This window comes from Homarus americanus, unplaced genomic scaffold (assembly GCF_018991925.1).
Source record: "Homarus americanus isolate GMGI-L3 unplaced genomic scaffold, GMGI_Hamer_2.0 scaffold367, whole genome shotgun sequence".
In the NCBI taxonomy this organism is placed as follows: Eukaryota; Metazoa; Arthropoda; class Malacostraca; order Decapoda; family Nephropidae; genus Homarus; species Homarus americanus.
The window spans coordinates 6,512,845-6,569,718 of record NW_024743709.1 but is presented as its reverse complement, the minus strand read 5'-3'; the positions used below and the strand labels follow the sequence as shown (position 1 = coordinate 6,569,718).

Sequence of the window (56,874 nt, the reverse complement as noted above, 5' to 3'; positions counted from 1 at the left end):
CTCGACCTGATAACAACATCTCAGGCTAATACAGAATATCTCACAACCTCAACTCACAACTCTTCATAAACAACATACTTTTGGTTTATATTTACATCAAACCCAGTAAAACAATAATATAAACCACACATAAAACCTTTACTCTAAAACGTCAACCAAAACAAATGAGAAGCGCCTGGCGTCCCTTTCCATCTTGCTAATATCACGTTTTAGACTACGCTTGACGTAAGATCGCTCGCCTATAGTGACACTGTTCCCTGTAGCTAAGATTCGTATAGTAAAGTTAAATTAACATTGAATTAATATTGATGGTAAATTAGACATCTTTCAACGAGAGAGAGAGAGAGAGTAATCCGCCATAATACCCGCGAAAACTTTCTTGTAAAAAATGAAGGGCAAAGTCATGCAATTTCGGCACATTAAGGAGAGACTTTGTTGACTTGAGTTGAAGGTTAATATTGAGCCTCCAGTCTTATATGTTCCCTCGGAGGACTGCATGATGAGGACGTGGCGTGTGCATGACTCTGGGTATATATATTCTGACTTTCTCTGCATGACTCTGGGTATAATTCTGTGTGACTGCAGGTATAACCTCTCTCTCTGTGTGCATGACTGAGGGTGTCTGTGTGTGTGTGTGTGCATGGTTGCTCTCCCCTGCGTCTCTCTAATATACAGTACATACATGACTCAGAAATACAGACATACACATACAAGAGAGGTACTGAGTATGTAACAATGAAGGTACAGTAATTCTCTTCAAGTTATTAAAGAAAGTGGTATGAAAGTGGCTAATTCTAATTCACATACATAATTCTACAATAGCTAAAATAACCTAGAATAAGCGCTTTTAATACCACGCATAGTTATTGAAGTGTAGTAATACATTCTAGCATCAACTTTCTTAACCAATGTCGAGTTTTTCGCCATTTTCACATACAAGAAATTCCAAGCACAACACACACACACTACATCATTAACCCCCCCCCCAAAAAAAAAGTACCTCGGGCGGGGCAAAGTGGGGCAGGGCAGGGCAGGGCAGGGCAGGGTGGGGTGAAGTGAGGTGAGGCAAGAAAGCCTCGTGTGCAGTAAACTCCACACACGCCACATTTGACAGTCGCCTTTATTCACACAGTTTTATTAAAAGTTTGAGTTTGTAGGAAAATTGCTTTCATTTTATACAGCAAATAGATGTACTAGAAAAATATAGTTCCTTACCCGTGTGTGTGTGTGGAGTTTGGCTGTGTGTGTGAAACTTAAAGCAGCAATGTGTAAATGCATTCCTTATTAGTTCTAAACATTATTCATCTTCCATTTATTCACCAGCCAGGAATACATTTTTATTTTATTTTAGCTGCGTTAGTCTGCTTAATGCCCGCTAAACCTGACTAGGCCAATTGCAAGAAGCACTTGATGAAAAAAAAAAAAAAAATATTATATATATATATATTATATATATATATATATATATATATATATATATATATATATATATATATATATATATATATATATATATATATATATATATATATATATATATATATCTATCTACGATTCGTTATTGGAACGTGGTACTCTTAACTGACGGACTGAAAGACATTTCTCCCGCGCCACATCAACACCTCCTGCCAGACGTACGATCACCCTCCACTAACACACCTATGACCTGTGTTTATCTACCCTTGTTTACCATTGTCTCCTCCATCGTGTAAAGTTGTAAACTAAACAGAATACCGAATTGTATATATCAGAAGAACACATAAGATAATATTAATGTTAAGCTTAAAATGAAATCAGGTTTTATGAGGACAATTAACGATAGCGGCAGCAAGGTGTAGAGAGGAAATACATAATACGCTTATACTTTAATTAATGGAATCGTGAATATATATATATATATATATATATATATATATATATATATATATATATATATATATATATATATATATATATATATATATTATGATCAGAATAAATATGTAAAATATAAATTAATCTTTGATCGTAAGTTAGAAAGAGAATTGTGATAATAAGGGTGAAAATTGATCCCATTGGTATGGCGAAAACTTTTGCGGGGGAACACTTCAGCTGGTGAACATTTAATCTAACGAACCTTTAAACTGACGAACACTTAAATTGGCGAACAGTTTAGCTGGCGAACATCTCAGGTGAGTCTCATTAGGACTTGTGAGTTGTGATTTCTAGTTGTGAGTAATATCTTCTGTCCCTCCTTCAGGTAAGGTAGTAGGTCCTCCAGCGTGTGAGAGAATATCAGGGAAATGGTCAGAATGCTCTCAGCCGAAATGTGGAGCGGGTGTGTCTGTACGCTGGACAACAGATAACTCAGAGTGTCATCCCATGAACCAGACGCGCCTATGTCAGCTACGCCCGTGCCAGGATCGTCAGCAACAACAGTCGTTAGCCTACATCCCCCACAAGTTCTCCAGGAAGCATCACATTAGGGTAAGGTCAAGGAAGTACTGAGTGGGTGATTAATTTGTTTTCGTGTTTTGGGGTTGGTTGTCATGGTGATGATATTTGAGAAAAATAGACTTCAGATATACATTATATGCAATACAGTACTCCATTACAGTACCTCGTGGTTCCTGTACGAGTTAATAATTTAATAGATAGTTAATGTATAAAAGTCTGGCTATAGACTACTCCATTCACCTTTATTTTTAATTTAGATTTGCCTGCAGGACTAATAAAGACTTCTACAAGTAGCCTTGAATATACATAGGTTTTATATATATATATATATATATATATATATATATATATATATATATATATATATATATATATATATATATACTCACCCTATATGCGTATATATCAAAATACAATGTTCATATACCTCCTCGACGCCATGGAGTAAGAGTTTGTCCTTCTGTTTACTTGCAGCGAGGCCACACGTGCAAGGCAACACAGAGACAGGTGAAGTCAGTGCGTCTCCGTGCTGGCTGGTGCGTGAGTGAACATCGTTACAGACCAAAGCAGTGCGGTGCGTGTACTGACCGCTGCTGTACCGTCCACTCCTCTACCACCATCTCCGTCGCCTTCCTCTGTCCTCTCCACTACACCAATGACCTCTCCGCTCCTCGCCCTCGCTACCACATCCTCTCCAGACTCCTTCGCACACGCTCCCTCGCCCACACCACAACCACCACAACAACTACCACCACCCGCGTCCCAGATGTGTATGATATGATGGATGAAGGTCAACCTATTATGGATGCCGCCCTCAGCTACCACCAAAGACCACAAGAGGACAAACACCTCCACGACCCAGACAGTAACTACTACAAATACGACCATATTGGCAGCAAGAACGACCACAGCGACGAGCTCCAGTTACCACACGACAACTTGATGGTGGAAGACGACCTGGAGTACGACCGTATCAAGAGCGATAATTACGAGGTGGTGCATCATCAGGTGGAGTGGATCATGAGGTGTAAGTGTAGCCACTCCTGTGATCACCAGCAGGTCCCTCAAGCCTCAACAGTGGCGACAGGACCCCCGACGTAACACTTAGGTCACTGACACAACACCTTGGAAGAAACAATCGACGGGAACAGCTACTTTACTCTTGATCAACATCCAAGGAAGACTCCGAAAAGAATCACCGGAACGTCCAGGTAGTAATTAACTACACCTGGGGGAGGAAGACGAGGGCAGCTGCCGTCTCGTCCAGGGAAGCGCCCCACCGCCACCACCACCGCCACCACAGCTGCCCAAGACGTCGTAACTGACCATCCATCAATACATATCTCTTTATATAGTTTATTATCCACCACCACCAGCCTCACCAGCGCCCTCTGTGATAGCTGGCAAGTAATCAGTGAGACCAGGAGCGAGGCAGCATAGCAAGGTCTGGTAACACGCACACACTTAAGTATTTTGAGTTTGTGAGTCGTGTAGACAGTGAGTGGAGGAGGTGGTGTGAGGGACAGGTAGGAAGAAGCTGAGGAAGACTGTCTGTGGCGGGACTCAGTCAGTCACTCGAGACTTCATTACTCAGGAACAGCTTCACCATCAAGAGTTGTAAACCTCCCACCTCTGTCGTGAGTTGTGAGGGACTGATGGTGTCTCAAGCTGTGAGGAGGTGAGGCTGAGTAGCTTAGGGTTATGTAGTTCAACTGTACACACACACACATGCACACGTATCTTATAGTATCTATACATATACATATATTTCATGTCTGTATGTATGTACATATCTGTAATATTTACCCATTTACTCGGTACAGTAGAGGATTAAGGAGATAATATTATAGCGTGGTGGGTCACTCAGTACCAACAAGAGTAAGGAACTACCAGACAACAGAATAACCAAATATATGAGCAAAAATAACACTTCACCAAGTGCAATTGTTGGGTCCGGCGCGCGGCCTGCTGCTGCCGCCCACACACCTCACACACGCCTTGTAGCGACTGTTAATTCAGATATTTTGAAGCAGAATGTTTACCAGAATCCATTTGTCGCATATGAAAAATGCTAATCTTTATCCTTATAGCTTATACATCAGTTTTTTCCTTACTTCGTAACTTATACAAAAATGCTTCAAAATAACGAAATAACACTTTTAATTATCACCTGCCAGGTCCAGCCAATGTTTACTTCACCTTAATATTAATGCACCGACGTAAATTTATGCTCGCGAGAACTTAGAGAGAATAAGTTTATACTCGCGGAAACTTTTGTTGGGAATAGGTTTAAACTTCATAGAGAATAATTTTACGCTCGCGTTCACTTCGTGGAAATGTTAAGTTATGCCCGCAGGAACATCGTAGATAATTAGTTTGTGTTCGTGGTAGTATGGCAAGAATAAGCATGTGAACCCCCCGCTGCTGCTCCATCACCCTAAACGGCTATTGTTAAAGAAAGAACACGGACAGGAACATGCTGTTGACACAACCAAGACTAACCAAAACAACACATCGTGCTCAAAAGGTTAAATCATCGTTCTTAAATAGTTAAATCTTCTTCATCAAAAGGTTCAGTTTTTGAACTGATATAGTGGAAAGAATTATCAGTGTAGAGAGGTAAACAGTGTACTGTATGTACCTCAGTATCGGGCAGGAGGGCGACATGAATAACTACACATCACTCGAATGAAAGAAATAATAATAATAATAAAAATAATACGAATATTAGTAATAATAATACCTTTAGTAATAGAGGCAGCAATAATTACAAGTTTATTGACTGAAAACCATAAAATCCAAATCTTAAGCAATTGGGCCAGAGTGTTTGGGCAGGCTCCTACACCACCCACCTTTCTCTATATCATTGTACTGTGTTCCTGGCCTGACCGAGTGTACTGTACATAGTAAAAGTGACACCGACATATATATCTATATCTATGTATACTATTATTTAAATATAGGATGACAGAGTGCAATAATGTCATAGGTGTTGCCATATATTCGTAAATTTATAGTATATCCAAAATTGTGGTGGCTGTTTTATTGGTAAGCAAGACGTCTTCATCTGGTTGTTTATTTTATGGTGGGTTTGTTTCTTAGCGGTTTTTTCTTCTTTTTCTTAACATTCCATACGACCAGTGTTGAACTCTAGTGAATTTTGCATCCATATAAAGTTTCACCATTTTGACTTTTGTCTCATTTAGTGTAAAAAAAAGTCGAATATTAATTATCAGAAACTTTGTCAAATATGAATTAAGGGTTTCCGTATGTATACTGCCATTGTGTTGTTCAATGATGTGCCAGGGAGATTCTGATGTTCTATGGTGATACGGAGATCCTTGTGACTGGGGTAAAAGCTTTCTGGAATGCCTTCAAAGCATTTTTCCTCCTTGGGGAACTTTTAGAAGCCAAATTTTTGTGTATGACTATGCATTTGACAACTAGGAGAGGCTGCTGTCATGTGTAAACCAGACGATAATGAAACATTTTTTTCATTATCTAAAACTTATGTCTAAATTATTTGTCATTATATAATTACCAACATGTTAAACTGTCGATTGAACTCGGCCAGATATTAATTATAGTACTGTAGTTAATTTACCACTTTTTAACAGCGGTATATATCTGTCTCTTTGATTATAATAATTCAAACATCAACTAGGCTGCTGTATAGAAACTAATTAAACTTCATTCCATGTACCCTGATTTTCCAATACTGTTGGTTCAGACTCTGAGTATCACACACGTAAACATAGTGAGGAAGTCTGGGAATAGAATTTACTTTGTTGATATAATGTTTCAAGAGTGAAGCCTCAAGACTGTGGACCACCACTAAAACTTGGCTGTGCTGTTTACCCGGGGTATCTGCTTGCCTGGCCAGTTTATTGTTGTGGCTCCTTCCTCTTGAGTTGTTTATCACTTCACCAGTCATATTCACGTTATTAAACCATGCAAATAACCTGGTCATCTGAAGAACATTATAACAATTATTACATCAACTAAATTCACATCACTGAACCATGCAATTGACCTGAGTAGATGAACATAAAAAATTACATGACAACGCTTCCTATTTTATTTTTGTTAGTTAAATCAAAACTTCATTCTAGGTTTGTTCCGTAAACTGAAAAAATGATTCTAACTTCTAGAGAAAGAAATCATTTCTGCCGATTCCTTATGCAACGTTTTTTTCAAGCAAGAGAATTTTCCACCTCACTAATAGAAAAACTTTTGTTGGACAGAGACATATTAACTCTCTTGCATTGGGGGGAAAGTAATCAAAATTCTATATTAAGGTGATCGTCTCATTCTTCCAGTTCGAACAAAATTAGACACTTTATAGACGATAATAAAATGATTTAGCCTTTGATGAGATAAACTTCATAATAATAATAATAACTTCAATGGTCTATGTATAATCAAGAGAATTACTCATTATTAATTCACTTAATTATGTACAGTGACTTTTTATGTCTTTAACCTCTACCACAACAGGTAACACTATGGCAGTCCTGACTAAAGTTATTTATAATGACAAAAAAAAATTATATACTGACCGCTATACAGTATATCAGGCGTCAACATTTCTCAACTGTGATTTAAAACGAGATGACTGGTCTCTAGAGTTGTAATCAAATTAGTAATATGAACCAAGGTAAAACTGTTTTTGTAAAATGAATCGAAATTTAATGGTTAGATTTGCACAATAGAAAAATGTTAATCCATTGAAATTTTAATCTTCGGTTATCGCAGTAATGTCACGTCCGCGTTGATAGTTACAGATGATATTGTTATTATTATTATTATTATTATTATTATTATTATTATTATTATCATTATCATTATTTTATTATTATTATTATCCCTTAGCCTAAAGCAACATCAATGTATACAAGAAGCATCACAAACATTATATAAATTTCTCATTATTAGTACTCAAGCAGAGTAGGAGAGGAAGTTACCAGAGGGGAGAGATGCACGCAAGTAGTTAAGTACACTTTACACTGATATAAGTAAAACTTAAGATCACTATTAATTACTTTAGGGAAATGGCTGTACTGTAGTGACCAGCACAGGAATGTAATACACGGTGCCTAAAATGTACTGCACGCTCTCACTTATATTGTAACATTGAATTCGACGTTTAGAGAATTGTTGTGTTTCGTCTTCAACCTAAAAAATAAATCATGAGTTTATAAAGGACAATTTATAAGAAAAAATAAATAAACTATTTAATAAAACTTGGTGTCTATTAATGTATCCTTCCTTCATTAATGAGAAAGACAAATAACTAGATTTATTTAAAGAGAGATATTCAAATATGGTTGAACAAAAGCCTAATGGCCTTAAAGTATTTCCACAGAAGTTAATTGAAATGGTTCTATTATAGCCAGTGTTATATGAAAGAGTTTGCAAATGTTGTGTATCAGAAACTATATAAACAGAATTATGTTACAGAATTATTTAACCAGATACAATTATCTTTATATTTATTTCATGACTAAAATATATCCTAACCTAAAATACATTATAACGTCAACTTCAACATCAGAATTATTTTACCTAATGTTGTATTAAATATTTTATAGAGGGCAGTGTTGTATCAAAGCCTTATCTAGACAGTGTTGAATTGAGTGAAGATTTATTCCGGCCAGTGTTGAATTAAGAATTTATATAACCAGTGTTGTATTAAAATCCTTACCTGTCCATTGCTGTATTACTGATGCCGTCCTAATAGGCCCTAGCAACAGATCCGAGTGATGGAGCTGTGCTAATGTCCACAATGACCTTAAACAAGAGTAACATGCTAAACAAACACTAGCCACAGACAATATCTATAGCGCTTGTCCACATACACCATTCCTTCTAGGGAAGATCTGGCAAAAAATTCTGCGATAAACGAATTAATTATTATCCAAGGATGTTTCTATAATGATTAGGTAATTAGTTAGCTTAATGTACGAGTATTGCCTAAATCGGTTTTAATATGACGAGTACGTCAATTTTTGCTATAATTATAACAACAAAAATATTAATCCATATTTAGCTACTGTTAAGGTAGAAACATAGTGAATAAATATAGGAAGTTAAAAGCATTTTTTTTTCTACTGCCGGAAGTCATTTTGATAAAGTTTTAATTAATTGAAAGTTTAGTATAAAGGCTTACTGAGACGGGTGCAGATTCTGTAAAAATCTTAAGTCTTCCTTTTTTTATCTTCTTCGCTGGTTCATTTAATCCCGTTAATTGTGGATGCAAGAAGGCACGGGCGCAATAGAGACTTCGCGTCATTTTAAAAGTCATACAGTATTTGTCTCTTACAGTTATGGTAGCTGTTTGTATTCACTTTCTATTATAGTTAGCAAAAGAGAAACATTGCACAAACCTTTGAAAATCGGGTCATCGAGTCTCGGACAGTCTAAGATGTTGTACTTTATTAACGTTAACTCAACAGTACAATACAAGGTCTGTTTCTACACCAGACAACTCCTATGCATAAGCAGTTGAGAAGATACGTTATTCGGATTTAGTGTGTATATTTCCCGACAAGATATTGCCAGGACTTAATCCTCCACACCAGTAGCTTTGATGGTGGTGACGGGAGGGAGGGGGAAGACTATTGTATTGTATATATACAGAGGATATATATATATATATATATATATATATATATATATATATATATATATATATATATATATATATATATATATATATATATATATATATATATATATATATGTGTGTGTGTGTGTGTGTGGGTGTGTGTGTGTGTGTGAAAAGGCTTATGAAAAATCTTCTAGACAGTGAATATTCTTAAGGACAGTGTCGGAAAATTTGATTCAGTTTATCAACATTTCGCAACAGAGTAGTATGAGAACGCGGTGGTTGGAGCATGAGCACGAATATTTACATATACTGCTGAACACATGGGAGTTTGGTGAAGGAGAGACTGTACGGTGGCCTCATCAAATATTTTTACTTTATCCTCTTCGTCACTGATCGAATCTGCTCGTCAGGCACCTAAGCAGTCGGTCACGTCTCTGTTACACACTGTTGGCAAGTACCTGAAACTCTGTACTGGACATTTACTGACTCCAGAATGTATCTCATCTGTACCTGCGCCTGTGTTGGTCAAGTCTGGTCTTCAGTGAGGTCACTCGGTGCTGTCACAACGGTTTTTGACAATTTTCAGAACTTGTGTCTTAATTCTTCAGCCTGGGGCGGGCATCCACCAGATCCAGGTATGAACACTCGACTAAATAATGTCCTCGGAGAAGTTTATAGACTTTTGTTGAAGCGCCAGTGTACTTAACAAAATATATAAAAGATAAAGAAGTCTTACCTGTAAAGTAAGTTTTCGTGATACATAAAAGAAGATGTAGGAATTGTATGGGGGACTGCAGCATCATGGCCGTCTAGTTTTGATGTATATATGTGAAGACTTTGATATCAAAATGGACCAAATACCTCTCCATAACGCAATTTTCTTAATACCCCAGACTAATTATCAAAAATTAACGTTTTATTTTTATTACAAGATCTAATATATAGTAACTCAATCACCCAATCAGAGTGCATATACCTCTTACCTACAGACATGACAACAGTAATAAAAAAAAACAGTTCATTAATGAGGCACTCTAATTAGTCTACCATAATTAGGCACTATTACACCTGTTGTCTAGGTTTAGTATGACAACAGTTTATTACACCCAAATACTTGACTGTACCTTAGTTGTCACCCCTGAGTGTTGTGTTGGCAGCAGTGACATGTTGTTTATTTCACAGTTTATTCCCAACCAACGGTGAAGAAACCTTATTAAGGATTTTTATTAACAGATCCAGATAACCATTTAACGCTCACCATACCTCTCCGATGGGATAAAATATTTGGTAATTCTCAAATAGTGGAAAATGATCGTAAAATAAGAGAAAAATGGAAGAGAAGCAAGAGTATGAGGAAACCAAGACCCGCGGTGAAGGTAATAATAGTAATAATAAACTCAAACAAGAAGCAGAGGTGAGGGATGAAGTGTCTGATAATGTTCTCCATCAATCTGACAATGAGAGAGAAGATGATGAGGAGACCAGAATCACCACCACAACAAGAGAAGGAGGACAGGAATTGGTGGAGGCAGTACTGGATGTGGTGGAAACGTCATGGGTAATGGAGGAGACCAACACCACTACTACTACAGGAGCCCCAGTGGAGGTGGAGGTAGAGATAGATGACACAACAGGAGAGGAACATGCCAACCAAGACTATGTTGTGGATCTAGCTCATCATTTTGACCGAGTCTTTGCCCACACTACCTTCAACAGCTTTAAAGGTTGACTGGAGTTGATTTAGTAAAGTATTATTTATACAGTACATTCATACATATATATATATATATATACATTTACGGTGGATAACAATTATAAAGTAGTATTTATTTAGTCACAAGTTATACATTCAATCATACATATATAGTACAGTACTACGTTTGTGGACGAAATAATATTGACATGACTGAGTTTAGTAATATTTGATAACTAATGTAAAGTGTAGGGAAGAGCTACCACCTTATTACTTAAGGACTTTAACCGGATATTCTCAGATATCTTTAATACATAGAACAAATCTCATGTTAGCGAAAGGGAAAATAATACCGTAGTGTTAAAATAGGAAAGATTTAGTAATGTTTAAGGATAAGGGACCGGGTTAACCAGCTACCTAACGAAAAATATCTGTAAAAGAAAAGTTTTTTCTTACCTTGAGAATAAAATAAATTAGGTGTAGGACTAACCAGTCCTTTTCCATATATATATATATATATATATATATATATATATATATATATATACATATATATATATATACATATCTACAATTTACACAGGAACCACTTTATCTTCCACCATTTTTATAATACTCTGCAGCACATGCACACCTGAACCACTTACTGGTAGTTGCAACAATTATTACAGGCAAAACAACTTATTCCATACCTTGAGGAAATCAATATTAATAATAATGTATTGCAATTTCATAATTTTTTTTTTCAAAATTTTTCCTATAAATAACACTGTAGACTTAGAACTGTGATGTTCACTTGATGCTATCACTGTAAGACAGGTGGGGAGAAGGGTAGAAAACCAAGTAGAAATATCTGTAGTACTCTTGACCAGTTGCTTAATATACAAAGATCAAGAGAAAAAACTCAGTTAAAGTAGAATGTTATCTTAGACTTGGTTGTGAGTTAAAGAGCTAGGTTAGGTTTAACCAAGTCAGCACATTTACTGTGCATATATACAGTATTAACAAAAATGTTGGTAGCCCAGTAATATCTTGTTGAAATAAATTAGATGAAAAGATTTATAATTCAGAACACACCTAATACAGTACAGTACTGCATGTAGATCACTGAATTACTGATTACCATTGTGGTAAAATTTTGCAGTTGTGCAGTTGGGAACATGTTAATTAGTAATGTAATTGCTGTTAATGTCTATATTAATTGTCCATTTGGATATGGTAGTAATTACATATTTTTCTGACAGAATTTGAAGATTTATTCAACCAGTTCAAGAAGGAGACGGGATCAGTGTTCCGCATCAAGTCATCGTGCAGTGTTGTCTATGAGAACTCCCGCAGAAAGAAGCATTTCATTCCTGCTCGGTTCAAGTTTGTGTCTGTAAAGTACTGCTGTGTGCACTATGGCCAACCCAAGATAGCTGGCCAAGGTATTCGCACCAAACAAAGGTACAGTATACAAATAATAATGTACAGTATTGTAAATGCATCCAAACAGTACTTATGGAATTATACAAGTATACTTTGAAGTGAAAAGTTGTGGGTGACACTGTGCAATATATCGGCATGTTTGGATATCCTGGCTAAACAATTTCCTGTAATTCACCCTTGCTGCCTAGATCATGTACAGTACAGGTACTCCTTGACTTATGACCACCCGGACATACAACCGCCCAAGTCGTACCAAAAAATTTTCAAATTACGTATTTTCGAGTCCTGACGTTAGTGATTGCGCTGTGTACTGACAAAATTTTCTTTTGTAATTCACTTTAAAATGGCTGGCAAGCTTAAAAGTGAGAGTTTTGTGGTGCTGAGAAGAAAAAGAGACACCAATTTTAGATTTTCTATGTGTTATTTTTGCATTTTCGACTTACGACCTGGATTTGGGTCCCCAACCCTGTCGTAAGTCGGGGACTGCCTGTATATAAAAAATACTGTATAGTTTGGTTCTCGGATATGGGTACTACTGTACTGTATACAGTATATGAATCTATTTTCTAAATGCAACACAGAGAGACAAAATTTCTTTTATTAAAATTTTTTAAAATTCTACTTTATTCCTTTCATTTTCTTTCACAGGTTTTTCTTGTCTAAAAAACTAAACAACATATTGAGTTATTTGTACTTACAAGCTTAAGTACAATATAAAAGTTCTCCATCATATTACACCAATGAATAAAACACTTTTTTTAACAGTTCAGGACAATATATCTAATACCTACCATTTATGTCTCAATAATTGTACTCCAAATTTGATAAAAAACCAAGTAAATAAGCAGATACTGTAATATGGTAAATACCGTATGGATTTAATATTATTTTCTGAAGACAATGAAAAAAGCTCAGTGATAGGTTTCTTGGGTGTGCGGCGATGAATAAAAACCAAACAACTTTTCTTTACATGTCCCTAAGTCTATCATATGAAGAAAAAAAAAGAGAAATAAAAAGACTTGTTCATTTACTCTTTTAGCAATGTTAGTTGGGGGACTGGCTGGCATATTGGTTGAAGATATCTGAACATTGATGCTAAATTGTGTTTGATCTTACAGATACCTTCCCTGTGGATGTGAGTGTGTGTTGTCACTCTCCTACAACAGAGGAGCTCTTGTTATATCTCAAGCAAATATGCAGCACAACCACGAGGTGAGCAATGAAATGGCTCCATACTACGCCATCAACAGGCGCATCAGTAACTCTGAGCTGAGGCAGGTGACCGATGTCATAGAGTTGATATCAAGCAGTCGTGAATTACAGCAATTCTTACAAGAGCACTTCAACAGACCCATCACGCTTCAGGATGCAAAGAACATACGAGCAAGACTGAAGGCACTGCAAATGAATCAGATGACAAATTCTGGTTCTGCTGTTAGGTCACTTAAATCAGACCCCAAAACCCAGGATGTGGAAGAGGAGGATGGCTGTGATGGAAGAGATAATAATGACATTGAAATTGTCGATGAGAAGATAGGTATGGACGATGTCAATGATGTCAGCGATGAAAATATACTTCACCCGGAACAAGAGCATCACCAGCCTCCTCACCAGCATATAGAAGGACAACAACCTCTACAGCCTAAATGGAAGGAGAAAGTTATCAATGAAGTGAATGCAAAGTTAATTGACCTGATGCACAGTTGTGAGACAAATGTGTTTTGGGAACGTATATCTGTTATTAACCAAGTAATAGAATGTTGGGAGAATGGAGATAATTTTGACGTTCATTACGCATCAGAAAATGTTTACACTAGTGAAGAACAAATTATTAAAAAGGAACCAGAACTCACTCAGAGCGGATGTTGGGGTTCAGATTTGCAGCAGAGACGAGGAGCTACACGAGGGAGGCCCAGAAAAACTCCAGCAGTGAACATATCCGAATCATTAGAAAATTCTTCAGAGTCTCATATGAATTTCATGCTTCCTGTCTTAAGTGGGTCAAATATGCAGTTTTTGCCAGCCTCCCTTAATGGTGAATCTCTAAAATTAATTCTTCCTCAAAATGAAAATAAAGTAGTACAGAGTAAACCGACTGCTATCCAAAAGAGGCGTCCTGGCAGACCTAGAAAAAACCACATAAAGTTTCCTGCAAAAAGTGAAGAAGAAATGGGTAAAATGTCCTCCGCCCAAATGCCATCAGATAATCCCAGCTCATTGACTAATTATCCCTCAACCAATAGCTCGTCAAGATCCAGTGTCGGTCATGTCAATCAACCCATCATCATGTCAGTTACCAAAGAAAATACCCCAGATATGTGTGATCAAGCCATGGAGGTTGAGATAGAGATTGATGGAGATCTGGTCAATGTAAAACATGTTAAGTTAGAGCCTTTAGAATATCATGAAGTAGATGTAGCTGATAATAGTCTCCATCAGTTAGGAGAACATTCATATGTCTAGGGTCAGTAATGTAGAGGGAGTACCTGACCAGTGCAGAAATTGTCTTGTACAGCAGTTGGGAAGACAGGAGGAGTTTGTGTTTGCTTCTGACACCAGCCACCATGTACAGTAGTGGGATGTAAATATCACCTACCTGATATCGTTATTTCATATTCATTCACATTTATCAAGCCCCCCATGATATTGTCAGTATATTTTCAAACTTTCATATATAAAAAAAAATTTCTTTCCACAGCTTTATTTTTTCTTGTGGAATTTCCACTTTGTCCTTTCTATCTCTTCCTGTTCCCGGCATCTACCCAAATGTCCAATTCTAGCAGGAACTTGCTTGCTTGATTTGTTTTACTGGCCGTCAACATCTTAGGTCATCATGGCTGTAGTCTTGTTATTTTTATATTCTCGTTCTCTTCCTTTTGTTCTTTTTCTTCTTCTAGATGGTCCACATTTGATCTTCTTCCTCACAAATATGCTGTTCTTAGTTTTCTTGTTCTTCTATTTCATTGCTTTCTTCATCTTCATGTTTCTTCTTTTCTTTGTCTATATTTCTTTGTTCTCTTGTTTCTTCTTTTCTTCTTTCTTCTATTTCTTTGTTCTTCTTTTCTTCTTTCTTAACTTTAAGGATAGCCTCCTTATAGTTCAGTTTTTCTTGTATTGCAACTTGGCTATCCTTCACTCCTCCCTCCACTTGGGGCACTCCTGGTCGGAGAAGGAATGAGGACCGCTGCAGACTGCACACTTCTTCTGTGTTGCTTTAGATGAGGTCTGCTGGTGCTCGGTCGTTCCACATGTGGCGCAGACCTTACAAGCCTGGCATTTCGTTGGTCTTGGTATGTATGGTTTTATTGGAACGATGTCCTATCCGAGTAAAATCTCTTTGGGAAGTGCACCGAGGAAACCAACCACGGCAGAGGTGACATCCCTGTCAGATCTCGATAGTTTCCTCTGGACTGCGCATTCTATGATGAGTTCATTGGGCTTCATATGTTCTATATCGGTGTGGGAGATGACCCCCCACACACTGTGTTGTCCCAGAATTCAACAGTCAGCTTGACTGGCATGTCATTGATGCACGTAATGTCCTTCGGTTGTTTGCCCCCCCCCCCCCAAGTCACCGAAAGTAACCATAGGGCCACCACTCAGCTGATGATGACCTTCATAATCCCCCTCTATACCCGAAGAAGTAAAAAAACTTCTTCAGGATGAGGAGGTTCAGCTTCTCAGGAGGGGTTGAAGATGGAGGATATAACCTTGCGGTCTTAAGCTTTCCCCATGTGACTTTCGTGGCTGAGGTCTTGTCTTGGAATGAGCAGGAACAAACCATTGAATAGTATACAGTACTGTGCAATACAGTACTCAAATTTGGCAATACTGTACTCAGTGGTTTGTTCATGCTAACATCAGACATAGTCCAGTGATTGTTTTTCCAGTTATGCTCGTTCTATTCAATACTGTAAATTAAAACACACATACATTACTGTTTAGTGAAAATCCCAATGAAAACAGTTGCATTATTATGGGTCTTAACCTAAAAGACCTCTTGACTCAAGCTGCTTAGATGTCTGATCTTGTGATGCAGATATCTAGACAAATAATACTTGTAAGAAGGTTAGTGAATATTGTAATGAAGATCAAACAAATGGTTTCAGCAGCAGGCTTTCAAGTGAAATATACAAGTAACAGTGGAGATATTTTCCAGGGTAATTTAACCCATCCTTTTCATGCAGACTAATATTCTTGGGTTGGGAGCTTATACTGTACCTCTTTCAGTCAGTTGCCCCCTCTCACATTATCTCGCTACACATACGTCTGTTTAGTTGTACAAAACTATAAATTTGTGGTAGGTTTTCCATCACAATTTATAACTTATTGATATACAGTATGAATATGTGTGCTTTGGGCATACAATATGTACACCCTTTCATACACATGATTACAGATAACTTTTGTAAACTCGGCCAACTCTGGTAGTACTGTATAGCTATATAGTACTGCATTTCTATGGGCTGGAAATCCAGGTTACCAAGATCCCTGAAATTTTTGACTGGAGCTAATTTGAAAATTAATTGATGTTCCTGTGCAATAAATTATCAGCAATTTCTGCATTGATACACAATACAGTTTGATGTTTTATAGCCAAGTTATGTGACAAATAGAAGCCTCTTGTTAGTATAGTGACAGACTCCAAGCCCTGTGCTGTGAGTGTTAACATGTCCCACACCATTTTATTCATTCAAGGGGGAGGTTTGAGAAGGGAAGATCAACTGATTTTCATGTAACTTCCCGTCAACAGTGTGAGCAGTCCTGGTTACTGTATATCGAGTCATTTCCATGCTGTTTTGTAGAATGGGATATCAAGATTAATCCCTCATTGATAGACATTTATAAAGTAAAGCAGGTTATACTCTACTGTACTTACTAAACACTTGACAGTATAGTTTTACCTGTATACTGATGCACATTGCTGCATCCAGGTCAACTGCCAGTCCCTTGGTGTTGGTATGAAATCACTTCATCTGCCCTCAGTATTTAATTGTCCTAAGGAGCAATACAGTACAACTCAAACTCAGTCCATAAACCATCTGCTTGCTGTTTAAAATGTACATAACATTGAGAATGTTATAGTGTGCACCAGAACATAATAAGATACTTACACCAGAATGAATTATCGATACAGTGTGTCAGTGATAGATTACTGGTGTCGCTTAATCCCATGTTGTCATGTTCAATTAAGATCTGTATGTGAACAGTAGTCATTTGGCCAGGATATAATAAACTAAGATGGATGGTGTTAATATTTTTACTTTCAATATTTGTTATGCATTTATGTTTATATTGTGAAGTTCTTGTTAAATTTAAATCGGGCCATAATAGTCCATCTATAAATTGCACCATCTTTTTTTTGTGTGATGTAATTTATAGTTTAATATAAAAATATATTAAAATCTCTTAAAAAGTTTTTACTGTACTCTGATGAATATTCCTATCATATGTGTGTTGATAGATTATAATGTGTTGAGGAATTTTAGCTTGACTTATATAAGACCGGACATGCTCATGCTATGGTGCTGTACCTGTCTCCTGTGTATAAATTTTCCACTTTCAGTACAGTACTCCAGTGCCTTTTCTTAGACTCTCACAAAAGTCTACAGGGACATTGTACAGCAGTTTTCTTATGCATTTACAATTTACTCATGCAAAGGCACTACAATGGACAATTTTTTTATTGCAACTAAACTAATGGTAGACCCTGCTGCCATATGGTATCAAAAAAATTGTGACCAAGTCCCAGGTTGCTGATCTGACTTTCTGTCTCATTTACACACAATTGCAGGGCCTCAATTGTTTCTCTTACCATTGACAACACAACATACTGTACATACTATATTGTTTCTCACTCTATCTTTTTAATTTTTGTATTTCTTTATGGTTCTTTATTATTATTATTATTATTATTATTATAATTGCAGTTGTTATTATTGTTGTTATTTTATTTTAATTTTTGTATTTTTATTATAAATTTTACTTATCTGAATTATTATTATTATTATTATTATTATTATTATTATTATTATTATTATTATTATTATTATTATTATTATTTTATTATTGTTATATTTTCGCCCCCCAGGCCCTGATGTGGGTCAGTGACCTGTGCCCGGGTGAGCTAATCCCAGAAAAAAAAAACGAGTGACCAAAGTATAGACCTGTTCGGTGAGACATTCAGTGAAAGAAATATTTATAAAAAAGTAAAGTAAAATGAAGGTGCCACAATGCTATTAAGGTGCATTACGGTTTTCATTAAGCCTGTTTTTATTTTACCGCTTAGTATATTGAAGACATATCTTCGCCTATACCAAATAATTTAGATGTAACACAGTACTGTGATAGGCTACAGTGTTCTAACTGATTCTGAAAGTGTTAATAGTATGATGAATAATAAATAGATATAATTTTAGTGAGACAGTTACTAAAATTACATGAGAAGTTCTGAAAATGTAGAGATGCGGCATACATTTAAACTACTGGGGCGTGCGGGGAGGAGGGGGCACAGGGTTGGCAGGTATGGAGGCTAACAGCAGGTGAGGTGATGCAAACACTGATGACTGCTCTACGATAAACCATCACTAAGGATTTAACGTTATGCGGGTATAGGAATGGATTGTTGCAGGAGACATTGATAATACAGGATGGAGGGTTGATGAGGATATTGGAACTAATTATTTTCTTAAAACTAAAGAAAGAAACGAATTCTTTAATAATTGTCACTTTCTCATTGTTCTCAAGTTTCCTAATCCTTCTCCCTATTGCTGTAGTTTAATAAGTGTTGACGTCTTCCGAAAATATAAAATTTTGAACTTTTTTTTTAATATATTACATGAAATTGCAATGATGAAAGTTGGACCAAGTTTTTGTGTCTTATTTGATCCCAAGAAAATAACCAAACAAAACTTTAATGATTACGGTCCATTTGTATTTTTTTTAATCAACTCAAACCCACACGATGTTTAAATACAGATTTATTTACTTTAATATACTCGACTTTGAATTCAACTGGTTGGAGTCGTTTGCAATATTATATACAGTTATTAGAGATGATTTCAAAATATTTCGTAACAATAAAAACTAGATTTTCATGTATATCCCTACAAAATTTTCCCTTGAAAGTACAATTATTACTTTCATCATATTACGAAGATTTTTTTTTGATTAATTGATGATGTAACTTTAGCTTTGTAGTGAAGGAATGCCACGTATATACATTTATCTGTGACTAAATACTGATACAGCATCGGTCAAGACGGCTGTTCCATCCTGCGCCCCTACTGCTCACTACAACAACCCATCGTATATTTGGTGGTAAAGTTACGTACATTATAAAGGTTGTCTTATCAGTCAATAACTATTTTTAAGATGCTAGCTGGTATATTTACAACGTATATCAATGTATGAGTATATATGCTTTGTTATTTGATATTATTAGTAATTATTGCAAACTACTGGAGTTGAGTTTGAGTGGTTGTAGGAATAGGATACAAATTATTATTATGATTTTATGGTTAGGCTGTAGATATAGTCCAAAGGATACTGATATCAAATACATATAAATTATACAATTGATGTGTTAATATATTGAACAATAGCTATAATAGCCTTTTTTTTACCACTACAGACACCTGAGTATTCCAAGTTATCGGGAATTCCGGTGTATATCTTGGGCGTTTATATTTATTTTGCTTTTAATTTCAGTAGATTTTATTTAGCAGTATAAGCTATCAAGCATAGAAACTCATGAGTACCTTTTATTAATATACTGATATACTGTATATCCATTGACAAATTTTTTCCATTTTGTAAATGTACGATAATTATGTGTGGCTCTCGGTACTACAGCTGTTCTGGTGACTTAACTCTGCAGGCATGAAACAATAAATAACATCATTTTATTTCCCGCGATTGTGGATATATTATCAGTAATGAAGGAGTTGGATATCAGTTTTATAAGGGGATTACATATGAAGGGGGAAAATAACCAATAGAGAGCCATGGAAGGTGGGGAGGCAGAGGTAACAGCCAATGATGGTTTGTTTACGGCCCGGCGCGCTGTGAGTGGCCGCTTCTGACCAATCTGTAGTCGCCGTTATTTCGTCCAATCTCAGGTAACTTTTCATGTTTGGCGCCAATAATTATCTGCCAATCTTCACTCACCGCCCATTAGGGAACGATGGGTGATCGTGTGAAGGTGGTTCCCGCGGGCGTGAAGTGGGCGGCCTACAAACACCCACAAAAAAGACTTGAGGAGGAGAGGGAAATTTTTTAAGAAGAAATGGCCGACTGGAGAATTTTGTTCCCCTGGTCCTGTTGTATGTCTGTCTATCCTAATATTAGTGTTGGGGGATGGAGCCATGGCCAGGCCCTTGGGATCACCTGTACCAATCATCAGGTCTGGACACCTGATGTGCTTATATTTAATCTCAGGTGAAGCCAGAATCTTAATTAACTTTAGTATGTCCGGAAAAAACGTGTGATAAAATATTATAATCCATGTAATTCTTATACATTATTTTTTGGGGTTATTTTACACATTTTCTTATTAATTATCTTAAGCAATTTCTCTACTATTGATATATTGAATATGTTAATGGTTGGATGACAAAGATATAGTTCAGGTGTGGTAGAGGAGTTGTGTTGGATCTTTTGAACAAAGGAATGTTGGCATTTGAGGAGAAACATGAATGTGTGGGACAGTGACCAACTAACTCCTTTGTAAGTCTGTAGTGTGACCTGAAACTCTCCTAAATTATTGATTTTTTAGTTTATTGTCTTAATTGAGTGATAATTATACTGTATTTGAAATGACAAGGTTACTATGGATGACATTGGATGTACCAGTGTAATGTGTGACCATTGTGTACTACACTGCCAGCTCTGAGACAAAGGCATTTACAATGTATGAAGGTTAATGTGAACTAACCATAAAATTTATTGGTGGTTAATCTTGTATTTAACGAGCATAAAATAATTATTGCATCGTTCATAGTCAGTGGGTCTGGGAGCTTCATGAAATGCTATGTTACATATTTTATCTTTCTTAAAATTAACCAAACTAACCTACCTAACCGAACCTAATTGATATAACAATGTCAAGCTCAAGTTCAGGTATTTTAGTTTGTTTCACTTTATGAATGATAATTTATACGAAATGGTTGGCCATAATACTGGGGCTACCTCACCCACAGGCCGTGGGGCCAAAATATTAGTCCACAGAGTTAACGTGGTGGGCAGTTGATGTGTATATTTTGGGTATTCAGTTCATTGAATACCGGTGTACTAATGCTTTCATTATTACACACTTCTTTGTTTTTGACAGGTTAGGTTAGGTTCACCTGCCAAGAATCTGGTTATTGTAAGGCAAAATGTTGGATGAAATGTATTCTGTTCTTTAAGAATGCAATATCACAGCCACACAGACTGTTAGCTAAGAAGTCACAATAAAAGAGCCATGTAGCTGCTTCATAAATTGTATAGTGTAGCGGTACCTAATACTTCAGAACAAAGCGGAAATAAGTAAATGTCTCTCACCGGACAAATAACCACAATATTTTCTCAATAAGCTGGAGTAGCATATTTTTTTATTTTTTTATTTTTACTATTATTATTCTCTGCCACTATTTTAGGTTAAATTAGTTAGGTTGGCTCACTTTAAGAATAAATACTCCTAGACCTTGGCAAATTATTCCACCAGTTAAACCTAACCTAACCTAACCGAATGCTGTGTATAAAAAAAAAATAAATAAAAATAAAACTGCCTGTAAGAGGCATCAACAAAACATTCCAAAAGTGCTGGATGAAAACATAGGACCGATGGTGTTGGAGTTCAATTTGCTCTTCAGGAAAAAAATTCTACTATCGTTTTTACGAAAAATGTTTTTATTATAAACTTTTTGGCCTTCTCGTGAAATATGAAACCTTTATATTTATAGAGAAATGTAAAGTTCAGATTTAGGCATGAAATTGTCCTTCAGTGTTACCATGATCACCCCCCCACCAGTGCTAATTTGCTATGACACCTTTGAGTATTCAAAGTGGTGTCCCTGTAGTGAATGGGTTTTGTTGAAATGTAAATTAAATATTTGTTATACCAGATGAAATACAGAGGACTAAATTTAGTTGCTTTATCAGGTTTACCCCTTTAGTAAATTCGTTGTTTATTGGTGCATCCATCTCAGCTGACACATTATTAGGTTTTATGAAAGTTGAATGTGTTAAACTTTTTTGCCCATATTGTTGAGTATCAATTTCACCAAAGATAAAACATATTGTATTTTCAGACTGCAGTACCACCTGAGTCTGTTAAAAGATGGAAGGTGCAGAGGCAGATGATATTGGGGCTTCGTTCCTGTCTAATGAACAGTACATGGTGGAGGGTCACAGTGTTCATGGCCATCAACACGAAGACGAAGATAAAGACGACGTCCCTCACCTACTGCGGGAACAAGATCGTTTTTTACCCATAGCGAACGTTGCCCGGATAATGAAGAAGGGGATTCCGAAGACTGGCAAGGTAGGATACAACAAGGTAAGGGTTGCTGGGATGAAATTGTAGGCTATGTCTACTAAAAGGGAATTTCCTAATACTGTACAGTACTGTATTCATTTTTTTTATTCTTTTTTTATGAGTTACATAATAAGAGTAGACATTTCTGACATTAGTTTTGTTTCCTTTGAGTAGTACAGTATCTACCTACCAGTTATCCTGTCCAGTACACCTTTTTCCTGACTTGATATATAATCATCACAGACCTTAGCTACTTCAGTCATTTTCAATGTGTGCTTACATATTCCTCCTCTATCCTCACACACACATATACAGTACAGTATGTTACCTTAACTTACCTTACCGGCATCTTTTTACTATCTATATGTAATATATTCACATTACTGTAGTTTTTGAGACTGTCATTTTAGTACATGATCTGATGTTTTTATATATATATATATATATATATATATATATATATATATATATATATATATATATTAGATAAGATGACAGTCCTAACTTACTTAAGTTTAGGTTGGACCTCGCTAATCTGGGAAGCTTGGGACCAGACAGGTTCTGGATTAGCGAAAATTCCAAACCATCGAAGCCAAGGTTAAAAAGGGCAAAATAATGCATAAAATGTACTTTAGGTGCCTAATTTCTTCAGTACAGAATAGACATCTTGTCTAAAATAGTTAATGTCACTTGCTTACATTTTGCCACATTGCAATCACTTCCACTGCTTGCTGTTCTCTTAGAAGGCATATTTATGGGTAAATTGTAAGTATTTAAAGGTAAAATTTAGTGGTAACACCCACTAGAAGTGAGCTATGACACTGTCCCGAACCATCAAAGCTGACTATCGGGTCCCAGATTAGCGGGGTCCAACCTGTAGTTGGGTAACCTCCTCTTACACTCTGCCCGGCATGTCTCATATTTGGTATTTCTTCAGATGCTTTTTTTGATAGACCTAGTCAAATGTGATTCTGCTTAGTTCTGCAACCTGTTGATTAAAATTCAGACTTGGTACCTCTGCTGTTTAGAATGTGAAGTTTTCCCTTTTTGTGATATTTCATTTTTTGATCAGAAATAATGTTTGGGAACAACAAAACTCTTTAAGTTCATATTTGGAGTATTGAAGTTGAATTTAGTTTTATTTATATTGTACAGCTCCTCCCCGACTTACGACCTACTCGATTTACGACCACCCGGACATACGACCGCCTCGGTCATACCAAAAAATTTTCAAATTACGTATTTTTGAGTCCCAACGTCAGTGATTGCGCGGTGTACTGACAAAATTTTCGTTTGTAATTCACTTTAAAATGGCTGGCAAGCTTAAAAGTGAGAGTTTTGTGGTGCTGAGAAGAAAAAGAGACACCCATTTTAGATTTTCTATGTATTATTTAAGCATTTTCGACTTACGACCTGGATTTGAGTCCCTAACCCCGTCGTAAGTCGGGGAGGAGCTGTATATTGAATTTTGACAAACACTTTCTCGTTGAATCCTTTGAAATTTTCTGGTTACTTACACAATTTGGGGTTTTCAAGTTGTACAAAAATTGTTTGTCTTCTTAAAATGTTTGATAATTAAATTGGGATACAATGAATAAAACCATTTCCAATAATAAGGACCTATTGTCCATATGTACCCTCTGAGTAAGTGAGGAACCAACAGTTGTGTTCAGTCATAGATGCTATTTCCAGCCTGTTGCTTGACAGTCTTGCAACAGAGCCTTGGTGTTTATACTTGTGGAGAAGGTGATGCATGTGTGTAGTGTATGCAGGGGCTCCCGAGTTATGAACAAGTTACTTTCTTGGACTCTTCACAAGTTGATTTGTTCATAACTCACAACCTTGTTAATTTTGCAATAAGATACAAATAAAATCCATACTTACCTGTAAAATCGTAAGTTATAACCCTTAAATGTCAAATATAAGTAATTCATGTAGATAAAGTACAGAAAAAAGTGTATCCACTATCTTGACCTCTGAAGATGGCTTGCCCATACAAGGGAGGATCCGGGGAGCAGGGCCGGATTCAGGAGTGGGCAAAGTGGGCTGCTGCCCAGGGGCCTCCACATATTACAATATTTTATTTATTTGTTTATTCATTTGGATTGTTTTTATTTTCATTCTTTAAAATTCATGTTTATCTATTCCATCACATAAAACTATGTTCAGCAAGAAGCGTGATAGAAATTAGGCTAGCTACTCCTTGAAATTCATGAATATCTGGTTTTCCTATGAACCGTTTATTTTTAATATTTTTAATATACTTGTAACTGCATATGGTTTCAAAATTCTCCAAAGAAGTGTTCAAATTTCAAAATTTTCCCGGGGGCTTACAGCGCCCCCCGGAACTCCCAGATGTTTAGGCTCGCTTCACTCGCCACCCCACCCTCTTGGGTAGTTATAATGGGGGGGCCTCCACAAAGAGGCTGCCCATGGGCCTCCACAGGTCTAAATCCGGCACTGCTGGGGAGGGGGTTGGATCCTGGGGATCAGGACCCCCTTTTCATCAGAAAATTCCAATAATTTTTCTTTAATACAGCTTGTATTCGGTCACTTATGTTGAGTAAAAAGTAATTACTATTGACCTTAGAATATCTCCTAATATCAATTGCACATGGCTTCAATATGATCTCAAAATGCCCATGATATTGGTCAGATTTAAAAAAAATGGGGGGGGGCTTATAGTGCCCCCCCCACTGGATGGGTTCACTTTGTTCACCTTGTTCCCCACCCAAAACTTCTTGGAAACCCCCTCTCTTTGATATACTGTATAGGCATGCCCCGGGTTGCGGAATTTTGCTCTTACGGAATTTGTAAATTATGACCAATAATTTCGCGATACAGCCCGTAAATTCGCCTTTACGGAAATTTGAGTAAATTTTAACAATAAAAAAAAAACACTATAAAATTAAAAAAATTTGTTAAAAATTATATTTTGTTTGGTGTGGATTTCTTGGTGTTTGCTACCGCCAAGCTTGGCGTCGCTATGAGGAGTCACTCCATTGTTTACATCCAGTGTGCGTGCATGTTTCTCGCCCCAGCAGTTTGATTTAACTTTTACAAACATACAGTAAGTACAGTACAGAGCATTACCCTTATTCAAGATGACTGGAAAGAGGCCATCAAGTGGAAGTGACCGCAGCAGTGCAAAAAGAAGCCGCAAAGGCTTTACATTGGATATTAAACTGATATTTCAAGAGGATATATCATAAATTATTTAATGTACTGTATTTATATGTGTTTATAAATGTTTTTCATTCATAAAAGTGCTTGAATTACTTTTTGGGGGCCGAAAAAAATTCCTTAGGAATGCATCTCCAGTTTTATAATGGAAGTCAATGGGAAAATAGGTTTCGCATTACAGAATTCAGCGATGCGGTCAAATTTCCAGGGACGCAACCCTTCCGTAATGCGGGGGATGCCTGTATCTGGATCTGCCCCTGCCATAGGAGTTGACGATGCTAGGATCACTCCCATAACTTGGGGACCCCCTGTATACAGTAGACTAAGGGTTAACATCACTTTTTGTAAATACTATCGTTAATCTTAAAAAGAACCCGTCTTCTTTTCCAGATTGCCAAAGATGCTCGTGAATGTGTACAGGAGTGTGTTAGTGAGTTCATCAGTTTTGTAACAAGTGAAGCATCTGACCGCTGCCACCAGGTTAGTTGGTGTATGGTGGCTAATTATCTAGCTATGCTCTGCATTACATTTTAAGAGTTTCTGCTCATCATTTTGTTTAGTGTGTCGCTCTTAATCACTTCACTACAGGGACGCCACTTTTAATATTTTATTTGGCTAACAATGGATGATTATATTCAGCTCAGAGGCGACCCCATACACAAGAGGTTAAGTGAACGCAATGGTCATCCTTGTTTATATATTATCAGTACACTACAGTTTTTGGACATTATGTAAATGAGATCAGTATTTCTTAATTTTCTTAATACTTCAATAGTAAATAAGCACAGGTGGTGAAAGTAAATGCATACAGGTGAAGAGAATGTGATGAATGAGGGATTGGTGAAGAATTAATGTTGTGTGGTGGACAGTATAGTAAGAGATACAGTATATTACCAAGGTTTAAGGTTTAGATGTGTAGCATGAGCATAAATGAGCAATAACAATGAGACATTGCCGAGTGGGAAGGATTTAAGCATGAAAATTAACGGAAAGATGAAAGACTGTATGACTACTAATCAAAGTGTACAGTGTGAAGAGTTAGATTTATTCACCCCCACTTAGCAAGAGGACGATTGCATAATGTGTTAAAAGGCGTGGGAGATATTGCACAGCTGTACTTGGATGGGAATGGAGAGTAAGTTGATAGGTATTCACTTAATGTACTTTCTCATGATTACAATTAACCAACCTCATCTGGCAGGATATTTCTGTGGTCATCATACTGTAGTGTTATTTCTTACAATGCTCTTAATGTTCCTCATCTTGACAGGAGAAGAGAAAGACCATCAATGGTGAAGACATCTTGTGGGCCATGAATGCATTAGGATTTGAAAACTACGTGGAGCCACTAAAAATCTACCTCCAAAAATTCCGTGAGGTGAGTGATTGTCTCGGACCAGTAGATGAGAGGGAGTGGGTGGAACCATTGATGTTGCGGTAGTTGATTAGGCTTTCCAAATCATTTACCTGAAACCCTAAAAGAAATTGGAAGAATTTTACTGTACCCTGTACAGTGCACTAAAGATTTTTTTTTCAGTCCTATAGTTCTTTTAGAAAATTGTCTCTAGTGGAACAGTGTGGATTAAGAATTGGTTCCTTTATATTATTATTGTCCTTTTAAAAGTCTTGAATCACTATTGTTTGGCTGATTATGAATAAGGACAAAGCATTTACAGCTTGGCACACACCTATCACATCAAATACAGAGGAAGACATTCACCTTAATGCCTTCTAACCTAACCATCACAATGCTCTGTTACTATGCATTCTACTTAGTGATACTGTATGATTGACTTTACGTGACTGTTATTTCCATTCTGTGTTATTCACCTCTTCATAATCATACTTTATCATCTTCTTCATTATATTTTTTTTATCATCCCTCTTCATTATCACCTGTTTTATCATTGTTTTATTATCTCTTCATCATCACCACGTTTTATCATTCCCTTCTTCATTTCCATCTGTTTTATCATCGTGCAGTCAACCATTTATAAGACCCTAATACATGATCTTTCTTCCTTCAGTCTACCAAAGGAGACAAACCAAGTGAAGGAGCTCTGGAAGGGACCTTCGATGTGGACTATACAAATAACATGACCACCTTCTCAACAGACCACGTCAATCAGTCCGAAATTGTGTGTACATATGGTCCGGCGGGTCAGGTCACTCAGCAGTTTACTTTAGGTTGAAATTGTGTTCTTTAGTGCGTGTATGTGTGTGTGCGTGCGTGTGTGTGTGTGTGTTTTGTTTTGAATTTTTATGCAAATTGTTCGTGGGACAGAACATGGAGAAAGTGTGGAAGAACACGATCTGTTCTAAATATGCAGTTGTATAATCACGTATACCGGTAAAATAGGAGATGTTTTAAGTTTTGTTAAAGCGTACTACTGTACTTGTGTGTATGGTGTGCTGTTCTGCCCTCACATTCTAACATTGTCAGCACAAAGTGTGAGTTATGCCTTTGTTGGGAAGTAGTTGCGTATTCAATTTTATTTATTTTTTCTAAAGACAGTAGTTTTGATGATAAGCAAATGTTCCTTAAAATTTTTAATTAAAAGCTCAGGGACTTTTCTGTACTTACCTTGGCTCTGTATTATAGCTGTCATCCTCCTAAGATTTTTAAAAATAATATAATTTACATAAAAGTATATATCACTTGGTGATATTTTGTTGACTAGCTGCACTTTATCAAATTAATATGGAAAAGTTTGGCAGTGATCAGGGAATGAGTGTTGGTGTTTGGATGAAAGGTTTGTGGCACCATAGCACTGTGGATTCCTGGCTTACAAGACTGATCATCCCACGGCCAGACAGTGTAGCTCTGCTCTGGCATATTGTATGCTGTAATAACCATTCCCTAGGTCCAATTTCAGTATTCTGGGTTTAGCTCAACTGGCCACTTACACCAGGTCCAGTACTCTGGGTTAAGCTGAACTGGCCACTCACACCAGGTCCAGTACTCTGGGTTAAGCTGACCGGGCCACTCACACCAGGTCCAGGTTCAGTACTCTGGGTTAAGCTGAACTGGCCACTCACACCAGGTTCAGTACTCTGGGTTAAGCTGACCGGGCCACTCCTAAGGTTCAGTATAGTACGTACTCTGGGTTAAGCCACCAACCCCCTATAAATTGTTGTAAATGTCATAAAAAATGTTTAGATGAATCACAGGTGGATAAAAATTTTGGTCGCCTTGGATTGTAAGAAAAGGAGATTTTTTCACAAAAGCAAAGTTATCCCAATATGTTCTTCCTTTGTGTGTGTGTTTTTTTTTTTTTAATTGGACATGATCATATAGGGTTAATGTTACATCTACAAACAATTAGGTACTGTACTGTATTTCATATTTATAACAGGATTTCAAATTGTTCTCATATGCATAGAGCTCTCAGTCATTTCAAGTCTCTGTGCTGTATCCCTTCTATACTTAAGAACACACCACCTACTGAAGTACTGTAGCCAAAGAGGTTGCAGGTAACTAACATTATTTTTTAAATCGGATCACCACTAAACTAGACACTTTAATTGTAAAAGAAATGTGCCTTTTTCAAAAAACTGTTTGCTTTATGGGGATATTACACCATTTAATATTTTTTATTTTATTATTTGTGTAATAAAATTGAGTGCATACATGTACAGTTTAAGTTAAGTAAAGTAATGTGTATGAAGAAATATGACATCTATCGATTACAGTAACAAATGAAGCGTTCAACTTTGGATACCACGACAGCTTGTGACTAGAGAACTTTAATCTTTGCTGGAATGTAATAGAAATAATTTATATACTAAGGGACACCTGTAATTTATGAGCAACCTGTTGACATCTGTAACCATTCTTGAAAATTTGAAAACATCAAACCAGAATATTCTTGCATTCCACAGCATTTGCATAATGTTATAAATTCATTAATTGCTTCATATCTGTAAGATTTCAGAAACTATTTTTTCTGTATTTTAAATATTATTCAAAATCATATATAATTCAATAAAAAGTTGATAATATTGTAGCCTCTATATTCATCTCAAGAGACAGGTATTTACTTTGTGTTGAGGATGGCACAACGTTCTTGTATGTCATGCAGGTTAGCTGGTAGTTCTGTATAATTATTTCTGGGTTCACACAAACATACCAAGTAAAAGTTCAGTACTAAATAACAATACAGGCTGTAACTGGGAGGTGATTCAGCTGTTGTTTGCAGATGACATCTCACACTAGCTGATGATTCGGGTGAAAAGTTACGAAGTTTGGTGTATGAGTTTAGTAGAGCATCTGCTAAGAAAAAGTTAACCCTCAACAAGGAATGCCAAAGATACTCCTTATGCAATGGCAGGACTAATGTGGGAATGATGAATATTATTTAGAATTCCTTGGAGCTAAAAAAAAATTTGAAGTCTTAAACACGGAAGAGTCTTGAATAAATCAGTTACCGGGGTATGTATATCTTGTCTGTTGGATAGACATAATGACTTATTGTTGCGCCCATCCTCAGTGTAACTTGTGAGAATCTGAAAACAAGATGAAATTGAAGGAAACCAAGTGATCCTTAAGGTCAGCTTCTATTATTGTACTGGAGTTTCCTCCCCAAATTTGGGTAGTAAAGGCAATTGTTGGGAGTAGGTAATAGGTCAATTTGGTTCCATCTTAACATTCCCATAATATTGACTATGTATACCCGTATACAGTGAACCCTCACTTTACGCGGTCAATTGAACCCATGGCGGCCCGCGTAAAGCGAGAAACGCGTAAAGTGAACAACATAACATATGGGATTAATTGAAATTGAGACCGGGGTGACCCCCAAACTCCACTTATTTCCTGACACAATACGTACGTTTTAGTAAAAATAACATCTTAACTTTATGATGGTATGCACACACACATAATATAGAAGGGAACAATCAATAAGAGAATAATATACTGTAGGTTAGATTAGAAAAAACAAGGTTTGGGTTAACACTCGCGTAAGTAGAAGAGATGGGTCGGCGTACGGGAAAGGAGGCTGGTTCCGAGGCAGAGGGCAGGCTACTGGCCCTCAGGTGAGTCTTCATCACTGTCATCCACACTTATTAGTGCCTCCCTGACAAATCCCTCAAAGTCACCATCACTGTCTCTGCCACTATCACTGGCTTGGGCTGGCTGTGGTGGGTTGCGGGCGAAGAACTCGGTAATGCTTTGCTGACGGCTGGTGTTGATGTTGTCGTGATACACCTTGACGTACGGCTCCATAGTCTGCAACAGCTGGGTAGTGAAGACTTCATATCGGTTATCGTCAGGGTCGTCGGAAAGGAGGAGCTTGAGTTTCTCAACACACTCGATGGCACCCCTTACATTACTATGCGATAACTTGCGTTCTTCTTGGGATGACGTCATCTTCATCTAACATCTCGTCAGCAGTCACATCAGGATCCCTTATCACCTCCAGGATGTCGTCGTTGGTGGTCTCGGAGAAGCCTGCAGCTGTAACACTGCGCAGCTTCTCTGGCAAGGTCCACTGCTACTGCAACAGTCTGAGCCTCACCAGTCACAGATTGACTCTGCCTCCCACCTGGAATACCTTGCAACACGTCTCCATGCGTGACGAACCGTTGCTACAGACAGCTGATCCCATGCCTCCACCAAGAAGTCCACAGCTTTGTTGACGTTGAATTTTCTCCAAAATTGTTTCACAAGTACTTCTTGCTCTGCCAACTGTTGTTCCTCGTCGTCTTCGCTCTTGCTATCGGTGTCACCCAGGTTACGCAACTCATCCTTGGTGTTGGTGTAGTCGTTCAGGAGCTTAAATTTCTTTGCAGAGAATGCAGCTTTCACATTACAGATCAATTCTTGGTCCATGGGCTGTATTAATGATGTAGTGTTGGGAGGAAGGAAGACCACTTTTACGTTGGGATGACGATCTAACAGTAGGGGCGAGTGTCCTGGTGCGTTGTCAAGCAGCAACAAAATCTTGAATGGAACATTCTGTTGTTCACAGAATTTCTTCACGTCGGGAACGAAACAGTCATCAAACCAGGAGAGGGACAGAGTAGAGAACATCCACGCCTTACGTGCGGTCAGCCAGTGGACATTTAGCTAGGTCATGTCCATGCTCTTGTAGGCGTGCGGCTTGTGTGCTGTGTGGATCACCGATAACTTGAGCTTACAGGTACCGGAGGCATTGGTGGTAAACAGGACGGTGATGCGCTCCTTCTGCAACTTCCGGCCCCGACACTTGCTGGCATTCTTCACAACGAAGGTCTTGGAAGGTAGCTTTTTCCAAAAAAGACCAGATTCGTCCGTGTTAAACACCTGGTCGTCGGTGTACTGTCCTTCCTCCATAATCTTGCGTAAAAACGGAGGAAAATCCCTAGCCGCAACACGGTCAGCACTAGCTTCTTCACCACCAATGTTAATGTTGGTGATCTTGTTCCTCTTCTTAAATCTCTGCAACCACCCAGAGGAAGCATTGAAGGGTTTGGGCTCTGCAATTCCCATATTACGTGACACTGCAGCATACAGTTCACGTGCGTACTCCTGAACTGAGCGCGTGTCCACCGCCATGTTCCATCACACCTGACGAATCAAGAAGTTCGCAAGTAATTTCTCCGTCTTGAGAAGCACCTGGTTGTGGCAATACTTGATCATAGAAGCACCTGTAGACTTTGTGATGTTCATGTGCTCCTTTATCTTGGCTGCATCCTTCTTAATTGTCCGGATCGTAGATTCGTTAACACCATGCTGGCACGTGAGATCAACCTGTCTTGTTCCTTTCTCCAACTCTTGGATGATCTTGTATTTAATTTCGTAGCTTAGGGAACGTCGTATCTTCTTTGGCTTAGGGCGGCTGGGTCCAGGTAATGCAAGGTTTCTTTGTGGTGGTGGTGGTCCGGTGGCAGCCATTCTTATGGAACAATGGATACCGATATACACGGTGTAGCCGGGAGGGGTGTAACTGACGCGGGTAGGTGAAGGGGCTTGAACGCTCCCGCGGCGGGGCACGTCATAGTGCATTAAACCAATCACAGCTAGCAGGGGAGGGAGGTAAGGATGCTTGGCCCAATCACAGTCCGATACGTCATATGACGTCACCGATAACGCAACAAAGACATACACTGCGCAACCTACTCGCGCCGCTTACCCAACATGGTGGGAGGTTTGAATCCAAAAATGGCGCTGCGCGAGAGGACCGCCAGCCGCTCTCCGCGTAAAAAGGTACACGCACTGCGTAAAGTGAGCATTCCGTGTTCGGCAGGGTACCACGTAAACGTGGAAACGCGTGAAGTGAAACTGCGTAAAGCGGGGTTTTACCGGTATCCCTTTGAGTTCAAGATATAGTACCCTGTATTGTATGGGAGACTTTAAGGTATCTGATGCTTCTAAAATATTGAATTGGATTTACAAACTTACATGATGCCCTGTGTACATGATGGTATAGAGGTGATCTTGTCTGAATATGTTAAGATTGTTGTTAAATAGATGCACTGTTCTGTATTTACCTGTCCTAAAAACTGTTAATTAAAGACATTGAAAAGCCAGCTCGGGAAGTGTTGACATGTCTGTTTCACGAGTGGAAAGTCGCACGTCGATGGGGCCATACTTTCCAGAGGTCAGATATAGTGCATGGCAGTATTTTGTCGTTATTTTCACCACGCCAGAACTACGGTACTTGGACAACCTTTCTGTAACAATATTTTAAGTAACAGGATAAACACTGGTAACACTTCTTGTTCAGTAATCAGTTAAGCCACAGACTTCCAACCTTTCCTAGACTCTGAAGCTGCCACATAACTAATGCAAGGCTTCCTCAATTAAATAGATAGTCATGGGCGAGTTAGTTTCTCTGCGACTCCAACAGTTACGGCAGAAGAAATCTAAACCCCGTATATCCTAATTAAACACAGTAGCTCTGGTAACTTTTGGGTGGAAGCTCTCCACAGCCAGTAGGAAGAGCAAAGGCGTTTTAAAAAGCTAAGGCAGCAAGCGTACATTAAAGTAGACATGAGTTTGTCATAACAGATCTCTGCAGTTTGACAAAAAAAAAGAACTGGAGACCTACTGTAGTTGAATGAAACGTCACCTTGCAAACTCGGGGTACACACATCATGTTCCTGTGATTCATCTGAAAAATTTGTTTATTGAAGGCTGCTAATGATAAATTTCTATGAGAGATTCTCATGTTCCATTCTATTATGCAAATCTAATTCTCATCTTTGTTGTAAGAGGGCAAAATAAAAACCTGGAGTTCGTGAAAATAAGCAACATGAGAGAATTGATCTTAATACTAGTCCAGCCTTTGAATTACCTTCAAAGACGCTTCCCTGATAAAAGAGCCTTGGAGCAAATTTCAAGCATTGTGCGCTTGTGTTGGAAGGCATAGCTCGACCTGGTGGCTAGTTCACGTCATTACAGAGCTCGAGTATCTCATCTAGCCAAGCCAACCCTGATTTGAATGAGTATCGTGAACTAATAAAACCTTATTGTTCTTATTAAGCAATCCAACCCCTTCCAATTGAAAGTCAAGTCCAGAGAAATGCACAGTACAGTCCTTCCTGAGTTGCAAATACGTGCAGGTACATAATCCCATGAGAATTACGGTCAGCCCCCATCCAACATCCATAAGAGGCTTTTTGTAATCCTAAGTTCATCTTCAAAATGGGAAATTTCCACTGCAGTTAACAAAATGGTCTCAAAGTAAATATGTGTTACCTACACAGTGAGGTCAGGAGCTACCATTGGCCAAGAGAGTCGCCACAAACACCCGCTGGCTGACAAGGCAATTGACTCGACACTTTTAGTAACCTTGGCGATCTTCAAGTTATTTAATGCTGGAATTCATATTATATATATATATATATATATATATATATATATATATATATATATATATATATATATATATAATTTTTTTTTTCCACCGCTGATAGGCTCGTTGGCCGATCGGTCACGTCTCTCACGCACTGTTGGCAAGTACTGCGCATGCACCGGCTCCTGAATGTACCTGAACCTGCTCCAGTGTTGGTCAAGTCTGGTCTTGAAAGAGCTCTCACTCGGTGCCGTCACAACACTTTCTGGTAGATTGTTCCAAGAGTTCACAACTCTCACTCCGAAAAAGTTTGCCCTCACAGTTTTCTGAACTTGCGGCTTCTTCAATCCTGAGGAGCTGTGACCCCTTGTGGGGCGAGCGTCCGCCTGTCCGCCAACTCCAAGGACACACGACTGAGTACTGTAGTGCCACTTTAAACTGTTGTCCTATGTGCTACTAAGTTTTGGTCTACACACTATAATTGAGTTTGTAACGTTTACTATGCTGCATAAAGAGGTTAGAGGCCTTTGAAATGTGGTGTTTTAGGCGAATGGTTAAAGTAAGTTACACAGACTATAAAGCAACTGAAGAAGTAAAGGCAAGCAAAAGTTTCAGACATGCTTGAAATGGTAAAGGTGTAGATAACGGCTACCACCAGGAGTTGTTTCTTTATTTTCTTGAATTTTTTTCTGTACTTATTGTTTTGATGATTTTAAGTAAATTAAAAGAAACAACGACAACTTTATCTGCCAGAAAGTGTTGTGACGGCACCGAGTGAGCTCTTTCAAGACCCAGACTTGACCAACACTGGAGCAGGTTCAGGTACATTCAGGAGCCGGTGCATGCCCAGTAGGTGGCAACAGTGCGTAACAGAGACGTGGTCGATCGCCCAAGCGGGTAACGAGCCGATCATTGGTGAAGAGGATAAAAGTAAAAGTAAGGGATGAGGGGATAATAACAAATATTAACAATCTGCCAATGTTGTGACGGCACCGAGTGTGAGCTCATTCAAAACCAGACTTGACCAACACGTGCACAGGTACTGATACATTCTGTAGCCAGTAATGCCCAGCAGTACTTGCCAATAGTGTGTAGCAGAGCCGTGACCAAGCGGCTGACGAGCCCGGCTCAATCAGTGAAGAGGATAAAAGTAATTAATGGGCAAAGTTGAGGGTAAGAGAACCAGGGGGAGGCAGAGACTGGCATGGGTGAATGAAAATAAAAATTGGGCCCCAAAGAAACAAAATCATGTAGGATTGGTAAAACAGCCCAAAAAGGTTTACAGTGGAGGACTGTGGTTGTCAACCCTCGGATATGATTCATATGAGGATGGTACTCTGAGTGATTGATCGTGATTTAATTCACCATTTATTAGCTTACTAGTCGTTCAGGCGACTAGTCCTTTACTTTGTTATGAACTTTGTTGTCCAGTGTTAGTCCAGTATAGGAGAAACCCCCTAATTGGTAGTGTCACACTGGATAACACCTCACGTGTATAGATCTGGGACTCGAATCCAAGACAGTCGTGAGAGATGCACTCCTTTACCAATGCTCATTGTACCACCAACGCCGATTAACATTTCTAACACGGATATGCAGTACAGTATATGATTCGATTTATATATTTTATGTTGTTATAAGTAATTTATCATAATATAAACGCCATTAACTCAGCTTATTAGCATTAACAAGTCCATTGCGGCAAGTTAGTGTCAAACCCAGATGCTTGTAAACAACTCGCCTGACAGAGAAGTTCAGTCATCATATATTATGGACTCGTATCAAGTTATTTGTGATTGGAAAATAGATGATGCAGGTATGCATGTTTATTATAGTACCAGTAACTCAATTTATAGAGTTTAATAAAGCAGTGAGTTCTTTTATGGGTATTTTGACTTCTTAAGGTGGCGGCACACGGGTACTTTCCTCCAAACATGTTGCCCGTTTTGCCGACCAGCTTAAACTCCCAGTAAGCAGCAGGATTTCGGCTGTTGCTAGAAATGGACAACGGTTTGTTTCGTGGGGACCCTTGCTAGCCGGATTAGTGCTCAAGTGAGCTTCGTATAATTTTAAGTAAATATTGAAAAAATAATGAAACAATAATTTAAAATATAACCCATAAACGGTGACATATACACCGCCACTTTTAAATAAACTTCACGTCACACCCATTGTCTTTTCTTTAGCTTTTGCAGACGCCTAACTTGCTTCAGCAATTGAAGAACTATAGCATAACCCTTCAAGGCCCCAACTGTAGTAACGGGATCCGTGGTGAACCTCGACTAGATGCTTTGTTGTTGTTTAGTTGTGTTGGGCAGCCGCTCCAACAAAACATTCCAATGATTCCAGTGTGTTGCAAAACGTCTCTTCGTTTGGCTGGCCGGACCGTGTTTGCCAAACATGTTTGGAGGAAAGTGCCCAGTGTGCCGCTGTCTTTATGTGTTGGCCCAGACACCCTAATGCCAACATAACCTAACCTAATCTAACCTCTCCATGTTCTTTATGGCAAACATGTCTCCTCGATTGACCTAGTTTTGAAGAAATTAAGAAGTTTCTGGTATTGCGAGGGACTGCAGGTGGTGGTGGTGGTGGTTATTTATAGACCAGCGAGCCAGGTGAAGGGTTACACTGTGTTAGGTTATATGAACTACTCTGCTGCCCTTGATCATAAGTGCCTGGTTAATAGAGGTTCTTGCTGCTGCACCTCGGACCACTTTGATGTTTAATGATTCTACGTTCCGAATTCCTTACCTGATCATCTCCACAAATTCACTGAGAAGAGAACCGAGTATCGCTACTGAACATTGGCCACCAACATCATGACTTACCAGAATGTAATATGTAACATTCTTGTGTCATTGTCCACGTTACAGGTGTGCAGTTCAGCATGCATGTAAACAATGCAGGTATACAGTGCAATTTCCAATGTATACTTAGACAGTGCCAGGTTCACAACAATGGTAAACGACAGGAAAATTCGACCAAGGATAATCAGCAAAGACATATGATGCTAATTTATATTCATTATCATTATTGATCTTAAATATAAAATAAAAAACAGCCATATTTTCTTATATGCTTTTGTTCTGTTGCAGGAGGACAAGACTCAAGATAACCCCCAGCGTGATGATCCAAGCGCTGACGGCCACCACCTCCGTCAGCCCGCGTCAGCCACCGGACGTCAGTCACTCAAACACAAGGATCAATTCAGTATTGATTTTGGCGTGTGGTAAAAGTTGCCTGTTTTTATATTATTACCTATTTTGTTTTCTATGTGTATTTACTTATTGTTTTGATATCAGATACTTGTTTATGTGTGTGTACAGGTATGTGAGCGTGTCTGTCTGTGCCTTTGTGTGTGTGTGTGTATGTGGGTATACTGTTTTAACTCTGGCTTACCAGAGATCCTCCACCATTTTAACTGAGTAACCACTTCCTGGAGGTGAGCGGCTGGGCCCCCGGGCTGGTGGTGGTGGGTTGTGTGGACGTCCTTCCCGTGTCTGACTGATGGTGGCCGACCTGGGAAAGAGGTCGGACTGGAAGAGGGGGAGGCGGAGGATAACACTTGTAATAATTACTTCTTGTTTTTTTCAAGAAAATATTTCATCATTTAGAAGAGTTTATACTGTGGTAAGAATTAATATGTTGAATCTAAGGGAAAGGGAGAAATAAATGATAAGTTTGAAAGAAGTTGTAATATAGGGAGTGAGTGAGGCCTTTCAGTAATAATAATGTGTTAATGAATGTTACAATTAAATTACACAGTGTTTATAAAAGTATCTGTGCGGTAACAGTAGAATCCCAATGGAATTTTTTCGTCTTGTATTTGGATATTGATAATTGTTTAAATTAATCAACGAATTAAGTGTATCGTAAGATCTTTGGGGAGTCTAGATTCTGGATCGTGACCTTGAATAATCTCGTGACATCCTGCAACCAACTTCCGCTGACCACACGAGGGAAGCAGCACACCTCAGCCCGTCTTGGGACTTTCCTCGCTGATCTCTTCAACTGACTGGTCGTGGATAACCAAATGTTACTATTGCCTAATGAAACGAAGCTCATCTTGAAGCTTTAACCAAGTACAGCACATGATGCTTTAACCACGTACAGTATAGAAAACTTTAACCACGTACAGAGTATGAAGCTTTAACCACGTACAGAGAATGAAGCTTTAACCACGTACAGAGAATGAAGCTTTAACCACGTACAGAGAATGAAGCTTTAACCACGTACAGTGAGTGCATGACCTAATATTTTTAACCCCTTGCGGACGGGGATCTCTCTATGTTGAATAAAATCGTCTAGCGTTAGACAAATAAAATATTAAAGTGGCGTCCACTAGTGAAGGGGTGACAGAGGCTGAACGAAAGCTTAAGGATTACTGTTCACACTCCAGTCATCGTGAAAGTATTTGTTCAGTGAGAAGCAGTTTGACTTCATCTGAGTTCACGACAACAACAACTTAAAGTGAACTGAATTATAGAAATGGGTATTACTGTACTGTACTGTACTATGGACTCGATGAAGCTTCCATTCCTCACTAAATAATGAGGTAATATCTCCAACACCACGAGACACATGTAAACAGAAACAATGTGCCAATATAAACAAAAATTATTTAGCGTGATGAACGACCACAACAACAACATGGTGAGTGACCGCGAAATAAACACACACCAAGGACTGCAGACAAGGGGGATGGAGAGAGGCGAGGCGATATCCACCTATTAGTTTAATTCCTCTCCCTCTAAACATCCTGACTCGACCATACTCCTCTCACTACTGGTACCGTCTGTTACGTCTAGGGTCCCTTATTGTTATCCCCTCGTCTCCCTCTCCCCCGTGCTGCCGTTCCTCCCCTAATCTCTCGGCCTTGCTTTCCCTTATTGCAACCCTCTCCCCTTACTCCCCCATTGCTATGATTCCCCCTTCTCCTCCTCTCCCCTACCGCAGTCCCCCTCCCTCGCAGCCGACCATTGTCCCTATTATAGATAACAAGCAGCAGCTGTGGCTCCTCCCGACAGGCAGCAGCTACACTCACTACTGGGGCTGGCTGGTTGGAGGATGCTCTCCTTCCTCCTAATCTGATTCAATCTGTTTATGTCGTGGATCACCTGAAGATTAGGTACCCTATCTTATTTCACTTGATGAACAAAACACCTTAACACTATCTACAGGGGTTAGGTTAGTGTTAGGGTGCTTAATCATCATGTGACATCAGCTGTTATCGTTGCGGTCATAAACTGTTATCGTCTTGTCACTCAGAGCATTCAAGTACCTCACTGTCGTATTTAGTTAATAACGAAGCAACCAACCAGAAACATTCCATTTTTGCTCCTACTCTAGTATCCTCACGGCCACGCTTTCCCCTCTCTCGTCATATTTTGCCTCAAGGACTAGAAATTTTCCTCCAATTCCTTACAATAGAAAAAATGTATCTAGTAACGTTCACAAGAAGAGAAAACTATTAATAATCCCCATAAAATTTTGATAGCATTTGTACTTTTATTTTTCACATGTGTTTTTAATATTTGTTCAGACATTACGGTATATAAGGAATTAAACGCCGTAGTGGCTCCTTGACCTTTACTTGCTGGTTTTCTGTTGGTCGCATCCACACATTTGGAGGTCTGTGTGAGCGATACCGAGACGCTCTCAATGTCAGTGAAATGCGAGAACTTTAGACTTTCCTTCGTAACCTCTTGCTCTCCTTTTTCGCGACTCTTCGTCCGGGTATCCACACGTTAATATTTTGTAATTCTGTAATAGGGAAATAGTGACACTAGTGGATATACGCTTTGACTGGCTTTCTTGAACTATCCTTGATATGGTGAATCTTCATACTTTTTTTTTGCTTTAGGTACAAATCTATTCTAGTTCATGATGAATCCAATAGGAATTAAAATGATGATAGTTATTAAATAAACATCATTTAATTAAATAAAAGGGGGAATTCTCTTCTTGTTTTTAAAAATATATCAAGTTGCTTTGTCACCAGCAAGCGAGGAACATTTGTTTACCTAATGGGCGGAGCCACAAAAACAAACACAGTGACAAGTGGGTCCTACTGTGTCTGCTAAGATAGATTTCTTTTGTATGATCATATATGGGGATGAAAGAATTATGCTTTAACAGACTTTTATATGCAACGAGAGAAGGAGAAAGACAAAAGAGAGAATAGAAGCAGATATAATGCAGATAAAGAGAGAGACGGAATGAGCAAGAGGAGAGGTTCATCAGGGACCATGAAGAACCAGACCTTGGCAGCCCAGCATCCACAACAACCCTCCCCCCTTGCTCTCTGGTGGGTGGGGGACAAGCTCAGCTGAACGTCCACACACACACAGGCAATAAACGGTGTGGTCCGTTAAGTCGGTGTAACACAGAGCGTGAGGCACAACCAGGAACCCTTTGTTAACTGCACCCCTTAACCCCTCCCCCCTTTACCTTCCACTCAAGGGGCGAGGGGAATGAGGGGAGAATTCAATGATGACAATTGTTCTGGTGAGGTGAGCCACTGACGCCATTGATGTCAGACGTGATGTTGAAAGAATGGTGATGTCACAGCCAACCTGAGACACAAGGTACTGGGAAGGTATTAATTTTCCTGCCTTTTCAATCATGAGAACAATTGTCGCTAAAATGACTAAACTTTTTCAATATAAAACAAATACTCAGAATAGAAAGCAAATGGAAATACAAAACTGGATCGCCGGTTCCTATCTGACTTTACTGTAAACTGTATAGGCTACCTGTTACATAATGTCTCGTGCTCAAAAGACCTGAAAACTCGTTTTAATCTGAGCAAAACTGGGAATTAAGCGAATCAAAGATAATCATAATAATAATAAAAAAACATGTAGAAAACGTTTCAGTTAAGTTGAAGTAGGAAATAGTTCATATGCTTAACGAAGGAAATGCCTATTTTTCTTAAGTCAGGCTTTGAGCGGCCGTGAACAGTCCAAAATGAGCTACAGAAATTTAATATGATTCATAATTAGATAAACTATTTCATGCAAGTACTTCGCGCTCAGAGAAGTACATAGATAATTCCTTCGTGGTTGATTCCTTCGCCAAGTCCTTATACAGCAACAGTCACTACAACAAGACGCCACTGTTCCTCACTTCCTAACTCAAGTACCTGAAACCTAACCCCTTGGCCCACCCTTCACTCAGTAAACACCTGTTAAGATACACTAACATATGGAAGACCATTTATTACAACGAAACAACTGCGGAATTATGCAGTGTAGGTAAGTGTATTTTATGTTAAGTTATTCGAAATACAAGATAATTCTTGTCTTGCGGCAGTCCGCACTCGCATATTCTGCTCTGGGACCACCATAGTAGTGAAGGTCCGTACTCGGAAAAATGACACAACTGTCAGTTTAGGAGAAAAATGGTACAGAAATTCACTTGTTGACGGGGTTCAGATTAGGTTGATCTGGCCTCCTCGCCCTAACCTAGAGATACTGTTTGTGCCATTTTACTCCTTATGTGATAATGGTCTGAATTAAAAATGAACATCTGTTTGACTGAAATACTCGAGGCTAAAACATCTTTGGCCCGACACTCAAAATAAAGTAGATTAAAAGAGGCGAGAACGTTTTAACTTATACTAATACGTACCAAACCAAACCTTCCTAGAATCAAACAAACTGGTCACTGGGTCGGCTGTTACTTTACTTTGCTTTATTTTATCTACTTTACTGTAGTTCACTCTAATTGTTAATATATTTTTGCTTCAAGAACTATTTAATCACATAAATTAAGTTATTTCATACACTAGGCAAGAACTATGAACAAATTACGAAGAAATACTGTGTTATTGTTGAGGCGTTAGTAAAGGCTACTTACCACACTGGAGGTGACTGGAGAGAAAACTGGTGGAGTCAGGTCAACCACAGCACGACCCGACTCGCTTTCACTAGTCTAACGGTTGTGTGTGTGTGTGTGTGATGAATTCGGCCCAGTAGCCAAGTTTGATATTTCCCGGCACTAGTTCTATTTTGGTACGTTCGTGATTGCCAGTGTAAACATTTAGGTGGAATCAAGTGTATATATCATTGTTGTGGCGCAGTTACGATTATATTCTAAAAATTTTAATAACTTTACTGTTTATGATAACTGAACGCTTATACATTTTCCCGTTAACATGTGTCGTCCCCACGTCACCTGTTGAGCGAGAAAGTAACTTATGTAAACGGGACTTCCTTTAATGAAACTTAATACACACACACACACACACACACATGAACTATTAGCTGTGAAAATAATATTGATTGATTTAACTGGTAAGTAAATGGACAAGCGAGTAATAAATGTTGATAAATATATACTTTTCACGTCTGTTGAGAAATATTTTCATGAAATTTGTAGAAGTTGGATATACATAAGTCGTAATAACGTACGATAATATAAAGCTCCAAAATTTACTGATTGATTATAATTTTCAGCAAGATTTTATCCCAAGTGCAACAAATTCTCAGAAAGAAACTTTTTTAGTACCGTAAACACAACAGGTTCACCAAGGGGAGGGGTCATCATCACACACATCTGTACAGTGATCAATGGACACTTACCTGGGAGAGGCGGAGGGAGGGAGACGGGATGACCAGTTAGAACCACCTTCCTCCTTTAGTTGTCACTTCACCTTTTATTCTACGGTCATGAAAACTATAATAACTTTCCTTTCAGTTCCCAATAATGTGAATTTACGGTTTCTTTTGCAATGCTATTTACACAAATTTAATCTGGCTTTTTGGATAAGTCAAATATGCTATAATCTTATAGGTTTTGGCAACGGCGGGAAGGATTCACGTCCACGTACAGGAGCCGCCGCTTCACGTCCTTGGTGTTATAATAACGGCATTTTTTAAAAGGTGTCACTTCCGGTAACGTCAGCTACTTACTGCAAGACGTCGATTATGCTGAGAAATTAAAATTCCTCTTCGTTATCTCATTTTGGTGTAATGCTAGATTAGTTTGTTTGGTTATGTCGGGGTAGATTGGGCTTTGTTAGGTTAAGTTAGGTTAGATTAGTTTATTTTAGGTTAGCTTAGGTTATGTTAGATTAGGTCAGATAAGATAAAAAAGTGACATTCCGATAATATTCACACAATTACAATATAACACACGGAGACAAATTTTTGCATTACGGTTTATAGGAGTTCCCCACCCCGAGTTATTATACGCAATAAATAATACTAAAAGTTATGCAACTCATTCCATTAAGAGAGAGATGTTGAGACCTTTCTTCGCCCAACAACCATGTTATGTGAGCTTGGTTGTTTAAGATATTTATACTACACTGAGAATCATTGTATATTCAGATATGCAACCACAATATGCATATTCTTAGGTTGCTGGTAATTTCTGTGTTTATTTTAATCTTGTGAACTGTAATTATTATTATTATTATATTGACTGACCTGTTCCCTTGAGAAATAGGTTTTTTATTTAAAGAACTAAATATTTTTTGCTGGAATTCCTAGTAGTGTTACAAGATATAAAGATAATTTATATAGACACTGTTATATCCACCAGTATTATAAAAAAAGTACAATAATGTCCATAAAACATCCTTTTTAAACTATGAAGGTTCAACAATACAACCCTAGTGCGCTTGTCCTAATTAAAATCCTAACGTTTTGATTTTCAGCATTACTGAATATTTAATATATTCGGGGGAGGGGCTGTCATGTCCTAGCATAACAAGAGCTGCCTCTGTTCCACGAGTGGTCTGGTCTCCCCATCCTGCAATTGAAAAGACCAGAGATAAATTCCCATTTCCGCTGTTACTTGATCTCGGGATAATCGGCTCATTGTCTGGAATATTGCATAGCGTACTGGGAGCTAAATTACCCTTCCAAATTAGCCAGCGTGAGATAAGACTTGGGGTCAGGTAAGTTTTGTTCCCTAGTCTTACCATCATCCCGGGGAACATTCGAACAGCCGTAGTCTTGTGAGCTACAGGAAATGGGATTACGGAATGGTTATAAATCAAATTGAAACAAATGGAATATGCTGTATCTCAATTTCACTTTACATGAAATTGTGTTTAAGGAATTGCTGGCCAATCACACCTATTTAAACTTGTCTATTGCAGAGTTTGAGCACAGTTCATAACTAATAATAAGATTTTATCAGCAGTACATGCGTATTTTGTCTGAAATCCCAAATACTACGACTAGTACTACTACTGTCACACATAATCGAGTATGTTTAAAAAAAAATATTGCAAGTCTTGCCAGATCGTATTCACATTTTCTGACGTTCCTTTGAATGAACCGAGTCTAGAGCAGCTTCAGTAGCAGTCTGTCTTAGTAATATATTGTTAACGCCGATCATGAACGAAACTTTCTGCAACTCCCATAGAATTAACGCACGGTACCCGAGTACATTCTTGTGGTATCAGGTTACATTTAATAGCGAGGTAATTATATTATTCACGACAATAGGAGACTAGAATATGCGTATGCGTTGAATAATAAAATGGGTATATATAACGCTGAAATAATGCATTCATTATACAGTATGTTTAAATCATTATGTTTTGCAGAACTGTCATCCAAACAGATTCAGAAGTCATTTAAGCCTCAGCGTCACTCTAGGAGAGTTAAATGTCTTCTTATCTTGACAGATCATATATTAGACCCAGTTAACCAAATGTACACAAGAGATAAGAAACAGCCAGATACTGCTTAGTAAAGTGATTTCAACGTGCCATAAGTTCAGAGTTAGCGCAGCGTCACCACCAGCCAGCGCAGCGTCGCTGGCCTGAGTGAGCGTTGCCCTTGCGATGCCATGTATCTCTTTCAAATATACTTTTATTTTCATATATATAACTACTCATGACTATATATTATATCTAAACGTAATATTTATATTTTTCTGAAGTATAATATAACAGGAAAACATCACTGTGAAAGCTAGAGGTGTTATTATTTCGGTATAATTGACAGGTAAGTGGCATTGAGGGGCGACGGTGGACTAGCTGGTAAGGAGACAAGGCAGAGAGCGTGAAGTACCGGAGAAGCAGGCTTGTTAACTATCACACGGGATTCCTTTACCATCCAGCATCATGACTCGGTGGTAAGCCTTGGCGATTTTTGTTCCTCTAATGATGTAATACCATAGTATGCTTATCTAGGTTGTTAATTTGTAGTGGAAGGAATTGAAAGAGAGATTTTATGGCCTCTGGTGTGTGTGGTGGGAAGTAGTGTGCCCGCACCTTACAGTGTACCACCCTCCTGCTCCTGGCGTGAACCCGCATACCACTAACAATATAACACTCCCCTACTATCTTACGCCCATTGACAACTGATTTTTTTAGTCTAAATATCAATGTACACCGAGGAAATATTGGTTTATTGTGATCTTCTTTGGAGTAAATTCTTCTGTGACGGAAATTCATAAGTGTTGCCCAACTGTCTATGATTATTATTTAGTTCCTGTTAGAGCTTCTGAGTCATAAAGTGCTGCAAGTAGCTTAAGAAGCAGCTTAGTGTTGAATAAGGATGAATTGTATTTTTAACAGTGAAGGTTATTAAACGTTAACACTGAACCACCTGTACGAACCCTTTATTTACCTTACGGAATATGGCACTGAAACAGGTAGTTCTATCAAGTTAATTTATTCTTGAGATTTCTTTTCTACTTTCTGAATTGGTGTTTTTAATTTTGAGTTGTTAAAATACCCGGGAGTTGAAAATATTACGAAATAGTTACTGCCTGTTACCACCATACTGTGCAGTAGGGTAACCCCCTTCATTACGCGGTGTTATTTTTTTTACTCTTATTTGCGTGTTTAAGGTACGGTATGTTTGGTTGTATTGTCTTGGTTATATAATGGCTTACACAACTATTCATAAAAAAATGTAATAGAACAAAATAACATGTAAATATCATGTAGACATTAACGTTAAACCAGGAATATACCATTGTGTTTTGGGGCTTACCGGTATATCCCTTAACTGTTGACAGGTGGAGATACTGAGTCAAATCTGCTGTGTGTCATCAAAATAAGAGAAAGCTTATTATTAAATGACGAGACAGCTGCAGAGGTAGTAAATGTATATCCAGTCATCTTTTTTGTACTATAGCTTAGTAGTGCTTGGCTCCTCCAAGCAGAAGTTGGTGAAGTTAAATCCTGTATAAAGGCACAGCAGGCTGGTAATGCTTACATAGGAAATAAACCTTGGTGTAGTGTATTTCACCTGTGTTCATTAAATAACACCACTGTAGTTGGACTGATTGTTCACACTTTATTTACAGGTGTTGCTTTACGATGATTAACCCCATCGCTACCAGGACGCCGGTTGTATTATTTTATTTGACTAATGTCTGACGATTTTATTCGGCACAGAGAGGATCCCATACACAGGTGTTTAATGTTTCTATGGTATAGCATTCATTTGATCACCATATTCATTTAGTTTCAGGATAACACTAACTTTAATACTGAACTTATCGTTATGTTTTATAGAATTTCTTTTAGCATGTTCAGTTTGATTTTTAATTGGTTGGTGTGCATTTTTGTTAGTCCTTGTGTAGTAGTGTGTTGGTGTTGAGTCATAAGCCACAAATAGGTTTGACATTGGTCATTCATGGCAGTTCAGGCGTGGAAATATAATGCTAGTCTAGAATCTTTATACTGTACTGTACTGTATACAGGTGCAGGTGATATATAGGGATTGCCCAGTTTACAATGGGTTCTATTCCTGAAAAAAAAATTGTAAATAAATTTCTCGTAAATTGGAGTACATTTTCCAATAGACTCCAATTATTAAAGCCACAGAATATATTTTCAATGCCAGGTATTTTGGTGTACACAATGATTTTGGATCAATAATAAACATAAGTGAAATACACTATGAATCCCTAGGCCAGAAACTGTAATAATTATGCCACTGTAGAAATACATTCCCCTTCTATAATTGGATATACAGTAGAGGGTGCTGGGTCACTAGGAGGTGTTTTGAGTGTAAATCATCTACACAGAGGGAGTGATGAGGACTGCTGTCATGGTATGGGGTTTGTGAGGTGGTGTAAATCTGTTGTCTCACATGATGTGGAGTATGTTAGTATGTACAGTATGCTGCTGTTGATTTTGTATACTGTACCGGGTAACTGCATTTTTTATTTTTTTTTATTTTCTTCAAATAGCTACTGGCAAATGGAAAATGTATGGTGTATCTTGAGAAGCAGATATTTATTTAACTATTCACCTCATGGGTTGGTGAGTGTTAGGAAAGGCATCCAGCTGTAAAACTTTGCTTCATCATGCTTGGTGACAACTGGGTCACCAGAGCCCTGCCCTTCTCTGGTCTCGGCCATATTTTCTTGGTGTGTGGTGATGGTCAGGTGGGGGGGGCATCCCATTGTGGTTTTACCCAACAGCTGCCATCATTTAATTACTGCTGACCCATGGAATTGTGAAAAGTGGCTGTAAAACATAAATGATTTAGAAATGAGAAGGTTGCATGCAATATGTAGATTTGATTGGCTGCTTTATTGTTATCCACATCACCACCTCATGGAGCTCCTCACTGAGGGCTTGGCTACACCAGAACAACAACTGGCTGGCCTGCCATTACATTTATTCCTTTACCTCTTCTGTACCTCATATCTTCTCTACTGTTAAGTTGTAAATGTTTAATTCCACTTTTCTCCCAAGGTGTTTTCAGTCTCCCTCTACCCAAGTACTGTATACTGTCCACTTACTGTATTGCAACAATACACCTTAACTGTTCTATGTTATGTTCTTGCATCCTTCTCTCACATCTGAGTCACTCAGTGATTGGGAAGTGTTGTGTCAGCTGATGTAGTAGATGCCTGGGTCATGTGGCCCTGCTTGGGTCAGAAGGTGGGGTGTCACTGTTGCTATTCCTTCCATTGTCTTCCCCCCACTGCACACGCATCATGCAAGCTTGTGTGCTGTTATCTCTGGTGTGTTACCATTGACATCCTTCTGTTGGGAAGCTAAACACGAGACAAGTATTAGAGAAAACTACAGTATTTATGATTTTAGATCATTGTATTTTACAGCATTTTCTCATTATTAGTGTAATTTACTAACATTCGTCTGTGTACGATATGAATACTGTATATGTATGTATACTGTATATGTACTGAACTATATATACTGTATAGGCACATGTTTTCTAGGATAATATCCCAGAGAATATTGTATTTTGAAATTTTATATTACTAATTAGACAATGTTTGGATTGCTACTTTCAGTGCATCTAATTTTTGGTTTCTTTTCAGGAAGGTACACCCCTTGGAGATGTGTGGGGGGAAACACACCAACGGCACACTGGAGTACCACGAGTGTATATGCAACTTTGACTTCAAACGGCAGAAACATTACCTACAAACCCTGAAGTACAAACACTGTCTGCTGGCAGATGAGATGAGAAAAATTGAAAACTTTGAACTGTATGTTATAATTGCTGTTGTTGTTGGTGTAGTGTTAATATTTGGTGTTGCTGCTTTTTGTTCATGCAAATGGTACTTTCAGACCAATGATAATCCATGTGGGTGTTTGTCTTGTGGAAAAAAGAAAAAGAAAAAGAAAAGTGAGAACACAAGTATTGAAGGTGAACCTCCACCTAATATTGCTCAAGAAAATGGGCGCCAGGCGTGGACACCAATACGTGTGGTGCCTTATAAAGACAGTTTAGACGGTACTCTAGACTCACGTTGTGAAACGCTAGACACAGTGAGTAATGAGAGTCCAGGATTTTGTATGAATTTTTGTTTAAGTGACCCAGTTCAAGACTGTTGCGAGTTCTTTGACTGCGATATAATGTGGCGAAAGAAAAATATATACACAATTCCAATGTTTGGTCGACGTAAGCAACCTCCCCTGCAGAGGAGGCCGACCCGCCCAGCACCGCCTCCTCCTAAACCATCGGTGTCAGTTCCCCCGATGATGAAATACCCAGAACCTATGCACATTGGTTATGACGACGATGTTGAGTGTGAACCCGTGCCAGAAGCCCCTCCATCACCAGAGCCCGTACGTGTTGAACAACCAAGAGCCATGTATGTGGATCCTCTGGCCTTCTTACAGAGACCCTTCTTAAAGTCTACCAAAGAAAAGTCTGTTGAGGAGGAACCAGAGGCCCTGTACAGTAAAATGAAAGGATTTGTTTTTGGAAAGGCTAAGAAGAGCTCCAGCATAGTTTCCCTTAATAAACTGGGGGTCTCACCCAATCCAGATACAGTGAGTAACACTTCTAGTAAGAAAAGTAAATACAGCCGGACTGGTAGTCTGGCGTCGCTACACAACCTCAGCGATGAGCAGCTTGATGCCAGCTATCACAACAAGAGATCCATGAGTCTGGCTTCACTACACATGGTGGAGGAAGAACCTACCAAGAGAATGGCACCAAAAGCTCTGGGAAACAAGTTGCTGATGGCCAGAAGTAGAGGTTCATTGCACAATATATGTGAAGATGATATACCCCCCTCTATGAGAACTGACGAATATATTGACCTAGAGGAAATGTCCAAGCGCATAGAAGCAAAGATGCAAGCTGCAAATGATGGGACTTTAGGGAAAAACAGTCCTAGACCTCCAGCATACAGTGATGGTAGTGGTGTCCCAGATCCTTCCAGCCATTCTGTTGTTGGATCAGGTTCATGGACACCAAATTTTGTTCCTGCCTCTGTATATGGTAGTCCACAAATGACAACTGATGGAGCACCACTGCCGTATCCTCTAAGTCTGCACCAGATGTCTTCCCCTGGACACCAGCACAGGGCACCATTAGGGTTTGAGTCCCCTTACGGATCGTCATCATCCTTCAGGTCTGGTGAAGAAAGTGCAAACTCAAAATACTTCCCTCCGGTACCCGCGACACCAGAGAGACCAGCAGTGCCGGCAAGGATAGCTATTGGCTCACCCGTCGTCAACAGCGGCACTCTGGGTCGACCTAAACCTGCCGTTCCGCCAAGACCTCCAGGCAGTGGAAGTAATTCTCCCAAACCTCGTGCCCCACAGCCGCCGACCCTCGGGAGATCGAGTCACATTGTAAAGCCCTCGGCGCCACCACCACCACCCCCAGTTACTACACCAATAGAGTCCTCACTGTGAAAAACACATCTTGGGGTGGGTGGGTGGGTGGGTGGGTGGTCATACTAGTAGATAATTAGAGTTACAAGTGATGAAGGTGAATATGAATTTACTGTTTTTATATAATTTACTTGTACACATTAGTCATGTTGACTCGCTGCTCAAAAAATTTCTCTGCCGCCATAAGCAACCATGGGGAGGAATAGTATTGATTAACTACATACATGTCTTTCATATGTCCCTTGTGACACTCGGCTAGATTCCTATAGTTCTATAGTTTGTTTATCATTACGTACGAACGGTAAGCCATTATGCATAGCCACTGGAGATGACAATCATACGATAATGTTGTGACGATGATTCACGAACAACATATTTATCCAGACCAAAGTGTAGAATAGAAATAATTTGTGTACAGTTATCCTGAACATATCATTGTAATTAACCAGAATATATCTATAATTAATCAAGTTAGATTTGAATTAATTGGCAAAACAGACTCCCTGCAGTAGGTATTGCAGGGTAGAATACAAGAAAAAAAATACCTGATCATACATTTTATGACCATTTCATTTAACCGAACATAATTTTTCTATGAACAGGTGGATGGATACCTGCTTGCTGCTTGGTACAGACAGACCACTGGCTGGTTATCTCATGCATTAGATGTCTTTCATAGATATTGACTAATAACTTCTCTTAATACATATTTATTGATGAAATATTGTACTGACTGAAAAACATCTTTTCTCCACTATTTTGTTCTATTTTATCTGTATTATTTATTGATGTAATATTGCACTTACTGAAAATCATATACACCCCTGTACTTTTCTTCACTATGTTTTACTATTTGGTCTCGTTAGGACAATGCCTACTGCACTCTTACTGTGACAGAGAGAAAACCTCGTTTAAATCAGTCTCGATAAACTTCTACTGTACTTACCAGCATCACTTGTTCAATTTGTCAGCTCGTCTCTGATACTGTCAGTTTTATAAGTACCCGGTAACTACAATACATCTCGCTCAAACCTGATTGACGATGCCTCACTTCATGCGGTACAGTACACAGATCCACACCACAAGTTTACACATCCATATTAACACAGGAACTCTCACTTGCCATGTCTGATCTGCAGAGTTACAGGCACATTGTTCTCGAGAGTCTTCTTCAGCTTTCCATCTCGTTGTATTATTTCAACACTTCTGCAAACTCTGATGTATTTCAGGTACCTACTTGAGCAGTCTCCATATCACCCATTTCTTCACAGCCCTTAGTTGGAAATTTTATCCATAAACAGTACTGTACTTTACATCATATCTTGCATAAATATGAGCATTTTTCACCTATAATGAGAGAATGTTCACTATTGTGCCTTATTGGTCCAGTATACCATAGTACTTAATATATTTGCTATGTTTAGTTCATATGACAACACTCATCTATTTTGTTTCATTAACTTGTGATTCTTAACAGAGCTGTAATCCTTTACAGATCACCAGCCATGATGGCCACATGATTCTGAAATCGATAACTTTCCCCATTTTGTAATCAAGAATTTTCTTTCTACATTAGTGATGTACTGGATGACAAGGTGATGTACTACATTACCATGTTAAGACCTAACTAATACTTGAGGTTAATCACAATGTTTGATAGTTTTAAACTGTGCTCAGATCTACAGTATTTATAGAATGTGTTCATACTGGCAGTGGTGACTCATGTGTAGTGTATATTTAATAGTCATGCATGCCATTTATTCCTGACTAGAAATATGAGACAAGTTTTGAGTATAAGCTGCTATATACAGTATCAGGTGACTCCAGACTCAATTATATGATTTATTTATTGTTTTAAGATATGGCAGCATTAATGATTTGCTGTAAAAAAAATGGGACTTGTCAATGGACTTTTATACTGTATTACTGTACAGTACAAATTTCATGACAACAGATTTGTTAATGCTTGGTATTATTTGTTTCGGTTTGCTTTATGGTTGGTACAAAACAAAGAAATAATGAAAAGGCTTCATTTGAAAAAAAATTTCACCTTTGACCTTTTATGATAGTTATTTAAAATTTTCTAACATCCTCTCTGAAGTGCTAATGCCTTGAAATCATTTTACATTTTGATAGTCCAGATATTTAACATTATTTTAGAAAATAACAGGTCTGCTTACCAATTGTGATCGCATTTAGTTTGAATAAATGGACAGCTACACGAACATTTTCTATGAACCAATCAGCTATTTTTATAGAAGAGGGGCGTGGCTTACGGGCCAGGTTAGCAAGGAAATACTTTAGTTGGAAGATTAGTGATGTTTCCCCCATAACATCTACAGGAGTATTAGAGGCAGTAGTCATCACTTACTGTTAGAGGCCTAATGAGTCTGAGCTCACATTAGCACTAAACACTGAATCTAATGCCCGGGTCTGACATACATTGGAATTTCCTTACATCAATCTATTCAGATCACGATCACTGCTCCAAGTAAGCAGAAGTTTCGTGTTTATTATGTATCCTGCCTCACTGTCTTAGCACTTAAACAGTTATAGATTGAGTCCACACAGTCCTAAATGGAAGTGATAAAAGGAAAAATTTACCTTGTTGTTTACATTTGCTAACGACCCAGTGTTGAGTTGATGCAGCATGTGGGCCTGTATACCTGTACTGTACAATTGTGTGGGAAAGGGGAGTTAGTAAAGTCAGTCCTTTGGCCCCTCCTATGTATTTACAGTAGTACTAGGGTTAACTGGTCTGTTTGTGTCATCGTCCCTCCCATGAGCTGGCGTAGATACAGGAGTGACTGAGTGGAAGGCATTAGGCCTTAAAGGAAGGATTAATCTTGAGTCTCCATGTAACTTCAGAGATTCAAAATCCCTTCCTTTCAATCAGTGGCATGAAAGTCTGTCGATTTGAATGGATGTTCCCTTAAATTTCAGTGTGGCTGATGTGACTCAAGTGTGATGTGTGGACCATTAGTGTGACACCAGACTTGTACGTTTACCCGTGAGGGATGACTGATGCTTATATTGCCCCTCTTTTAGAAATGGACCAAAGTATCAGTGAAGACCAATCCTCCGTTTTTAATGCAATAGGATGATTATTTGTGCAATTAATAATTTTTTTACATTAGAGAACGGAATTTCCAGAAGTAGGTGTTGATGATTAATTGGCGATATAATTATTGATAAGATTGTTTAAAGCACCGTAGCTTATTGATGTACCTGTATGCTGCATGTTTATTTTTTTGGTGCACAGTATTATCATCTATTGTGTTCAGTTCGTTGCGTACGAATCTCCTCATGTGTTTTGTGTGTCTGTCAGTGTTTTGTTAGAGGCGTCCCAATGAAACACTTGTCACACATAAATTCCGACCAAGAAAAAAAATCTCTTACCAGATGTAAATTCCCTACTTAAGTGGAGATATGCTAATTGATAAGAGGTAAATGTATTTATTTTTTTTGCAATGAGCCGTAGTTTTGTAGTTCGATTACCTAAAATACAGTATAGTAGGCTGTGCAGGTATTTAAATTTTTTTACCAAGCTGTAACTTTATAGATTGTTTAGTACTAAGAATACTGTACTAAGGGCTGTGAATTTAAATTTTTTTTTACCAATTTATAACTATTTTTTAATACTGAAAACAGTAAATTTGGTGGTGGCACATAATTTTCTCTGGTGTTGAGTTATTACAGCAGTTTGTTATCTTTGTTATTTATTACTGTTTGTTTTTCATTTTGCTTTTACCATTTTAATCTGATGTTATACAGTTACTGGATTATATTGTGTGTATTGGACAAGGTACCAATTATTGTTTTGTTTTTTGAGGTAAATTCTGTTGAGAACCAAGGGAATTACTTTTGTGTATTCAGAGTTAAAAGCCACATATCGAAAATTGCTCCATCAATATTTCTGAATTGTTTTGGGGTAAACGGAGGCCATTAGTACCCAGAGTATGTACAGTTGCCCATAAAAGTCCTGTTGCCTTTTCTGCTGCTTCACAAACACCAAGATTCAGACTTGTGATTCCGAAGCTGTGGACACTGATGCATTATTCTGTCCATAGCTGCTTTGGAGTCACGAGTTTGGATCTCGGGGTTCTTGGTTCAAGAAAGAGGAGACAGGACTTTCATGGGTGACTGCACAGTACAATATTGAATCAGTAATAACCAAATTGATTGCTTAGTGAGTCTTATTGTTATTATTAGTCAAAACGTCAATGGGAAGTATTTTCCATATGACCATGTTGTCAACACAGGAAAAACCAAGAGAGAGTAAGACTTGAGGAGTCATACTGTATCAACTATAAAATGGTGACACTAATACTTGGTGCATAGAGTTTTATATACAGTAATCTTATTTTAATGAAGTTGTCATTTATCTATGATGTCCATATAGAAGTGTAAAGAATAATCCCTTTTGGGGGGAGATTTTTAAAGTGAATAATAAAATTTTTGTATATACTGTACAGGGTAATTTTATAATCTCTGGTGCCTCACAACTGCTTAATGGTGCAAAAATATTACTAAAAACTGTATAATATAGTACAGTATCTACAAGTGTGTGTGTGACTCAGAAAACCAACTGTGATATACTTTTGAGAGAAGACTGCTATTTGAATTACTTTTTTTTATTTTATCATTTGGTAATAATGCTTAGTGCTTACCTGTAAATATTTTACAATACACCTAACAAGCTTTGAATGCACTAATGTTTTAATGGGGGGGGGGGAAGAGTCTCAATTACTGCTCCAAGTGCAGTACAGTATTGTTAATTATTTTGATGTGTAATGTAACAAAATATTTCCAACCTTTATGTAGGTTAGGTTCAGTCACTCCTACATAGGTTGATCTCTGTAGTTGTTGTCATGTGGTTCAACTTCTGAATTTCACCAGTGTCTTTGTTTGTCTTTGTTTCTACTTGTATGGCTTTATTTTATGGTGTTCACTGTGGCCCTGTTTCTATGGTCCCATTGCTATTACTACTAAACATGCAAATATCGTCCTCTGACCGAGTATCCTTCCCTCCCAAGTGCTAAAAAGACTCGTAAGGAATGCTTGAAGGTTGTATTGGAGAAAAATCTTCAGCGTTATTTTTAACTATGACAGAAGAGAAATAGCTGCTGGTATTGAGAAATCAGTTGTAAATTTAGTGTGTGTTTGCCCCCATCATTCATACAAACGGAAAAATCCATGGAAGGCAAGATGGCATTATGTGGGAAAAGTTTTGGTGGGTGTTACGCTATCATTTATATAGAGATGGAAGGGGAAGATAGCATTATGTGGGATGGAGAAGGAGGAGTGGAATGGGAAGATTGTATTCTGTAAGTCTTTGGTGAATGTAATAAAGTTTGCTTACATGTGGAAGATAACTAAATTTTACATTAGATGGAATGAGCTCTGGGGGGGGGGGGAGAGACTTGGTTATCTTTTAAGTTTTCACTCAGTAAAGTTTCCATAGTTTTGCAGCAGTGGCAAAGTTGATTGATAACAGATGTAAGTCAGATTGGGATTTGGGCTCATTTGTCAATAGAGATAGCCAAATACAGTTAACTACTAAAGTCCGTTCGCTTCTCCCCTGAACCATGAACCCTGAGATTCAGACTCGTGAATCTGATGAATTTATGGACAAAATAATTTATCAGTCTAGTACTTCGGGTTCGTGGTTCAGGGAGAGAGGTGAACAGACTTTAGTAGTTGACTGCACTTAAGTTATACTGTACCAAAATATTTCTTCGCATTAGAAGGCAATAATACCTATACATGTAATAAATTCTTTTTAAACATCAGTGTATGATGTGTACAGTAAATGTTGAAATTTATTATATATACTATGTATACAGTAGTACTTTTTTGTTCATGTACAGTACTTATTTCATATTTGTACCTTGTATATGAAAAAAAATCAAGATTATTTCAGAGTTTAATTTAAAAAAAAAAGTAAATCAGTGGAAAAAAAAAGACCCACAAAATTCATTTCTCTTCATCTCATGCTCCACTTTAAGTGTTGCACAAGTCATTCACTGTTACTCTTCTGCATCACTGACATCCTCATTCATTGTAAACAAGTCTTGTCACTTTTCAACACCACCTAATCACAACTCTCATGCATTAATAAAAAAAAAAAAATTGGAT

The 56,874-nt window shown here is 38.2% G+C and overlaps 4 protein-coding genes across 10 annotated transcripts; all 4 read left to right on the top strand.

Annotated features, from left to right (window-relative positions):
• Nucleotides 1–2,239: 2,239 nt before the first annotated feature.
• Nucleotides 2,240–7,679, top strand: LOC121877319 (CCN family member 2-like; the record flags this gene model as incomplete). The annotated part of the gene is given in 2 exon segments (XM_042383009.1): nt 2,240–2,466; nt 2,911–7,679. Coding segments are annotated over 2 exon segments (854 nt in total), but the record flags the coding sequence as incomplete, so codon positions are not given.
• Nucleotides 7,680–10,199: 2,520 nt separating this feature from the next.
• On the top strand, nt 10,200–17,586 carry LOC121877326. Its single transcript, XM_042383024.1, has 3 exons — nt 10,200–10,770; nt 11,984–12,185; nt 13,286–17,586. The coding sequence occupies exons 1-3, from the start codon at nt 10,377–10,379 to the stop codon at nt 14,628–14,630; spliced, it is 1,941 nt and encodes a 646-aa protein (XP_042238958.1). The 5' UTR covers nt 10,200–10,376; the 3' UTR covers nt 14,631–17,586.
• Nucleotides 17,587–20,184: 2,598 nt separating this feature from the next.
• On the top strand, nt 20,185–29,871 carry LOC121877361 (nuclear transcription factor Y subunit B-1-like). Of its 7 annotated transcripts, none has more exons than XR_006090971.1 (6): nt 20,185–20,287; nt 22,460–22,707; nt 26,260–26,349; nt 27,140–27,247; nt 27,897–28,823; nt 28,914–29,871. XR_006090971.1 is itself a non-coding variant. In XM_042383087.1 (5 exons), exons 2-5 carry the CDS (start codon nt 22,489–22,491, stop codon nt 28,059–28,061), a joined length of 567 nt encoding a protein of 188 aa, XP_042239021.1. In that variant the 5' UTR covers nt 20,185–20,287; nt 22,460–22,488; the 3' UTR covers nt 28,062–29,871. The 7 variants fall into 7 exon arrangements, 4 of the variants coding, with proteins under 4 accessions (XP_042239021.1, XP_042239018.1, XP_042239019.1 ...); XR_006090970.1 differs by having other exon boundaries at nt 28,866–29,871; XR_006090969.1 differs by having other exon boundaries at nt 27,897–28,871.
• A 7,866-nt stretch (nt 29,872–37,737) lies between these two features.
• LOC121877360 (formin-like protein 20) lies at nt 37,738–52,858 on the top strand. Its single transcript, XM_042383083.1, has 3 exons — nt 37,738–37,878; nt 45,617–45,746; nt 48,924–52,858. The coding sequence occupies exons 2-3, from the start codon at nt 45,736–45,738 to the stop codon at nt 50,755–50,757; spliced, it is 1,845 nt and encodes a 614-aa protein (XP_042239017.1). The 5' UTR covers nt 37,738–37,878; nt 45,617–45,735; the 3' UTR covers nt 50,758–52,858.
• Nucleotides 52,859–56,874: the final 4,016 nt, after the last annotated feature.

Excerpts from the sequence above, each read along its gene's own strand:
- LOC121877326 (XM_042383024.1), top strand. The coding sequence starts at position 10,377 with ATGGAAGAGAAGCAAGAGTATGAGGAAACCAAGACCCGCGGTGAAGGT. Across the intron at positions 10,771-11,983 it reads TACCTTCAACAGCTTTAAAG|AATTTGAAGATTTATTCAAC; the intron begins GTTGACTGGAGT and ends TTTTTCTGACAG. Across the intron at positions 12,186-13,285 it reads GGTATTCGCACCAAACAAAG|ATACCTTCCCTGTGGATGTG; the intron begins GTACAGTATACA and ends TTGATCTTACAG.
- LOC121877361 (XM_042383084.1), top strand. The coding sequence starts at position 22,489 with ATGGAAGGTGCAGAGGCAGATGATATTGGGGCTTCGTTCCTGTCTAAT. Across the intron at positions 26,350-27,139 it reads CATCTGACCGCTGCCACCAG|GAGAAGAGAAAGACCATCAA; the intron begins GTTAGTTGGTGT and ends TCATCTTGACAG. Across the intron at positions 27,248-27,896 it reads ACCTCCAAAAATTCCGTGAG|TCTACCAAAGGAGACAAACC; the intron begins GTGAGTGATTGT and ends TTCTTCCTTCAG.